This window comes from Mytilus californianus, unplaced genomic scaffold (genome assembly GCF_021869535.1).
Source record: "Mytilus californianus isolate M0D057914Y unplaced genomic scaffold, xbMytCali1.0.p SCAF_13, whole genome shotgun sequence".
Lineage (NCBI taxonomy): Eukaryota > Metazoa > Mollusca > Bivalvia > Mytilida > Mytilidae > Mytilus > Mytilus californianus.
In genome coordinates, this window is record NW_026262615.1 from 17,342,714 (window position 1) to 17,414,802 (window position 72,089).

The 72,089-nt window shown below is 32.5% G+C and overlaps 3 long non-coding RNA genes across 3 annotated transcripts; 1 reads left to right on the forward strand and 2 right to left on the reverse strand.

The window, feature by feature from the left end:
• Window positions 1-15,641: 15,641 nt before the first annotated feature.
• On the reverse strand, window positions 15,642-17,050 carry LOC127723298 (uncharacterized). Its single transcript, XR_007991990.1, has 2 exons — window positions 16,980-17,050; window positions 15,642-15,782 (listed from the first exon to the last, which is right to left on the reverse strand). It is a non-coding gene; the product is annotated as an uncharacterized LOC127723298 (long non-coding RNA).
• A 33,006-nt stretch (window positions 17,051-50,056) lies between these two features.
• LOC127723282 (uncharacterized) lies at window positions 50,057-55,523 on the forward strand. The gene is made up of 2 exons (XR_007991972.1): window positions 50,057-50,280; window positions 54,949-55,523. It is a non-coding gene; the product is annotated as an uncharacterized LOC127723282 (long non-coding RNA).
• LOC127723281 (uncharacterized) lies at window positions 52,645-54,222 on the reverse strand. Its single transcript, XR_007991971.1, has 2 exons — window positions 53,811-54,222; window positions 52,645-52,731 (listed from the first exon to the last, which is right to left on the reverse strand). It is a non-coding gene; the product is annotated as an uncharacterized LOC127723281 (long non-coding RNA).
• Window positions 55,524-72,089: the final 16,566 nt, after the last annotated feature.

Consider the following 72,089-nt stretch of genomic DNA (forward strand, 5'->3'; position numbering starts at 1 on the left):
TTAGTTATGGATTACATTCGAATCTACAATGTTTGAGAATGGCTATTGTTAAAGATGAACAACGGACCAAATGAGCATCGCAAGCTCTTTTCATTCTCTAATTCAAATATTGAAAATACAGGCAATTAACATTTGATATCCTGTTTTATTACAACAATGGCATACTTTAAAACCTCTGGTTTGTCCTGATTGTTTTGTAATTGGTTAATAGTTGACATATACACCTAACTGTTTACCTGTGTATGGGATATCTTTTGAAGATTGCATTATATTGTCAAGCTTGTATGCAGCATTGATAAAAATAAAACCATATAAAGATTATTAATTTGTGAACACTCTTCTGAAATAAAATAAAAATGTAGTGACGAAGACATGAATAAACATATATGTACATTTATTGATACAAAGATGAAATCTGCACTTATGATTACATTAATATTTCTTGATGTACACACATGTCATGCGTAATAAACATACCTTTGACAAATTGCTAAAGTTTACTTTATTTTCATAATATATTTGTTATTAAGAAATGTAATTGTTTTTAACTTTTCTTTGTTTTTGTTTTTTTATAGGGTTTATAAAACTACTTCTTAAAATAAAAAAAAAACACAATCAATTAAGAATGACTTATTACATTTTCATTTTGAAAATGAGCTGAAAGGCAATAGAGAATTACAAAAGTGCAATGCATACAAAACAAAATCGTCAGTTGCTCCAGACCGATTTTCAAATTTAAATTGTTTTTTATTCTCTGATAAAAATGCATATATGCGCTTCGTGAATGATGCAATTTGTTTTGAAAAAGTAAATCTGCCTTCACTACAAAAGTCAAAAAGTCTGAAAAGACCAGTTTTTGTCTAAATTTGCATGAATTTTTACTCGACATTCTTAATTTGTCTGAATGATTTTTAAAAATTCTTGACATAGTATGAATTTGTCTAATAAGGTTCTTGATTTTTCTTGACAAGTGTCTTGACAGTATGAACATTGTCTTAAAATTTGTCGACACTTCCTGTATCATCTGATAAGAGTCTGGATTAGTCTCGACCAAATCTTGACTGTCTTAAATTTGTCACGATCTGTCTTGACATATTCTTGACATTCTTAATAATGTCTGAATATGTCTCGACATATTCTTGACATTCTAAATAATGTCTGAATATGTCTCGACACATTCTTGACAGTCTTAAATATGTCTTGACACTATCTCAACAGTATAAATTTCGCCTGAAATGTGAACAGACTTATTCTGCACTGTTTAACTTTATGACATTCTATTGCTGTTGTATACTCCTTTTTATTATGGCTAAACTAAACTTTGAAGAATCAAGGATTAATTTGGTATAGTAAGATACCCTTTTGGTGCAACCAAGTTGGAATACCCTGAATAATCCCCCATGTAGTTTAATTTTGATTTATTTTTATTAAACATTTAAGTAATTGTTTTCACTTGGAATATAAGTCGAAGGTATTGACAAACAGCATTTAGATTTTTGCCGTTCGCAAAACTGCCAGTCAAATTTGCTTTACTAAAATAGGTGTCTTGTATCGCTTTTGGACCCCACAATTCATCTTTTGGGTTTGTGTGGCTTAAAAAAGAGGGGGGCTTTCATTTAGGTCAAAGAATTTGTTCCCATCTTGATTCAAAAACCTTATTCATTTTTTAGAACAACCCAAAAACATTTTTTATTCAAATTTGAGTGTTGAATTTTATAATTTTTTATCAAAAATAAATATTTGTGATAACTCCTTCCTGAAAAGAAAAAAAAATGTTTAGATCTATATTATGCATGTCTGTTTGAGAACCATTTCATAAGACCGATGATTTCTATAGAAATCATTGATGGAACTCATTATAAATACATTTTTTTTATTATTCCTGGAGTAGATAATAATTTTCTTTTAATCTTTGGGAATTATTCAATTTGTTTTTATGTTAAAATAATTAACTTCATAATTTTGATGAAGAAAATCCATTTCAATTGAATTTTTGTTCATCAAAATGATGATTTTCATTTTCATCTATCAACAAACTTTTTAAATTGTAGTGGCATGGTCGGTCAACTGATAAGTTGTATGGCTGATTACAAGTAAAGCAATAACTTCTATTTGACAGTTGCGTGTACTCTGGGGTGTGGATTACCTTAATTTTATGGGGAACATCCTGTCCATGTGTAATACTTGATATATTCCAACAGATGACATTACACAAATTTTTCTTCTGTTAAATGAATGATTTGTATATCATCATAATTTGCTATTTATATAAACCACATTTTGGTATAATAATTATTTACCATATTAACATTGAATATTATGAATGTAGAATGAAATATGTCTACAGTATGATTGGTTTGAATCATTTAATTTATAAGATTTAGGAATCAAAATTTGTAATTATTTAAAAACCCACATTGAAATTGTTTTATATCAACACACCCACATTTGAATTATTTTATACTTTAGATTTCATAGCCATATTTGCATTTGTAAACAAAATTATATACCCAAATTTTCAATTATTTTACATGCCCAACTTTTATTTTTGTTGTAAAGAAGTGTAATTTGAAACAACAGTATATCATATAAAGAGAAATAAAGATTAAAGTTATATTATGAATATTGGTCATGATTTGTAAAACTCAGAACTGTCAAGTAAATTTAAGACACGATTTAAAATGTTCAGAATATGTCAAGCCATACTGAGAAAAAATAAGAATGTCGAGAATATGTCGAGAAATTTTAAGACAGTATTCAAATGTCAAGAATTTGTCAAGAAATTTTAAGACCATATTCAGAATGTCGAGAAAATGTCGAGTAAATTTCATACAAATTTAATATAAATGAGAATTTGTCAAGAAGACACAAGTCATATTCAGTATTCAAATGTCAAGAATTTGTCAAGAAATTTTAAGACCATATTCAGAATGTCGAGAAAATGTCGAGTAAATTTCATACAAATTTAATATAAATGAGAATTTGTCACGAAGACACAAGTCATACTTTTGGAGAATGTCGAGTAAAAGTTCATGCAAATTAAGACAAACACTGGTCTTTTCAGACTTTTAGACTTTTTTAGTGCTTAAAGGTGATTAATTGTCAAAGAACCAGTAGATTGTCTTTATATATTAGAATATATGTATTCAGACCCCTCTACCAAGAAATTAGTTTTGCATGCACACGTATAAAAATTACGGTTTTTATCCAACGCAGTCATAGGTTTGAACGTTGTTTTCAATTTAGACTTATATGTATACAAGTCTAAATTGAAAACAACGTTCAAACCTATGATTGCGTTGGATGAAAACCCATATATATATATACAAGTCTAAATTGAAAACAACGTTCAAACCTATGATTGCGTTGGATAAAAACCGCAATTTTTATACGTGTGCATGCAAAACAAATTTCTTGTTAGAGGGGTCTAAATACAGCACAAACAACATTTTCCAAAAGACCAAAAAAGTGAAAAAGTATATTTTAACAAAACGCATTTGACTAACAGGTCGAACAACAAATGTTCTTAAACCCTGCTGACTGTCATTGGCGATTGCCAAATAAACAGATCACAAGGTGTAATAAATGGATCTTACATGTAATTATAAATTTAATACCAAACAGAAAACAATAAACTTGCGGCAAAGATGGTATACCGCAAACAAAGGTGCAAAGATTTTTGTACACCATAGCCGGATTTCGACAATTAATGTCTCTTCAGTGATGTTAGGAATCGAAACGGTATTTGGAAGGCCATATAATTTTCCTCAATTTAGGATAGACTCTTGAATTTTGAGGAGTCAAAATAGGATGAGTGTATCATATAAACCCAAAGGCAAATATAATACAAGCCCAAACGAAAAAAATAAACAAATCTAAATTGAAAACAACGTTCAAACCTATGATTGCGTTTGATAAAAACCGCAATTTTTATACGTGTGCATGCAAAACAAATTTCTTGTTATACGGGTCTAAATACAGCACAAACAACATTTTCCAAAAGACCAAAAAAGTGAAAAAGTATATTTTAACAAAACGCATTTGACTAACATGTCGAACAACAAATGTTCTTAAACACTGCTGACTGCCACTGGCGATTGCCAAAAAAACGGATCACAAGGTGTAATAAATGGATCTTACATATAATTATAAATTTAATACCAAACAGAAAACAATAAACTTGCGGCAAAGATGGTATACCGCTAACAAAGGTGCAAAGATTTTAGTACACCATATCCGGATTTCGACAATTAATGTCTCTTCAGTGATGTTAGGAATCGAAACGATGTTTGGAAGGCCATATAATTTACCTTTATTTAGGATAGACTCTTGAACTTTGAGGAGTCAAAATAGGATGAACGGATCATATAAACCCAAAGGCAAATATAATACAAGCCCAAACGAAAAAATATAAACAAGTCTAAATTGAAAACAACGTTCAATATATATATATATATATATATATATAGAAGTCTATAAAAAGGACCAACCAGCAAATTTACTATGTACCGGATCGTCTAGAATAGACGATACTGTGCAGATAAGGAAAAAATTATATAAGTCTAGAGATTTGCACAACGATACTAATATAAGATGGTATTATACGAAGATGTTGTTAATAAATCGTGTTGACAAATATTTCGGCTTAACAAATAGCCTTCTTCGGTGTCAATTATTTTAACAATACTTTTTAACAATTGTCAGTATTGTTAAAATAATTGACACCGAAGAAGGCTATTTGTTAAGCCGAAATATTTGTCAACACGATTTATTAACAACATCTTCGTATAATACCATCTTATATTAGTATCGTTGTGCAAATCTCTAGACTTATATATATATATATATATATATATATATATAGAAACACATATGTCATCATCCTTGTTTTTTTATATACATTGCTTCAAAGTTGACCGATACGCTTAGAATTTGATAGAAAACGTGTGACGTTACAGAATAACGAACAGTGATATTGAGGTACAATTTGAATTGATTGATTGATGGTTGCTCAACGTCCGGTGGCAAATATTTCATGCATTTACAGGACGATAAAGTGCAATTTGAATTGTTGTGTCTGAAAAACCCATTTGGTGCAGCAGTCAAGAAAGGTTAAACATTCTGTTAGTTGTGAAAATTAAAAAGAAAATCAACATCCTGATACAATACACAATCTAAATATAGGATACTCTGTATGATGTCAACGTGTGGGTTGTGTGCGTAGTTAGTCGGACAAACCTTGCAAACTGTATGCAAAATTTCACTCAAATACACCAAGTTCAACATTCTGTCGTTCGTGAAAAATTATTAAAGAAAAAATTATCCTGAGAATATATATGCACCCTCAATACAGGTAAAAAATAAATCGGCGCAATATATTTCAAAATGCCAAATTTAGCAACCTGTCATAAAAAAAAGAAAATAAATTGACAAGATGCGAATCTTTAGTGTATGTACTAACACCAGGTACATCATTTAGAAGTTTAAGCTTAAAAACTGTACATAATCCTACGAAATCAGCCGTATAAACCTATACTAGTATACCAAGTGAGGGATGGACTGTCGAAAGGATACTGGTATAACAATATGATCCCATTTAGCCAAGGGAACACAATTTATATTAGCATATATAATGATGTTCTACTTTATAAATTATTATAAATCAAATAAATAAAATGTCTTTTTGTATAAGCAGTTCATAATGGGATGGTAATTGGGAGATCTCAAATATATCAAGCTAACATGTACGTCATTTGGTCTTTGGTGGAAAGTTGTTTAATTGGCAATCATATCACATCTTCTTATGTCATAATGGTTTGAGTTTTTTCAAGACCAACAAATACGTACTATGAGACTGAACTATGTTGCTGTTATAGCTTAAATTTGTCTATTGTTGTGAACATGTGATGTTATAATTTGATAGATTTAATACTTGCTATACTAAATATACTTATTAACTTTCATATTCAAGAGAACAATGAATCTTTACTAAAACTACTGTAACAGATTAGCAGTAAAAAAAATACTTGTCCATCCTGCATTAGTCACGTGTTATCTATATGTCTTTGGTTTTGATTGTCGTTAATTCGCCGGTTGCTGTGTATATCCCACATTTCCATTTATGCAAATAAAGAAATAGCAACCCTTTTGATTTGCATAAACACTTGTATACTTGTTAGAAAAACTCCTTATAAGACTGTGAATACTCTCGGGCTTTTCCCGACGCCTATGTGACCAATATGCCCCCCACAAAAAGGCACCTTTGCTAATCGTCTGTGAGTCGTTTTGTCTCCCCACTTTGTGAAAAGGTGCATTTTTTACAAGCTGTACCAGGCCTGTTCATCATGCCTAACTCAAAACACCAAAAACACACCCATCCCCGAAGACCAAAGTGCAAATTAATATGATTCTAAATTCAAAATGATTTTAAGATGTCGTTGGATTTTTGCCCCCCGCGCGACGCGTTGATGGGGACATAGAAATACCGGGCGTCCGTCCTTCCGTCCGGTCTTGTTAGCTCTCTAAAGTGTACAATTCTTGCCATATTTTTAGATACAATATTACAGTAACTGTTCTCATTTCTTCTTTAATTGTCTAGCATGTAAACTTTTTAATTATTTGCGTTTTTCAAAGTATTAACACGTTTTCACGAATACAAACTGCATGTTTAATTACAGAATGATACCGATGTCTTTATCTGGCATATTCTTGGCTTGCGTAATTGGTATATTTGTACATTATCAATCTCTTTACAACATCTGGATTTTATTATACACAATTAGCGTTATTAGATCAATTTTGGTAATTAACATATACGGTTTTCCTTTTAAGGTACCCTGTAGTGCTAAATGATGAACCTTTTCACAGTCAGGAAAATCCCTTCATTTACATACAAGTGACACATTTATCACCTATTAAGGAATAGTTGATTCATGCTCCTTCTCTATTGTATTATTAGACATTTTCAATTGTAAACATAAACATTCTGATAAAATACATGTACATGTATGCGCATACTCGTGTATTTTCAAATTATAGGATCATGCAAAACACACGCCTTGGCTCAAGTTATATTGAAATAATTAATTTGTATTCTCTTGTTTAAAATGAAAAAAGATCACAAATAAGCAGAAGCTAAACTAACTTTTTTCCAAGTCCACACCAAGATTGATAGACTTAAGCTTGGGTTGAGAAAACGTACCGTGTTTATCGATTTGATATTATTTATTCTAGTTTAGATTTCATTCCTGAATGACATAGTTGTTTTCATATTTTGAAGTACAAAAGGTAAAGCTGCTTACAATTTAGTACAGTGTTATTATAATAGTGCATTTCTTCCTACACCTGAGATTCATGTAGTATTTGCAACTGGACGTTTACACAAATCAATCCATCTACCCATTTATTATGTGTCTATAAGATGTAAAAAAAATATATATCAGTTTACTGTTACAATTCATCGTCTCAGTTAAAGTTTCCGTTCTGATACAAGCATATCGAATTGTAAACTCTGTTGTAGAGAAAGTTATGAACATTTTAAAGCATTTGTGTTTTGCAAGCAAGATCTTAAAACAAAAATCCCCATTACTGTTTTAAATACTTTCCATGGTTCTGGAGTAAAGCTTTGGATATCTTCTTATTTATTCAAATAGAAAACAAATATCATCGGTCCGACATTTAAATAGCACCCTGCCATTTTTTAAGATCATTAATTATATCTTCAATCAGTTCTGTTTTGAATCGGGAAGAACAATATCTACTTCAATTCAAATACTCGCTCGGTGTGCCTCTCTGAATCCATCAATACGTGAACTTTGCTGCAAAAATTACTATACAATATATGGATTTATTTTTTCCGTAAATGCGATATAATCGACACATCTTACATTACAGCATTTACTAGGGTCTGGATTGGGTCTTTCATATATGTATTCTATGATAATATAGGTAATATTTCTCTATTTTTTTATATTTTATGTCCATTGTCAAGATTATTTTCTATTCTGTATATATTAAACCCTTTTTATCTAATTTTTGGGGAGTAAATTCTTTTCTTTTTTTTCTTCTTTTAGCTCTAATCACGGCCCTCATTACCGTTTGTTGTGCATGCGAGATATAAACTGCAGTCTCGCAAAGCTATACCTCTGTAAAGACAACTTAACAGTATCAATGTTTAATATGATAATTATGAAGTAAATAAAATGCATTTCTTTACGTACATGAATACATCCGACAAATGTTTGCAAAAATAAGCAAATATTTGTCAGCATTTACTTAGGTTGTAAATGTTTTGTAAACCGCGGTCTCTCAGAACTTTGCATACCTGTGTAATGATATGTTGCAAAAATCAATATTTAGCAAAATAACTATAATATTGGAAAGTATTAGTAAATAAAATACATTTCTTTACAAACATGAACGATATCGACAAACGTTTGCAAATATAACACAAACATTTGACAGCATTTACATTGGTTGTAAATATTTTATAAAACGCGGTCTCTCAAAACTTTGCATACGTCTGTAAAGATATGTTGCAAATATCGATATTTATCAAAATATTTATAATAATGGAAAGTATTAGTAAATAAAATACATGTCTTTACATACATAAACTATATCGACAAATGTTTACAAATATAACACAAACATTTGACAGCATTTACATTGGTTGTAAATGTTTTATAAACCGCGGTCTCTCAAAACTTTGCATACATCTGTAAAGATATGTTGCAAATATCAATATTTATCAAAATAACTATGATAATGGAAAGTATTAGTAAATAAAATACACTTCTTTACATACATAAACGATATCGACAAACGTTTGCAAATATAACACAAACATTTGACAGCATTTACATTGGTTGTAAATATTTTATAAACCGCGATCTCTCAAAACTTTGCATACATCTGTAAAGATATGTTGCAAATATCAATATTTATCAAAATAACTATGATAATGGAAAGTATTAGTAAATAAAATACACTTCTTTACATACATAAACGATATCGACAAACGTTTGCAAATATAACACAAACATTTGACAGCATTTACATTGGTTGTAAATATTTTATAAACCGCGATCTCTCAAAACTTTGCATACGTCTGTAAAAATATGTTGCAAATATCAATATTTAGCAAAATAACTATAATTCTGGAAAGTATAAGTAAATAAAATACATTTCTTTACATGCATAAACGATATCGAGAAACGTTTGCAAATATAACAGAAACATTTGACATCATTTACATTGGTTGTAAATGTTTCATAAACCGCGGTCTCTCAAAACTGCCCACACCTCTGTAAAACAGTTATGCAAATTTTAAACTTTGCATATATCTCCTATCCTGGAAAGTGCACGTAAATATAAGGCCTATCTTTACATATCTTTGGGATATGAATAAAGCTATGGAAATAAAATAATTATCTTTAGCATATCTTTGAGGACGTCCTAAATAATGCCAAAGGAATAATACATTTACATATACATTAGTAGGTCCGCAAATATATCTGGCAGAAAAGTAGCTACATTTGTCAAACATTTACATGACTGTCCAAATTGTTGTAAATCTGCCTTTTCGTGTAGTGGGGTTTTGTTTGTTGGTTTTATCGAATAAACGAGTTTAAATTCAGACGACCAAGAACCAAACACATATAGAAATATTGTATTTTTTTAAAGACGAACTGCTGTTTTTAAAGGTTCCTACTGTTTGTTTATTCGGATTTACGGTTCCTGACTGACATTTGATGAAATTTATACTTTTCTTTAAATCCATTTTTTCATAATTTCCGTTCGACAAGATATATATTAGCCGTTTGTGTTAACTTTTCCTAAAAATTATCAAGTTGGCTTCAATATAAAAAGTATGCTATTGATAGCAATGTGCGTCCGTTTTTCATTTTTGTCAGTGCCGGTGACGATTATGTGTCTTAGTCAGTGAAGTCCAATGACTTATTTTGGTCAATATTTCTAATGCACCACAAACTGACGAAACACAAAAGTTGTGCGTAAACAAAATATCTCGGTGTAGTGATAATGGACACGTTTAAATTTTTACCGAGTGACTGAACTTAACTATGTGTGCTGATTTGGAGAGCAGAGGACCATATAATAAAGGTGTAAAACTATGGAGTTATTAAATGTATGCAAAGAAATAAATTTTCAAAGAACTTATTGTGTGAAAAAAGGGATTTTTTTACTTCGAAACGCCTTTTCGGGGTTTGCTAAACTATTGAAAAACGAATCTCACTTCGTACCCCGAAAATTTAACAACATATGTGAAAATGTCTCAGATTCAAAACGAGCCATCATGCATATCCCCAGTGTATGATATGAGCAGAAGAATTGAGGTAATGCTTCAATTACCGCCTACCTAAAATGAAATGTGCATCTGTACATATCTTGGAAGCTTTATTTTAGAAGTTGTCAGACTGATTTGTGAGTGATTGCATCTTTTACACCAGAGAAAATATAGAAAATAAAGGTTAGATGTTTTTTGTAAATATCGATTTATCACAGCTAGCACATGTGGTAGTAGATTAACATTATTCATAAAGATCAGCAACAATTTTTGATTTTTAAATGTATTACTGGCACGGAGCTAGAGCACTTCTTTAAGGCACAATCAAAATCTTTGTTTACATGAGGCGCTGAAAGGCACATGTCATTGAATTGAAGAAGGAACTAACTTCTTATTGAAACATTTAATATTGTTAAATCTTAAGTCAACATGACACACTAAAGACACAGTTATGCCATTGTCATTCAAGACTACAGGAATAGCTTATGATCAAGGAAAATAACACACTTCGTACAAATATAATTTGATACAGGTGTTGTACACTAACGATTTGACCATTAATTGGCAGCCGGTCACTAAAACAAATAATCAGACAAAAATATTTTAAGAAATGCATGAATTGCTATATTTTAATGCACAGTAACAAATCTCAAACAATCACATGATGGTGTTTTTCTCAGTAAAACTAGGAGAGGGTCAAACCCTTTAAAAACAAAGTGTTTCAACTATTCAGCTATGAAGCTGCAACTGATTGCTCCTTATAAAAAGATTAAAATGAATGTTGTGAAGTCACAAGAGAGAAGCATCTCTCTTTTTTTGAGATAAAACATTCAATAATGTAATTTCTTTTCTCTTAATAATATAGTTTGTGTTAAAATGAAATGATAACAAAACCTGAATCAATTTTTTGTCTTATTTCAGTATCAGACTTATCATTCCAGTTTAACCTGAGACGGCAAATTAGAGATTTTAAAAAGTTCTGAGTTACTAGTAAGCATTTATTCAGAAAAGTCATACCGAAGAAGATCGCATATGAATATTGTGAACAATCAGAACTATGGATTTCAATATGGGTCAATATCCCTAATACGCCTTTAATTTAGAAACACACGTTGTGTGTAAACAAACAATTTCGATGATGTCAAATTGGACATTTTTCAATTTTTAACAAGTGACTGAGCTTAACTATGTGTGTTGATTTAGAGAGCAGAGGACCATATAATAAAGGTGTAAAACTATGGAGTAATTAAATGTATACAAAGAACTGCGTTTTCAAAAAACTTATTTTGTGAAAAAAGGGATTTTTTTACCTCGGGAAGCCCCATCACAAAAGACTTTTCGGGCTTTGCTAAATTATGAAAAAACGAATCCCTAAAACTAACATGTAACCATATGTGAAAATTTCTCAGCTTCAAAACGAGCCATCATATATCCAAGTTTACGATATGATCAGAGGAATCATATTTATATGAAAACATCTCCTTTCAAAACAATTTTCGAGACTCTTCTAGTTATATCCTGTGAATTCTCTTTTATTTGTCTTTGTCGTGACATTCGGAAAATGACTGTGTCGTAGATTTTTATAGGAAATAGCGATTGATATGTTTTATTTTTTGGTTTATTTGGGTACGTTGATTTAGTGTTTCAGATAATTGAACTTCTAATGCAAGTGAAATTAACGCCCAGCATCGTAATATTATTTACATGGAAGTATACATTTTTTTAAGTAGGCAATTTATAATACCCGTGATAATTGGTCAATAGAACCAAAAACGATATTATTTAAAATATTAAATTTCTATAGATATTGAAAGTATATACGTAACCATAGCATATTTTTCACATACATTTCGATCAAAATGTTAGGGTTAAAATCGTACAGAGCGTTTTTGTCTTATTTTCGAAAAAAGACCAAGTCTCTTTGAGAGAAAATGATACTTTTTCTGAATCCATTTCTACATGAATGTCAGGTATTGCATCATCTTTATTTTACCTTTGCACTCGGATATTCTAAGTCTGAAAAGCATGCTCGATGTCGGCTAGGCTGATTGTAGGTAAAATGTTAAAAGCAAATTCTGCTCTGTTAAGACGGTGTAAAGTCCTGTAGTTTCTGATAGAAGTCCAGGCACGCGTACGATGTCTCTGAGAATCTAAAAATAACCAATAAATATTTTCCTTACATTGGGAAATGTTATTGCAACCACAAACTACATGATTAGGGATAATTTATACCAATAATCACAAACTACATGATACGGGATATTTTATACCTATAATCACAAACTACATAAAAAGGGATATTTTAAACCAATAACCACAAATTTCATGATAAGGGATATTTTATATCAATAATCACAAAATCCCATTTTTTTTACTGGTGGGCATACAAGTCGAAAGTGCATTATGCTTATTACAAACAATATCATACTTTTTTTAAATACTTAAAGGACACCAGCATCAATCATTTGTAAAAATAGAATTTAAATAGTTAACAAAATCGATATCTGCATGTTGTTGTCTTTATTTCTCATCAGGGAAATGTGATAATATTAGTATAAGATACACATATAAGGACGTAAGCCAAATTCGGTGCATCTAAATTACACAAAGATAGTATTATCAATGCAGAAATATATTTTTTCCTAATTCAGGGGGTTTTTATTTATTAAGCGAATTGACCATATGTTATTGAAAAGCATTATAAATGCAGGGCATTCACTTTCATTTAACGACATCTTTGTGTAAGTGTTAATACACATGGCCTTGATCGTCCTTGTATGCATATTTTTTAAACATGATAACGAGGTTCACGGCCATAACATCACTTTTCTATGGTAATCGTATATAAATAATATACAAATGCCAAGGGTAAGGGTTGCATTCATATCTCATTTCAAGCAGGTTTTATGCGCTTTCGTCATGTCAAAAGATGTGAAAAAACAAATAAAAAAGCATAAAGAGCAACACAATCAAACGGATCTAAACAGTGCACACATAAAAAGCAAATCTTAACCTGAGTGGTATGTTTTAGTAGAATCATAAGATAATCAAATGTCTATTTGGTCAGCATGCATTATTTCATACCAATACCCATATATATATATAGAAAAAGGACTCTTATCACTGTTAAACATCAGGTGAGCCCTTGCATCAAAAACAAAAAATCATTTATTCTTTTTATCGGTAATTATGAAAAAATGAAAATCACTATAATGATAAAAGAGCAAACAACAAACGAACTTCTGGATCGCGTCGAATCACGGCGAATCACAGATGACGTCATAGGCTGCATTATGCCATTTAAAAAAAATATTTTCACAGTGCAGTAGACATGGCGTTCTCTTGCACAAAGTATTGAAAAAGAATTACTGCATGCGTTTTATTAATTCTACTTTAACCATGCCTTAAACAATGCAAAATATAATGGTAACATACCGGTAAGTCAAATTTATTTATCTTTCACGTAGCATTGTATGATGCCATATGAATTGGCAGATTTGGCATTGTTCATTTATCACTGTGTAAAATGTTTTACCTTTCTGTTCACTATTAACAAAATATGCCGTATGGTTTCCCAAAGTAATAAATTTAAAGCATTTGCTGCCATTTTATTTTTAGCGCATGCTGCCATTTTTCTATCGAAAAGCATTGTGGATTATTTCTTTTAGACGATTTTTCTATTTCACATGGGGAATGGTGATATATAGGGTTGAAAAATCAAAAGTTTTGATAGAATGAATTTCAGAGAAAGATACAGATTTAAAATGATCAAGAAATTCTAAAGAGTTTTTTAGAATCCACATATGGTTAATACCACTACGCGAGTAAACAGTTTCACAGTATTTCTGAAGACCTTCTTTCACTGCGGCCAGAATTTTTGTCAATCTAATGGACAGTTCCTTTGAAGAACATGTAGATGAGCCTGCAATGTACCGTTGTTTGTAGCTTAGGTATCAAATACAAACAAGGTAAGTCCTCAGATTTGTTGTTCAATGTAATGTTATGATTCGCCAGAAGTAGTGCGATTTACATACAAAAATAATATTATTTGAAGCTTTGTCTGCAGGAACAACAGCATGTTTATCGTCAAGAGATGATAGACATTTCACAGCTTCTTTGTTTCTGAAAACGGACTTTGGTCGATCATTCACACAGTTTGTCAACTTATGAATTCGACGTTTTATCACAGACCTGACTGTTTTTTACCCATTCTGACATTGTGTCCAATTCAACTTATTCTCGTTTAGCCTATGCTCTAGCGTAGTCCTCAATGGAATCCATAATTATTTTGAAGTCATGGTTCCAATTGATGTATTGGGGTTCTCTGAACTTAGGACCATGAAATATCACCTTTCGGAGATGTTCATGTTGAATTATGTTTAGATCCCCAGTAATAACATGGCCAGAGGGGCTGTAAATATAAGATGAGTGGGAACAGTTGCAGAAATACAAATTCAATGAAGAAATTAAAATAATGAATTATGTAGATAAAAATATTAGTATTGTTATTAATATCTATGTCATTTAAATATAACATGACTTTAAAAAAGTAAAGTTTAAAGGTTACTAAAATCTATAAAAATTAACCTTCGTCTCATACAAAAAAAATTAAAGACACTTTTGCTTTAAATAGGTTGAATTTCATGACAATTCATAATTTCAACTAATTTTTTAAATGAATAAATTTTTCAATATAATTTGAACATTCTATAAATAAAACCATCACAAATCATCATAAAGAGTGCAATTAAAAAGAAAGTGTTTTTCAGATTCAACACAATTGTTCGTACAAAACACACAAAGTCTGTTATAAACTGGAATTGGCGGCCTAGCATGCCTATCGGTTTGGTTGATGATTGTCATGTTAACAATAGGTAACAATAAAAACTTTGAATATATGCCATTGACTGTCAATTACTCATAGAAAAATTTTCAACAATAAAACTGAGACCACATTCTTGTGATAAGAGCATGGCTTGACCATGATGATGTCAACAACCAATCAACTGAATAACAAATATTTGTGTTTAGGGCTTTCCTACGAACCATAATTTAACCCCCAAGATTTGTTTAACATTTAACGATATGCATATAAAAACACAAATTATCATCCCAGAGAAATATTGAAAAAATCAGCAAAAAAAAAAAATAAAAAAATATTTCCAATATTGAACTATCCTAATTTTGGAAATCACACAACCCTTAATACACATATTTTTTGCCCAATGTCTATTCTAAATATCTGAGTGATCACAATATAAAACAAAGTTTGCTGTTCCTACTCCATGTAGTTTAATGTCCAACCACTGATTATAGAGAAACATTCAATACGATGAAATTAAAATAAATTTATTTATTAATAGTGAAAACTTCAACTTCTTTCTTCACCCACCCTGTCTTTTTGGAGGCCATTTTAGAAAGGTTGTTGTTTGGTCAGACACTTGTTCCGTGATTCCATAGGTCTTCATGATGACATCTACAAAATCAAAAGTTATAACATTGTCAAGTTTAATACTGTTCAACACATTTAACTATTAATAACTTCATAATGACGATATTTAAAGTATAAATCAAAAGCATAAGAACTAAATGAAAGTTAAACTTCCATCAAAATCTAAACTACATTTCCTTTTACATAGACCAGAAGGTATAATCTGCAAGAAATCCTAAATACTACATTTTAACTTGAACAAATTGAAGGTTTGTCCACTTATATCTTTTTCTGTATTACTTGTGCTGCTGCATGGATATCTGTCTGATTGACATATACGAGGGTTGTAAAGGAGGGTTCTTAACACGAAAACACGTGAAATAAAAATCCCAAAAAACGCTGCACGGAAAAAAAAATTGGGATAAACGAAGCACGAGGAATAAAATCGTAAATATTAAGGAAAAAGTATTAGAAGTTATTACGCAGTCGTTCTTGGAGATCACAAAGTCATGATAATGGACACGAAGACCCTACGGCCACCTTTTCCGTCCGATAGTTGCATCCGATTTGAAAAAAAGAATCATAACTTGATAGCAATTAATATCCTGGGAACACATAATTTAAAAATCCAGACTGACTTGGAATTTAGTCCCTGTTTACTTTTTTTATCAAATGTTGGACAAGCACGAGAAATTAAGAGTACCAACTCAAAACATGGAAAATAAATAACGGGAAACACAAATAACACATGTCGAACCAAAGACAAGAAAACGAGAAATAAAAAGGCCAAAAACGTTGCACGTAAATAACTCTTTACCACCCTCATTTACGATATACCCTTCATCATTGATTACCTTGTCAAAACACTACTTTAATTTTGACAGTAAAATATTAAAGGTCCAACTTGGTGAGCCATATAGCTTCTGATCTTTCCATCCAAATTTTGTAAACAACTCAAGCCCCCCTTTTTATGAGATTTCGTGTAACTGAATTGAACAGGTAAATAAAGATAAAATTTCTTTTTACTTTTGATTCAATCATATGATGAATTCAAATAATCAACGATAAAAATTTATGAGACGTTGCAAGGTAAATCGGGAATGGTAACATGCTTAACATCCCCCTTTGCCTCGTGTAAAATTTTAACTTTTCAGTATCAGTTTTCATAACAACATGATATGCTCACATTTCTAAAATACGATACTGTATCTATTGTAATCACAACAATTAATATATACTTACGATAAAAATATAAAAGCTGTATACAGGAAAGATATTGATAAAAACTCTGTAGAATCACCTTGTGGTCTCGGAAGTGGATATTCAAACTTTGGCAACAAAAGAACAACTGCGCATGCGCATAATCTGAATTTGTCTTAAAATAGAAATGTTAAAAATGCCGCGAAAATTTATATCACTATTCCAATAGATCTATCGGTTGTTTATATTACAAGTTATCAACCATTGTTTATGTACTGATGTATACGTCTTTCTCTATAGATTGTTAAAAAGAATAGAAAAGAAAAAAAAGGAATGAAAACAAGATTTTTGACATCAGCAGCAACGGAAAAAGGGGGGCATATTTTTGGGGGAAGGGGTTATTCACAAATATTTGTATTTACAGTATGATTCTGTATAAAAGCTGGTTCTATTAATTTATCATGTTTTGGGGTGGAGTGAAATTTAGGAATTTCTATTATTTGGGATGCAAAGTTCATGATTAATTTATGCTGATATACACTGCGATTGTTTTATATATACTGCTATTATCACCACAACAATTAGTGATAAATCTACTGAATTTCCTGTTTTATGTGAATATCGTTGTCAATTAAAAAAGAATTGTGATGTGCCCAATACTTCTTTTTGGACAATTCTGGTATCCACAACTACTGGGTTTTATATATTGTTTAGCCAACGTTGATTCAATGTTGGTGTTTCAACACAATGTTAATTCAACGTTGAAACAATGTTCTAATTTCAACGTTGAATTGTCAACGTTGAATCAATGTTGAATATTTGTTGATCAATGTATAACCTAAAATCAACAAAGATTCAACGTTGATTCAACAAAGTGTGCCTGCAGGGATTGTTCTTCGCAGATTACATGACCGAATACTATTTTATAAAAGCCTATGTTTTCTTCAAAGCTTTTGGCAGATGTTCCTTGTAATTCAAAACGAATAATTAATGGATATTAGCGGTTCCATATAATTAAAATGGGCAATTTTATAGGTGTCACCAACATATATACGTTTTTTTTTTATATATAATAATAAACTTACAAACAACAATAAATATTCATATAAGAAATATCAATGAATCTTGTGCTAACAGTTTCTATCGTAATGTTTTAAAAAGTTTTATACCAGGGAAACAACGGGGGTACATATCAAGTTCCCAGTTACTATTTTTAATATATGTCCAGGCTAGAAGGGATTTGAAACGTTTTTCTATACTTATGTTAATGGACATGATACTTTTTATATTGTGCTGTTTTGATAATACGAACATTTGTTATTCCATTATGAATAACTTACTGTGGACATCGATAATTTCATTTTTACGAAAATGGTTGAATAATCTGGCGTTCAAATGGATTACACCTTGGTGCGAAAACCTCAGCTTTTTTCGCTAAAACGTTTCCCTGCTGAAATCTTTCACTGCATGAAATGGTGCATTTAATTGGATATTAAATCCGTATTAAAGCTAATATAATTTTCAAATTTCAAAATTTTGTATTAGTTTAAACAATTTGTAATATATAATTTTACACTACATTTACTTTAGATTTAATTTAACCAATAAATTCCTGAATTTAAAACCAATTTAAAGAAGACTTTAAATTTGTTTAAATCTCAAATTTATTTATTTTTGAAATTGGAGGAAATGTCTAAAATTTAAAATTTAAATGACCAAAAAATGTAGTTAAATTAGAAATTTAATGCATAATATAATTTCTTTAATTTTCTGATTTAAACATTTCACTATATATAAAATTTCACGTTTACAAATATAATGATCTATATAAATTTCTGATTTACTAAATTAAGTTTGTAAATTTTTGGTAAATTTTAAAATTTAAACATTGGTAATTTCTAAAAAAATTTCACATTTATACTGATTTGTAAGCCACAATAAATTGTTATATTGTTCCGATTTAAATCGTTGCAATTAATTTACATTTGATATATCCATTCTTCGTTATTGTTTTTCTTTGGTTTTCGTTCGTTCGTGTGTTGTTATTTTTTGTTATCTTTCATTGCTATCCGTGTAAGAGGGGAGGGAAAAGGATGTTGAAGGCCGTACGGTGACCTATAGCTGTTAAATTCTAATATAGTTGTCTCATTGGCAATCTTACCACACCTTCTTTTTCATATATAAAATATATTAATGGTATGATGATGTACAGATCTATGAAGACGAGATTATTTGTGTTGTTGATACAGCTGCAAAAGCGACAATCTGGTCATGGTCTCATCATCAAGGTCGCTGTAACCTCAGCTTATAAAGTTCCAAGCCTTTAAATCTACACTGGTATCATGTTGATCTTGCCAGCTCACATGCCTTTATGTCATTATTCGATATTGCTTTCCTCCACTTACAGGTCAAATAAAAGCTGCATTTTGTTAAACAAATTCTATATTAATTTAAAAAGATACCGACACATAGGCCACTGCAAAGCAATTTAATTACTTCTTAGTAACCAGAAGACTAATGATTATGAACCTAAAATAAGTCTGCCAAGATCCGACTACAACATTGTCAAACGAACCAGAATAAGCAAACAAGATTACTAAATTACAACGATAATCGCCAACAAGATGCACAACTGCACCATAGTTCCGGTACTCCACAAATATATTTTGCAATCTAAAACTTTTTTTTTATTAACATGGGAAAGGAACTAGAAATTCCGTAGACCTTTATACATGAAGAATAAATAACGTCAATATAATATTTTATGCGGTTTTACTTTATTCAATCACATTTATATTAGCTATATGTAAGTAGTGTTACATATTTGTGTTCACTTTCTCACTTCAATAAAACAGAATATATATAAAAAAAGAATGAGACAACTCTCCACAAGAGACCAAATGACACAGAAATTAACAACTACTAGTATAGGTCACCGTACGGCCTTCAACAATGAGCAGAGCCCAAACCGCACAGTCAGCTATAAAAGGCCCCGAAATGACAATGTAAAACAATTCAAACGAGAAAACTAACGGCCTTATTTATGTACACAAAATGAAAGAAAAACAAATATGTAACACTTTAATTAACGACAACCACTGAATTACAGGCTCCTGACTTGGGACAGGCACATACATACAGAAAATACACGGACCAATATGTTTTCAAAATATTCACAAAATTGAGTAGTGTAGTAAAGTTCGATTGGCATCCGAAAAGAACAGATCAGTAAAAAGGTTGTGCTATTTCGATAATAACATATACTAGTAAACTCAAACTTCATTGAAAAATAAACTGGTTCTCCTTATATTAATTTTTGGATTTAAATATAAAACTACTCTCCGATTTGAACGACAAACAAATTAGACTTTTGACTCCGGATTATATAATTTTTCGACTCTGTGGCAGGAAATCCTGGTACTCGGCCTGGTACGAGCAACCAACAGAAGTAAAATCAAACCTATAATCGGTGCAATTTCACTGTTTTCCGATTATTTTGTCGTGTATAGAAAACATTAAACAGAAATTATCCCCTAAATTATACAGAATATTAGGTTGATTTTATTTCTCAAGGTTGCTCATACTTAACGTGTACCAGGATGTCCTACCAAAAAGAAGGTTGCCTGTCAAAAAAATTTAAACTCCTGCGTCAAAAGTCGGTAAAATGAAAAAAGTCTGGGAAAATCTCCTTGAAGTTCGTAGTTTGATTCAAATAGGACCATCCAAGATTTACATTTATATGCTATTTATGTAACCACAAATATAATCAAATTAAGTCGGGTGCAATGATCTTGATAACAAAACAAATACTAGGACACAACAAATAATATGACAAAACATATTACAAATCATAAAACATCGCACATATATATCAAATCATGTTTAAAATCAATTATATCCCAGCAAGGGAAGAACAAAAAAATTGCGGAAGCTAATTTACAGATCTAACATTGTTGGGCTGATGTTTAGACGAGTTGTATATACAGAATGTACACAGCCATGTATCACCATCTGCTGGTGATACGATGGATAAATCTGTTGTAGAGTTGTCACTGGTTCAGACGTACTTATAAATATAATTATTTCTGTGACTGTATCTTGCATTAATTTGTAGGATCCTTTACAATAGATATTTCAGCTGATCTGTAACAATTCCATCTTCATGCCTTATATATCATGTACTGTATTACGACGCTAGATTAAAAACTGACGAGGAAAGGTAACACCCGGCCACCGAAAGCTTTATTATTGTGAAGCCTAGGTGGTCGTGTGGTCTAGAGCGTCGGATACAGTGCAGGCGATTTGGTGTCACGATTTCTCAGTAGCCTGAGTTCGAATCCCTCGGAAGCAAATTTACAGATTTAACATTGTTGGGCTGATGTTTAGACGAGTTATATATACAAGAAATTTGTTTTGCATTCACACGTATAAAAATTGCAGTTTTTATCCAACGCAATCATAGGTTTGAACGTTGTTTTCAATTAAAACTTGTATATATATATTTCTCTAATTCTTCGTCAATTTATTCCTTTCTGCACCCATTGTATAAAAAAAAATTAATCAACGTGTGGTTCGTTTGATCTCAGTTCATCATTGGTTAAAATCCGATTATGATATCGAATTTTCTTGCTTTCCTCTGAATTTCCTATTGTGACGGCATGAAAAAAGGCGACCATGTCTGATGACGTCACATAGAAAGAACACATCTTTTTGCAGATCATTCGAAAAGAAGGAATAACTTTGCCTGCATATTGTTAGAAAATCATTAGAGAAACAGATTCCACCACCAAATCTCGTGTAATACGATATTTATCCACTATCGACAGTTAAATTTTAAATATTTAAAACGCTCGGCCAGCCTTGCTTTATAATTTGAAAATTTAACTGTCTCGAGTGGATAATAATGGTATCACATTCGATGCAGTGGTAGAATATATATATATATATTATACACAAAATAATGGGACGACCGTTTGATGTTGTGAGGATGGTGAATGTTCTGGTCTTGCAAGAGCTGATGATGAATAATTTTGCACAAGACTGAATGAAAATAAATATTCTGCAACAGAAGGTGATATTAAATATCCGTGCAGCGAAACAGCGTTAACAGATGAAAACGAAAGATCAACCCACCCGCAAAACAAATCCTACCATCTATTCCTTCTCAGAGTATCAATTGGTCGTCCCCTAAAAAAGAATGATCGCGTGCTTCTTTACTTGTTTCTGGTAAAAATGGATTCAAACTTTCAATTAAGAAAATGGCAAATGAAACTAAGTCTTTGTTAAAAGTTAAAACATGACTATAAAGTTGTACAGACGTTTATCTGAAATGATTGTGTAACGTGTAACGGGCGATCAATGGATCTGTATCTGAATAAATCAGGATTTCAAGTATTCAACTCAATTTTTCACCACAACCAGTTGTCCTATTCAAAACAATCAACACATCCTTAAATGGATTCACAACGCAAAATATATACACAGCAAAATGTACATAAATCAAAATGCAAGGTGAAGTACCTCATTCACAATGCATAAACACAATGTTTCATAACTTAATATATATGCAATCACTATGCAACATGTATAAGACCGATTTATTCACAATGTCACTAACAGATCACTATGCAACATGCAACAGGCCCTTTATTACACAATGTCACCAACAGATTACTATGCAACATGCATCAGGTAAGTATCACACAAAACATATGAACACAAAAACAAACATATATAGAACTTCTATTTACAACGTCCACCCATATGTAGTATCACTTGTTAGTCTGCAACTAACCACAATAACACAATGACACAGTTACACATGCACAAATCCTTCAATGCACAAGGAATATATATATAAACACAGCTGAACTCACGCACTAACTATTCCTTTTAGTTCCCACACAATGATTATTATCCAAACTGGTAAGGTTTAACACAGTGCACTTTCACTAATACACTTCCACATTATTACAACACCAGCAAGTATACACCTTGTAATCGCACTAATACAAATCTATGAGGTATACACACTTCCACATAGTACAACTTGCAACACCAGCAAGTATACAAATAACTTATTATATAAGTTTCACTTTATATCACAATCACTATTGCATTATCCACATATAAATCCGAACACTATTCATATATATCCTTTGGAATCACTTAATTCACTCTACTTACCAGTTGGAAAATAATCCCTGATGTTATCACTTCAACGGTCCACATAAAACTGACAGAGTTTTTCTGTCTTGGGCTGGTTTATATACTACCATCTGGATCAGTACATGATACTTAAAGGGGTGAAAATGAAGACTATACCAACTTTAGGGGTGTTTTAAGTAACAGATGGTGCTCCAACTATGGAGAAACTTATATACATATAGAAGCACAATAACTAGGAAAAGACAACTGGTATTTCACATCAAAATAAATGAACTATGACCGATTTCCGTTACACTACCCACGCCTCAAAAATCATGCGTCCCGCATAACTCCTTGAATACATCTGACATGCTGAGAAATCATCTATCAAAGTGGTCATTTTTCATACCCAAACGCTACCATAGTGCAGGCACTATTTCCATTGGACATATATACATCAAGACAAAGCCTTTTCCCGCTTTGCCACTTCACAATACCAAACAACTTTGGTTAGATTCTGACCATATATATCTTCAACTATATATATATCTTCTGACCACAACGTCAGGCACCATTACATCCGACAATAATGTCAGGCTACCCTTTTGTTCATCAGGTCTAAACTGATGACATCACAAGGCACAACCCGTAGATACAAAGTCTACCTATATGTCCAAATTCCAGTCAGCCATATCAAACATATTGAACTTTCTTCTTATGCACAAACACTATTCACAGGATTTTTAATTTTGTCCGAATAAAACTTTTTAAAACTTCCTACTTCAAAATATCCCTGTTTCTAACATTAACCTCTTTCCTATAAACGACTGTAATTTTGAGCGTCACTGCCAAAGATCAAATTTAAAGGGTCCCTAACAAATTTTGCCTCTGCAGCGGCCCAAGGAGCCTACTCTTAACGAAATCTGCAGGAGGGGTCTTTTACATGCACAGGGCGTGACATGTTCCTGTACATGGGGCCTCGGATTTAACGTCCCAATCCGAAGGACTCATACATACACACTTTAAACTCTATGTACACTATATACACTACAAAACTGTCTATATACACATATGATACATCAAATCATCTACTCTTCACAGTGATCCTTTCCTCCAAAACGCTTCCTCTTTTCAGGCTCATGACTACTTTCTTCCAAACACTACAGTATCTCTAATTAGTTCAACACCATCTGTAATTCCTGAATAATTTTCATTTTGGAAAGAATTAGAGGCTGAAGGTATAAAACTGTGTCTTAAGCTGTATTCCAATTTTTCAATTTCACTTGTTAAAACTGCAATATCCGAATCAAACAGATTTTCTGCCATTTCAATATCAACTGACTAAATGTTCCTTCTTACTTAAAAAGAAATCATCTATGACAACTAAGACAAAAACTTAAAACATTGAATATTTCAACTGGTATAATCATACATGAATTTACAGTAACGACATAAACACATGAAATTCCACCGCTGCCACCAAATTTGTAACGTGTAACGGGCGATCAATGGATCCGTATCTGAATAAATCAGGATTTCAAGTGTTCAACTCAATTTTTCACCACAACCAGTTGTCCTATTCAAAACAATCAACACATCCTAAAATGGATTCACAACGCAAAATATATACACAGCAAAATGTACATAAATCAAAATGCAAGGTGAAGTACCTCATTCACAATGCATAAACACAATGTTTCATAACTTAATATATATACACAATGTCACTATGCAATCACTATGCAACATGTATAAGACCGATTTATTCACAATGTCACTAACAGATCACTATGCAACATGCAACAGGCCCTTTATTACACAATGTCACCAACAGATTACTATGCAACATGCATCAGGTAAGTATCACACAAAACATATGAACACAAAAACAAAAATATATATAACTTCTATTTACAACGTCCACCCATATGTAGTATCACCTTGTTAGTCTGCAACTAACCAACTTTTAACACAATGACACAATTACACATGCACAAATCCTTCAATGCACAAGGAATATATATATAAACACAGCTGAACTCACGCACTAACTATTCCTTTGAGTTCCCACACAATGAATATTATCCAAACTGGTAAGGTTTAACACAGTGCACTTTCACTAATACACTTCCACAATATTAAAACACCAGCAAGTATACACCTTGTATTCTCACTAATACAAATCTATGAGGTATACACACTTCCACATAGTACAACTTGCAACACCAGCAAGTATACAAATAACTTATTATATAAGTTTCACTTTATATCACAATCACTATTGCAATATCCACATATAAATCCGAACACTATTCATATATATCCTTTGGAATCACTTAATTCACTCTACTTACCAGTTGGAAAATAATCCCTGATGTTATCAATTCAACGGTCCACATAAAACTGAAAGAGTTTCTCTGTCTTGTGCTGGTTTATATACTACCATCTGGATCAGTCCATTTTACTTAAAGGGGTGAAAATGAAGACTATACCAACTTTAGGGGTGTTTTAAGTAACAGATGGTGCTCCAACTATGGAGAAACTTATATACATATAGAAGCACAATAACTAGGAAAAGACAACTGGTATTTCACATCAAAATAAATGAACTATGACCGATTTCCGTTACAATTGATTGCCGAAATTTGATATTAACTTAAGAGCATACGATACAGTTACATGTTTAATTGAATGGGTAAACATAACTATTTTGTGTGCAAATTGTCGAAAAAAATCACCGTTGGTTCAAAACTGTATCGTATGCCCTTAAGCAAACATCCATTTCGATCCCTTCGGCTTTTTTGGGCACGGTCTGATTGATGGCTCTCCGATTGTCCTCTTTGATTTCAACCGCTTCCCCTGAGCATTAAGCATTCGGTCATACTTTCTGTCTAATCTTTGAATGAGCTGCCTAAATTCTGAGGATACCCACGACAGAGGACGTGTTACAAAAGTTGAGTCATCCTCCGAATCGGAATCTTCTGACGACGTATTCTCTATCAGTAACGCCTTCATAATCCGTTCCTCCTCTTTTGGGTCAATCTTTTTTTCTTTCAGGGTTTTTCTTCTGTTGATAAGTTTCTAAAAAAAACAATAACAATGTACATGTACCTTATATGTTGAATTCGATAGGAAGGTTTAATAAAAATTTAACTAATACAAGAGTTTATAATGCGCATGATGTATTCATTGGATTGTTCCCCTTGCATTACTATCAAAACCGAAATTGAAATCGAAATAATTATATAATAATAAATTTAATTAGAGACATATATATATGTCTCTGATTTAATTATGGTACCGTTGACAGTTGTTTTACTAAACAGCAATATTTAAAAAAAAAGGACTTTTTTTAACAAAAAATATCATGGCAAGTGCAAACCATACTATATTGGCGGTAACATAAACTATCATTCATCTATAATAATTTAGTCTTTAAAATCAACGCCTAGAATTTCTAATATTCACTTCATTTGAGCTCTGGTGGATAGTTGTCTCATTAGCAATCATATCACGTCTCCTTATTCCACACCTCCTAAATGTTATATAAACAATGGTGAGTTTTAAATCAATCTTTATTGAAATTCCTGTCTTATAAAATAAATGTAAATATAAGCTATTACCTAGTATGCACAATAATTTAGATGGATAAAAGTATTATAATCGATGAAAAATGAATTGGGATGGATAAAAAATTGATAACCTCTGTAAATTATTTAGGATGGATGAAAATTTCTCAAGTGTAAATTCGACCTTAGTTCATACCCTGTGTTTTCTGCCATAGAGAACAATGTTTCTGTTGTGGTCTTCCTTTTCCCCTGTAGATTCCATAATTTCCTTCTGTTTAACAGAATTGAAATGCGTCTCAACTCCACCTGCAGAACAGAAAATAACTATGTAAAATATTATTCAATCCAAAAAAAACGTAATCAAACTGCAAATATTGTACTCCCTGTCAAAGCCTAACGTAAATATATAGGAACCCTTAACATTCGATTACCGTGCCGGGTAAATGTGTGAACGTATCGGATCAAAACAAAATAACAATTTACCATACCAAAAATTAGTACATATTTTAACCAAAAGGTTCCTACGCTGCACCTAGGTTTAAATATCAAAATTTTAGAACATATTTTGGTTATGTAGATATTAAATGAACGATGAAGAACTAGAGATCCTTGAAGAATACCTTTGGACTGATAGTTTGGAATAGTTAAATAATAATTCTTGCTTGCAATTTAATAAAAGGGGGTATATCTAGCTTGTTTCTCATATTGTTCTGTCGTACCTGTTTTAGTATTTCCACATAATTCCCGTGTGGAAAGAAGAGCATTGATTTTGCACTTAAGACTTTTTCTTATTCAAGCATCCCGCAATGTGGAGAGGGGTGGGTATAAGATTTAAAAAAATATGTAATTCCAAATTCATTTTAAAACATAAGTTTAAGAGAACAATACAAGTAATAAAACGTATTGAATTAGTAACGTCTTTCCTCTAACGACGTTTTATATAAAGAATTCCATTTTAATCCTGATTATAAATGTACTTACTCCTGATCACACCCTCTTCAACAGTTGGGTACTGGCCTCTCACATGTGTCAGAACCGCCCCCGATATTTCTTTATTCTCTTCAGAATTGAATCTACGAATATCAAAATATGCATATCTTTAATCTCCCAATTCAAGAACCTAAATTACTAGCTTTGTTATTACTTATTTTAACATACTTGTAACAGAAAGAAACAAATACTTGTTGTCTTCAATTAAAATTTCATTAATGGATTGTAAAATTGAGAATGGAAATGGGGAATGTGTCAAAAAGACAACAACCCGACCATAGAACAGACAACAGCAGTAGGTCACCAACAGGTCTTCAATGCAGCGAGAAATTCCCGCACCCGGAGGCGTCCTTCAGCTGGCCTCTAAACAAATATATATACTAGTTCAGTGATAATAAACGCCATACTAAACTCCAAATTGTACACAAGAAACTAAAATTAAAAATAGTACAAGACTAACAAAGGCTAGAGGCTCCTGACTTGGGACAGGCGCAAAAAATGCGGCGGGGTTCAACATGTTTATGAGATCTCAACCCTCCCCCTATACCTCTAGCCAATGTAGAAAAGTAAACGCATAACAATACGCACATTAAAATTCAGTTCAAGAGAAGTCCGAGTCTGATGTCAGAAGATGTAACCAAAGAAAATAAACAAAATGACAATAATACATAAATAACAACAGACTACTAGCAGTTAACTGACATGCCAGCTCCAGACTTCAATTTAACTGATTGAAAGATTATGTCTTCATCATATGAATATCAGGCACAATCCTTCCCGTTAGGGGTTTAGTATCATACCATCATAACATATATGAGAAGAACATAACCCGTGTCATGCGAACAACTGGTTTATAAATAAATATGTTTAGTGCCGATGCAAAGACCCTATAAGTGAATCAATATTAACGCCAAAATATGCAATCTTTAATGACCTGACAACAGTATCGTAACTATATCCCTTCTTTATAAGTCTATTTAAAGGTTTTGTTAGCTTCAGAGGTGAATACTGACATTTTTGTGCTTTATAAAGAATATTTCCATAAAAAATTGGATGTGAAATACCTGAACGTATAAGAAGTCTACATGTTGAGCTATATTTACGAATGATGTCCTTATACCGATGATAAAATTTAGTAAATGTTTTGACTAGTTTATGATATCGAAAACCCTGGTGTAATAATTTTTCAGTAATACATATATACATATATATAAACAGGGGCGGACAACCATTAATAATAGCCTAATATGTCTTGGTAAGACCACTGCTAAATATTTTTCTTTTCTTATTGTGTTGGTGCTAGGTACTGCGTTGGAAGAAATAGATAAAGACCCGCGAACCACATTAATCGGTACCAATATCATCGACTACGATATTCATATTTCAACAATTTAACTGCACTGTTGAATAACAATATCTTCTATTATTGAAGCAAGAAAGGCCTATCTATACATGTTATATATCTGCAGTATTGATCATATATAGCATATTTCTATAAATGCTATTGATAAGTGAACATCACATGTTCGATCAAATGGTCGTTGTATGGTTTTAAAAAATAACATCGCGAATCGGGTTTTCAATTGTTAATCTAAAATAATACTTACTTCAGAATTGTCCCGGCTGCAGTTTTTGTGGTCCACTTTAACTCATTATTTGATTTGTTGTGTCTGAAACCGTCACATATAGATTGCTGTAAAATGTAAAAAGAAAAACTGTATATTGAATTTTGAGTAATGTGTTTTAATAAGGAAAAACAAGTACAGAAAATGTATGTGTAAATATAGATACAAATCATTGTAAATATTTGTTTGTGTAGTCCATCCCAAATGGAATTGAACAAAACATCGGATTCTCCTATGAACATCATATTTCTCACAGAACATCGTCTCTACCTCGAGCGACTTTATGTGGTTTATATACTCGCAAGTTTTATGTATTTTGTCTGACAAGGGCTAATGATTGGTAAAAATATAATAATGTCTCATGTCAAATGTCTAATGTTTATATCGTTTTGTTCCTGTTTACATTAAAAATTTTATATTCCAGCTCCCCCTGGATGTATTCTCTCTTCATTAACGGAGTGAAACCCGGACATACAGACCAAGGCCGGTATGCATAAAGCTACCTTAGTTAAGATTTGTTCCGAATGAACGGATTTTTCTACATGTTCTACAACAAATCAATACTTCGATTGGATTATAATAATAATAAATTTATTTATTAAAGTGTCACATATTGATTGCCATAAAACATATACAACATTTATAATACTTACTGCTGTTGTCTGTTCTATGGTCGGGTTGTTGTCTCTTTGACACATTCCCCATTTCTATTCTCAATTTTATTACACATAAAACAATCAATATCCAGCCATAAATACTGACTTATGAGACACTAACAGTACAAAACTTTATATAAATATAAATCAATTGTTTTGAAAACAATTGTTAAACGGTCTTTCCCCTCCGAAACATGATTAATTGGTTTTTTGGTTGGTTGGTTGGTTGGTTGGTCGATTGATTGATTGATTGATTGATTGATTGATTGATTGATTGATTGATTGATTGATTGATTGCACTTTCTCTGTGCGACGCAGCTAACTTAAATAACGCCTATATTCTGACCGAACGTGACTGCGTACTTATTCATCCCGCACAGTCAAACGGACGCCTGACATGTCCTCATAAAAATTGATCCTAGCATCATTCATTTATAAATTTTCTCTAGTTTCTATGTTACCTAGGACTTCCATTTGTCATCTATTTGTTGTGTATGCATTTTGATTGTATTTGTAGAAAAACGGAGTAAATTTTATCTTGGAAGTTTTATTTTCGTTATTTGGATATGGAATGTTTTATTCTAAATTTAGGTCCGCGCGCGAGATGGTGTTGTGAAGTCACGTGACCCTCGAATATATATGTCTGGAGTTTCTTTTCAGGGGAGACCGTTGAACAGAGCACATGTGTACTGATCGGACAAACATGATCACTATTGGTTTTATTATTTACAGGTCATTGATGACGGATCATGCATGCATCTTACGTACACATGTTTACGAGGGCACAGATTTGTATTTTAATGCATGATTAAAAAATTTGATTGTAGGATTTCAGCAATATTTACTATATTTCTACGTCATTGAATTTTATTTCTCAATCAAGCGGACCGCGTCTAACGGGAACATGAATTGGAGCCGATTTTTGCAGGAATGAATTTCTATTTAAGAATTTTGTCCATCAGAAGGATTGCATTTTTACAGTAAAATGTACAGGTCTGAACTTCAAGGCGAAAGGGGATTCCTCAAAGTAGAAGAAAAAAAAAAAAAAAAAAGGGGGGGGGGGAAGTTGGAGGATGGTGGACCTTGGTTGATAAATTAAGATAAGATGCATGTATACATCATGATAGCTGCAAAGTTTGAGGCTATAATTAGTTCATTTGGTTCATTTTACTATTTCAGTGGCATGGAACCCCTAAAACAATGACGCGTACCATTTTGACAAAAACTTTCCAGTTATATCATGTCGTGACTAACATTTTGGTCAATTTTTTTTATACGGCTTACGGTTTACGTGTTACAAAAACATAACGACGAATTAATTTGGTAAAGGCAGAAAACTCCTTTAAGATCTCACTGGATCGCTTCGATCCAAATTAGGCAAAAATTCCTGAGGATGTAACAAACAATTTAGAAAAAGATTTTGTCGATATCTTTTTTTGTTACGAAGGAGATGCACACAGATGATAAACAGTGAATAGGGAGATAATGGTTCGGCTTAGCAGGGTGAAATTTAAAAACTATACGATACAAAATGAGAAATATCTAAGCGACAGAAAAGTGGAAAGACCTAATAATGATCAAAGTAAAACAACTAAACATTACTCATTAAAAAAATGTGTTATACTTGTAAAAATTTCTTATATCAAAGTTATACAAAAGATATTTAAACATCTGAATATATAAAATATTTCTTGACTATGGCTAAAATGACGTATAACAAGCTTAAAAATTATTGCCTGTAATTAAAATTCTACTGATAAAAATATTTGCGTTAAAAAGTTATAAAGTCTGATTAAAATATATACTATGAAAATAACTTTCTTTGATAAAAAAACTTATATAATACTTTATACAAATAGTGTTGGATATTTGAACAGTTCATGATTTGTATACATTTAGCGTCCATATTGAGAATGTTAAAGTGATCAATATATTTAGAGCATTCTGAAAATAAATTATAACGAAAGTCACTACATTGGATATCGTAATTTTAACTTAAGCGGTTTGATGTATATCAGTCCAGCGGACGAAAAGGACAGTCTCTATATTCCCTTCGCTAATACATTGGACAGGGGATAATAAAACTGTATGAAATAAAATACCTTGATATGAGCAGGCACGTGAATCTCATGTTTTCTTTTAGTCTTCTCGTGTTCTGCTTTCCTATCCAAACTTTTCAACATTGATAGGCATTCTGTAATAAGGGCATTTTGTTTTACAAACTGTTCTTGGAGATGTAGTACACATAATCATCTTCTAGAGTGGGTGCAATGTCGTTCCCTCAAGATACTATGTCGTTCCCACAAGATATTATGTCGTTCCCTCAAGATATTATGTCGTTCCAACAAGATAGTTAGGGAACGACATAATATCTTGTAGGGACGACATATCATCTTGAGGAAACGACATTGCACCCATTCTAGAAGATGATTATGTGTATTCCACAAGTACATCGAGCTTTTTTGCACGAAATTGGGCCATACTAGTGTTTTTTACATTTGCTTAAAGCTGTACATACCTACAGAACATGCATCATTGGGGATTTACATCCAATGTAGGGAAATGAAACGAAAACTTCCTAGTAAATCTTAAACCAGCGGCTGTTCACCTTTATTTGCTTTTGAGATGCAAATTTATCGAACCCTTGACTGCTTGGGCTTCTTCCTTGCTGTGGGAACTCTGAAGACTGTGATGATTCCAGGTACAAATGCAAGCTGTTCTCGATCTCATCATCGAAAGACATCAAAGAGTTGAAAGTCGACATTTTGGGGTAGGTAAAAACGTAGTAAAGTAAGCTCTGCTAGCGAGGAAATTTTGAAAGATGTATACATGTGTATACTTTTCGACTCTTTATAGCCAACTTGTACATGCCACATGACCATACAAAGATTTGCAATTAACAGTGAACTTCGATGGCATCAAAGAATTTTAACTCTATATTTATAAGGGATCATAGATATTGTGTTTGACAGATAAACAAAAGCACGTTCCCTTTGTAGTCAGTTATACAATAGATAGTGAATAAGATGGAGAAAATAATGATTTGCAACAATTGTGATAATGGTTTAGAAAGGAACGTTCAAAACTAACATTGTGCAACTAATTTCCAGAAGAAAGTAAACAGTTAACATATTCAAAACTTTGATATCATTACACAAAATATATATTGTATGTGAGAAAACAAAAACAAAATTAAGATACCAATATAGCAGTTTACCAGTTAAATTAAATACTATTTCAAAAGCCTCTAGTCTTTATTATATATCGAGTCGATGAATAATACACATCTACATTTGGTATTTTAACACATTACCCCTTATCTATTAACAAATTACGATAACGTTTTCAAATTTATGTAATTTATTCAAATTTAGAGCAAGATGAATAATCAATACAGTTAAAATTTGAAAATATACATTGTTGAAATATTCATTTACCCCCCTATAAGCTATTTTGTACGAAAGCGAGATGATAATGGAATATATGAATGTGGTGCCGTATAGAATGCTCAGCGCAAATTAAAAAAATGTTTAATTATGTATTATCTTTATAAAGATTCTTATATACGCAAGAATTGGGGACAGTTTTTTTTCTATAAACTAAGACTGTATATATAATTTGGTTAGCAACGATGGTTTGTACTTCAATGTTATTTATGTGACCCGAAAAATGGCGTAGTAATGTTAAGGCGCAACTGAAATATAACCTTGTGGCACAAATGCAATGCGCTCGTTGAACTATGGGTGTCTTCTGTTTTTTGTTTTTATTTTTGTCGTTTGATTGCTATCTTATTGATTGTTCTTCACATCTATTATTTTAGGTACAAAATAAATATCAAGAAAAGATGTCGAGTCACAGTTAAATATCGTATTATAAATAACCGTGAGGCATATCAACTATTTGGCTACACACTACCACAGTATCAGCTAATTAAAATTCGCAGTTTGATAAGGACCAAAAGTTGAGTAAAGCAAACTTAAAGGTGAATGAGACATTCTAACTTCATTAATGGTCTTAAACTGGACCCCTTTTTGTTCACTTATTGCTACACTAACCTTCGGTGCGGAGATTTAGATGGAATAGCGGACCAGTTTAATATAGTCTAGGACAAACCTCAGATTTCATTCTAAACTTTAGGAGATATTAGATTACACAATTTATTGCGTGAACCCAGATTAAAAGTTGAAGTAGCTGGTGAACAATTTCATGTCCCACCGAAAGAGGAATCAGTTCAAGTTTCTGGGAATTCCGTCAATTTGTTTTCAAGGAGTCGAGGTAGTCATAAGCGAATTTAGTGAGTCTAGTTGACAGAGGTCTAGAGCATTTTTGACTACCACTTACTAAAACAATATTTTTCTTAAAATTAATATCCGTATAAAACAAACATACGATTGCAAAAACAAGATTTTCATACCGCGTACTGGACATGAGCTATAATGAATTGGCACTCTTATTCCTGCTTCCCTCTATCTGTCACACAATCGTATAAAACAAGAAATCAACAACTTCATAATATTTTGGCTAATTTACAAAAGGAAATTTATGAAATAAAAAAGTGAAAACTGTTTGAGCAAACTGATTTAAGTAAAAAGTTGAGGTTTAAAATTGTTTTACTCTAAAAGTCCGGGTTCTTTTAGTCTGTTGCCTAGGGTATAAATAAATTGAGATGAAGCATATTTCGAATATGATAGCCAATGATCAAACAATATAGACATTGAAGACACATTGGTGGCCTTCGGCTGTTGTCTGCTCTTTGGTCGGGTTGTGTCTCTTTGACATATTCCCCACTTCAATTCTCAATTTTAGGTGTAATTGATTTTCCAAAACGGTATTAGTTCGGAATTATCAAAAACAAATTAAGAATAATCAGGAGCCTGTAATTCGGTGGTTGTCGTTTGTTGATGTGTTACATTTTTTGTACATAAGTTGGGCCGTTAGTTTTCTCGTTTGAACTGTTTTACATTTGTCATTTCGGGGCCTTTTGTGGCTGACTATGCGGTATGGGCTTTGCTCATTGTTGAAGGCCGTACGGTGATCTATAGTTGTTGATTTCTGTGTCATTTGGTCTCTTGTGGAGAGTTGTCTCATCATACCACATCTTCTTTTTTTATAAGCTTAAGTTTTTGAACTATTTTTAAACAGGTAACAAACAAATAATCATGATTCATCTCATAAACTTCTTCAAATCAAAGATTAATTTTACATGTACATTTCGACTTTACCAGGAAGCCACCTCTAATTTCCAACATAGCACCTCATAATGGAACAAGCAGCGGTTACCTATTAAGCATGTTGTACAATATAATTTAAACATAGAGGTATGGTTTCGTTATCCTCATATGCTTATATGTACATGCATGCGAGTTAAGATAGATCTGAATTTTCATCAGATTACATGTTGTAATATTATCTATCGGATGAGAAAGAAATTATTTCTTTGACAAGAAAATTATACCCCACATAAAACAGCAGCTTCATTAAGAATCGATGTCAGTTTGTCTACATTTAATATTTTTGAAAAATGAGGTAAAATCATGCTGCTTTGTGTATAAATTATCTGATCGTGCATGCCAAAGAGGCATTTAGGTTCACGATTGCATTTCTTTTTTTTAAAGGAATCAATTTGATCATGTTAATTAATCCAATCAGTATATCACAACCGCTTGTTAACATCCCTGCTGTTAGAGGGAAAAACAGTCTGAAGACTGGTAATGAAATTTTTATCTGTAACCATGGTAATCGGATCATTGACCACAGATGAAAATAAACTAAAGCAAACACATGTATTGTTCGAATTTGTATAAGAACTCTCTTTTGGAGGTCGGTATAGAATGAAATTTGTTCCAGAATAACCGACATGTGTTTTTGGAATACAATAAGGATTCAGACAAAATTATATGATTTTAAGGAGAACTCATAATTGGTTACAGAAATTAATACATTTGTAACTGAACGTGACACCATAATATGATCCTGTGAAACTATCAAACTTTAAATATTGGAAGATATTTTTCTTTATATATTTTTTTATATTCCATACTTTTAAGAAAAAATGTGTGGTTCAGTAGACAGTTGTTATAAACATGCATTAGAACAATAATTTATTTATTTAATATTTAAGTGTCTAAAAAGGTCTCTTTTGATGAGTTTCAAGAATAAACTGGGCTAGGTATTAATACGGGAAGTTAGAAGATTAGCCATAAATGATATATGCAAGCTATGTCTAAACGACAGTTCTTGATAATTTGTCAATCCGTCACAAAATCATGAGGATTTCAGCGTCATGGAATAAATGACTTATAAAGTTATCTTGATTTCTTCGCCTGTGAATATATTATAAATTATATGTAAAACAAGTGCCATTTTCATTCAAAGAGTAGTTAAGGGTGGGAAGAACAGCACTTACATTAATACGTGTTAAATAAGAATCGTGTTTCTCTCGTAAATGCTTAAGTTGATGCAAGGATTTCTTACTAAAGGACAAAAACATTAAGATGTTTTCAAGTTACCCAAATTGATAAGTTAGTGATAAGGGGATGCAAAGAATTCCCTTAAATCCGTAAGAAATTAAAATGTCTTAAGGGCTGTCAATCATTCTAAGATCGATATAAGATTGCTTCTTGTTACACTCTTAGTCACTAGGACAGTCTTAAGATAATCTTGTGTGCTAAGAGGGCTTCTTGTTACCGGCCCCAGGCCCCTGAACTACCAACTAATCAACTATAACTTGATTTGTTAAAGAACCATGAATGGTTCGGCCGGAAACCATGGGCCGTGTCATCTAAATTGTCCTAAGATTTTTCTTAAAGTATATCTTAGGACAAATTATAGGACAGTCTTAGGACTGTCTTATAATATATCTCAGACTGTACATCGAAGGTATCCTAAGATAATCTTAACAAAGATGTCATATCGTAGTCTTAAGGTTTAAGGATAAAATCGTGCATTCTTGCTACAAATACATCGAAAGTTTTTTTTTATTGATAAATAAATGTTTGTAATCCGTCAACCTATGAAGATTTAGTTAGGAACAGGAATGGGGATTAGATAATTAAACAATTATACAATTTGCTAAATTAATATAGAAAATAACAGTAATTTATATAAATAAACTTATGACTTTCCTAAGACCATCATAAGACACATCTCGTGTAGTCCTAACTTTATGACAAACTTTAAGAGATGTCCTAAGTTTGGACCACTTTGTGAAACCCACTTATGACTAAAATATGTCGTAAGACTATCCTAGGACATGTCTTAGTCCTAAGACAGCTTCGTGAAACTGGTCCCAGGACATAAATTATTTATTTTGTATTGCTTTACCGTAACTCTACACAATGAGTAAGGAGAAAAATCCGAATGTTAAAGACAGTCACATAGAAGTTCAAATTCTACAAAATGCATTATTTTGTTTTATTGTAATTTTATTTTAACAAGAATATACAAAAATCTATAATGGTTATAAGTTAAGACATCATTAAGATATCCTAAAAGTTAGAATGGTCTTAAGACCATTCTAAGACAGCTTATTATTAGTCCTAAAGCTGGGATAAAAATAAAACATATCCTAAGATAAGATCTTTTCGATAACACGGCTAAGAGCAAAAAATTCTCCTAAGATGATCTTAGGACATATCTTAGTCCTAAGACACTTTCGATGACACGGCCCCATGTTTTTGCCCGCGAATGCTGTTGTCATTATGGAATTGCAATGCCGACTGCCAAAAAAACTTTAAAAAAAATATTTAAATTTTTTTTCTCGGGGGTAATCTCTTTTCATCAAAGAAGCTCTTGTCAATGTTTTAAATAATGCATGAAGGTTGACAAATTTATAGTTTTTAAATCTAAAAACCACAGACTATACGTAAATGTTAACTTCAAAATAAACTATGTCAACTTAGTGGTAAAATTACGGAAGAATGATGGATAAAAATTCACATACTTCACAAGGTACATGTATCTCATGATTATGAAGAAGCATATATGTAAAAGTTTTCTAAAATTCCATGAAGGTTTAAGAAAAATTACTAACGCTTTGAAGACTTTTCTATCATAAATTATAGCAGAGGCTGTATCTAAATGTTAACTCAAAAATAATATATTTATCAGTAAAAGACTAAAAAATTCAAAGAAAAACTTTTTTCTCGAGGTTCTATTTCTTGATCATGCCGAAAATTCTCACCTGCATGAGTTATGTTGCAGGCGAGACAAAACATATTTTCTAAATAGCATTTATGAAAAATGTAAAATGTAATTTTTTTCTTATTTTTTTTTTGTGAAAGACCTTACTGAAATTAATTCTTGTAAATTTTTTAAAACTCGTTATAGGATATATAGTTTTTGTAATATTCTTAAAATAAAAATAAGATACTCAAATAAAATACTCTTTTTGTATTTATGAATTGTAGCATTAAACCTATTAAACTTGAAAAACCTTGTATATTCAAAAGTCAGAAGACAGTTGGCCACTGTTTCTTGCCAATCCATTTTTTCTGTATTGAAATATTCATGTATTACAATAATCCACAAAACATAGCTGGTCATTTTCTTATTAGTCATCTGGGATATTATGGTCATAGGACATACATGTAGCTCCTGCTGCGAGTGCACATTTAAAAGACGTCGTGTGAGTCTTATGGTGTTATATGTCAATTTTTGATAAAAATAGAGGTAACTATGTATATATTTGAACTCCATGTGTTACTCTTCGTGTCCGTAAATTCAACTCCTACATAACTCTTTATATCTCTATCATATATTTACGATATATGATATTGTGACAAAAACAGTTTCTGGACATAATATGAAATATGCTCCCACTCGTCAAAAAGCTTCATTTTTCTACTCGAACTGATATTTTACATTTACGATAAACAGAAAACCTCAAAATCGGTACATGTAGAAGTAATACATTTTTTAGTATAGATTCCATCACTGCAACAAGTGTACTACGATATTTCTTCACTCGAAATTTTTAGATAATTAAAATTTAACTGTAGAGATGAGAAATATCGTAATACACGAGTTATAGTGGTGGAATCTGTTTCTCTAATGATTGTTATCCTTCCTTTTCAAAGATTTGCAGAAAGTTTTGTTCTTTATAGGTGACGTCATCAAGTATGGTAGAATTGTTTTAAGGACATCACAATAGGAAGTTCAGAAGAAATCAAGAAAATATAACGTCATAATCAAATATTGACCAATCATTTGCTGAGAACATACATGTATATTTCACTACTGATGAGGAATTTTATTATCCCTTTAATGAACAATGTACTTTTGAAATTACGCCAAAGTTTTTATCAAATGTACAATGTATAGAAGATAGTGAATAAATTTGTCTTTATTTTTCAGTGAGAATGTCAAAAAGATACCATGATCAGCCTGTTTCAACGGCTCATTTTGAATTTCAGAGGAAACGAGGAAAGAAGGAATGACCTGGTTGTAATGAAATATTTGGGAAGCGCCACTTCGAAAATCACCGGCTAAAATATTATACTAACAATATATGGCATTGCAGTAGTAAAATATCAACACTTCAAAAAAATTCCAACGACGACACTCTAGAACCAACAAGCCACGATTTGTCATCATCAGCGGATGAAAATGACCGACCGTTAATTTCCATTATAAAGACAAAAATAAAATGCAACTTGCAGGCGCTTCACCCTGGCTCAGAGGAATCCGACAGCAAAGAAGAGGAACTTTGGGACAATATAACGATAGCAGATATTGATTATGATTTCAGTACTAGAAACGAGGCACGCCAAGATCAGACTATACATGACAGTAGCTGCTCAATTATTCCATCTATTGTAATGTCTTTATGGGTTTTTTTTGTTCATGGCAGGCCTGTCACATTATTCTAGATGAAGCAATTCAGCGGTTGCTCTCTTTCTAATACGATTTTTTCAATGCTTTGTCTGCAGAAAATGTTGCAATTGCAACTATATCAACTGTATTTCCTGCCTCTGTATACAAGTTATATAGAGATATCGGTTTCAAGAAAGATAATTTCACAAAGTATGTCATCTGCAAGAAGTGTTACAAATTATATGATTACGAAGACTGTATTCAAATTATTGAGGGTCAACAGGTGTCTAAAACCTGTCAGAATATTCGCTTTCCAAATCATCCACAGATAGGAAGTAGAAAAGTATGTGGAGAACTACTTTTGAAAGTTGTTCAACTGCAAAGGAATAGAAAGCTGTATCCTTATAAAACATTTTGTTATAAGTCTTTGGAATCTTCAGTATCAAGTCTTGTTCATCTTCCAGAATTTGAAAAAGAACTGTGAAAAATGGAGATCAAGACGACAAGAAGATGGTTTGTTGGCAGATGTTTACGATGGAAGAATTTGGAAAGAGTTTCAAGGTACCGAGAAAAACCACTGTTTGTGTAGCGAGAGACATTATCGATTTATGATGAACTTGGATTGGTTCCAGCCTTATGAGCATGTCGAATATTCCGTTGGTGTGATCTATTCTGTAATTTTGAATTTACATAGAAACGAACGTTTTAAATTGAAAAATGTCTTCCTCATTAGCAATATACCGGACATAGCAAAATAACCAATAAAATTGAGAATGGAAATGGGGAATGTGTCAAAGAGACAACAACCCGACTATAGAAGTCTACATACATTCCTTGGGCCACTTATAGATAAACTGAAAAGTGTATGAACACATGGTTTTTCTTCGAATTCCTTTCAAAGTGAAAAGGACAAACACACTTTCAAGTTAGCATTGATGTGTGTCGGCTGCAATATTCCTGCTACAAGGAAACTCTGTGGATTTTTAGGCCATGGCGCTACTTTAGGATGCTCTAAATGCATGAAAACGTTTCCTGGCGATATCGGTAAGAAAATATAATTATGGTGGTTTCGACGTTGAAAATTGGATACCCTGGAAATGATTTCGACAGCGACAGTTTGTTCATGTCATACGATGTGCAAACACCCAAACAGAAAAGGACAGACTAGAAAGCAAATACGGTCTCAGATATTCTCCCCTTTGGAATTTTGGATTATTTTGATCCAATTATGATGTCTTTTATAGATCCGATGCATAATCTTTACCAGGGAACAGCAAAGAAATTGATTAAAATTTGGTTGAAATTGAAAATTTTGCTATCAGAAGACTTGAAAACGGTCCAAGAAAGGGTCGATTCTGTGAACGCTGCCAGCAACATCGGTGCCATACCACGAAAAAATATCGTCCTCTTTCGGGGGATTTACTGCAGAGCAATGGAACAACTGGACAAATATTTTTTCCATATTTTCATTAAAAGATGTCTTACCTAATAAAGATTTGAATATTTGGCAAAATTTGTACTTGCAAGTCATACAATCGCTTCTAAGTTTGTTACGGAAGCTGATATAAGGCAATATGAGGATAGCATCCTATAGTTGAAGCTGAGTATGGCCAGGAAAGAGTTACACCAAACATTCATTTGCACTATCATTTGAGCGATTGCATTAGAGATTATGGTCCCGTGTATTCCTTTTGGCTCTTTACAATGTAGCTTCGAAAGATATAATGGTCACCTTGGTTCACTGCCGAAAAACAATCGATTGGTTGAATTGCAGATGATGCGACGGTTGAATCGGGATTCATTTTTATCTGTACAACTACCAGAAAAATTCGAAAGTACTTTATTTAAGCACTTTCACTTTCAACAGATGGATACTCTTAGAGCAGTAGCAGCCATAGCTGATGAAGAGGTCAGACATCTTCTTTATTTAGCAAGGCGAAGTGTCCCTATTTGTAACCAGGACTGGTCCCGCATTGGTGATATCAATACTCAAAAGAATCACGACACTGTCTTACGCATGACGAACACCGTATTATGTCTCGTACCTACAGAGTCATGTAGCCAGATATGTCGGATGATGTTATTCCCGAATCTTGTAGAAAATGCACAGCTGTTAGATTAGGCAATGAAATATTGGATCATGGGACTCCCGACACAAGCGTTCCTCATTTATAATGGCATATTGGCATACTAAAGACGGGGAAATAATTACAAAGACCGGCACTGGGGATCTTACACCCGGAATTATCCAGACTTACTACTTGCATAATCTTTTGGTTAGAGGTGACAACAACATTCACTTATTTGCAAAGGTTAAGTGATTACATTCTCTGCCAGCAAGATATTGATATCACTGTGGGAGACCAGTAGAAGTGTGGAGCCAAGATATGTTTGACATTTTTGGGCCATCAGCATTTATACCCGTTTCAAGAATTTATTGTAAATTTGTACGAGCGGATGGTGAGCTTTCTGCTAAGAAAGTTTCCTTTATTTGTCCATTGAATACCGGAACAAATATATATAACATTATCTTTGATTAATATCATGTACATATGTACATATTCTAGTATATAATATGGGTTTGCACTTATTGAAAACAGAATGATTCTAGGTTTAATATTAAGAAACAGTACATTATATTTCGCAAATAAAGACATAGTAGACATAGTAGAACGCCATGCATTTAGTGTCTGAGCAGAAATTTGATGAACCAAGGGTATGTCAAAGAACGTCTCGTAACTGATACGGTTTAATTTAAAACTGAATAAGATTTCAATAAAAAAAAACACCAAAAAAACAGGGACGGATTTTTAGACTTGGAGGGGAGGGTTGCACATTGTATTTATAGAAGTGTACAAGCCAAAACAAAATAATTGATTAATACAGGCGGGGTTTAGGCCGACATTTAAAACTACGTAAATTTTACTATAATCACTTGTGGTAAAAGTCAAATGAAATGTAATTATTAGGACCCAACGATTAGGATGCCTCCGGGTCCATGCTGTTTTATTTTTGAAGTTCAGTCTATTCGTTCACAGCTATTTGAGAGCGAATATCGCCTACATAGTGGTCTGAAATCTATCGTTGTTTCTAAGCATCACGTAAAGGTGTGCATGCATTGATTTGTTCTTGAATGTTCGTAAAGATTGTGTGTCAGACTAGGACAATAAAGGAAGTCTAAAAAAATAAAATGAATTATAAGATTTATTGTTTGTTAAATTAAGACATTCGTGCATAGGAAGTAGGATTTGGACTGGATTGATATTTAACACATGGCAATCATTAAGTATCATTTAATAAAATATTGTACAAAACTTTTAAATTATTGTTTAGCATACGCGGTTAACCTTTGTAAATGAATTTGAACACTGTCTTCAACTTTTACACATGTAATCAGGACCCTCCAAACAGAATTTTCTGATTTAGGGTTTTCAAAAAAAAAATCCAAACAGCAAACATGAAATGCCTATATGGCTAATCCAGTGAACCCCCTGCAATTTTTAGAATAAAAAATCAAGAGGGGAGACTTTTTTTCTATGGGTTGAAGATTAACTTCGTGTTCGGAAGCGGATACATGTACCATGTGTACTGTATGTATCATTTCCTACATATAATTCATTTCTAAATAATCAAGTAGCACATGGATCGGCTTGGGATATGAGATATTGAAGTACTTCGTTTTCAAAACATTTTGTGCTAGACTTACTTACTTTTATTTTTTTAACAAATGCACAATTTATTTTTTGTTGTTTTTCTTTGTCACAAACTCACATTCGTGTGTGTATATATATATATATATAGTTGAAAAAAATCCGTGAATGCAAAAACATGTATTTTGTCAGAAAATCTATTTGCCTTTTCTAATATTTTTACTACTTTCGAAATGAATTATTCCTTTTATCAACATCTATATACATGTACATGTAATATTTTGAAAAGTATAAAAGTCTTCATGAAATAGGTTACTGAAGAATTGTGTAGCATAATATAATCGTAAAGATTCATTTAAAAAAAATATATATTTATTTTCTTTATTTCTAAACCATTTTTGTATCTATGTATATATTTATAATTGATAGATGGGTGTATGGATGGATGGATGTGTAGTTACTGAAGTTTTAACTATTTCATTTCATCATCTTTGTATGTTTCTTGTGTTTATCATAGACATTTTGTTACCAATGTATATACTGTAAGTACACTAATTTGAAATTGGCACACCAGGTCTCTACAAAGAACGCATACCAATTAAAATCAAACAGCACATGTCCATGACTATTTGATTATTATAGAAGAATTATTCCTATCTAGTATTTCTTTGTGTCCGATTGATCTGATGTCGATAAGCGAGAAGCTGGATATTATGCAAGATATTCTGTTTAAGATCTTCAAATACTTTGTTTCACTTTTAAAAGATGGCTTTTACACATTCTTACAAATTTGCTAAACCATACCGGATGGATGCTACACGACTGGAAATTTAAAGAACAGACATCTGTGTAAGAATAGTGTGAGAGAGTTATTTGCACTTGGTTAATGTATTCTCAGTCCGTGATGCGGTTCGATAAAATTGTTACCATTATTTATTTTGCTCTCCGGTCAAATCATGTCATTTCGCAGCCTCCAATGGCTGCGACAAGATGGGTGTCGTCAGGATAGGTACGATTAAAGGAATCAGTTAGGAACTAGACGATTCCCATTAGTATAGGTGAGTTGTATAATAGTTGTTGCTTTATGATAAATGTATGTTGTAGTCTGTAGAATAATTCATAATCAGGAATAGCTGGAACGGAACGAAACGTGTTGCTACGATGACCCGGAAACCGAAGGTAGAAAATTAAAAAAAATCTAGAGACGATCGTTCTGAGTGTGCCACCTACACATTCAAAATTGTACACAACCACGGTATCCCCTATCTATCTAATGTATTTTCATAATTATGTGATATAGGGCAATAAAAGGTAGCAGTTTTTTGTGTCTTGTTGTTGTAAAAGCATTTTCAGGGGAGATAATGTTATTTTTACGGGTGTGTTTGATTACGTTTATTATACTGTAACATTATATAATACACGCTCATGAAGTCGCTAAAAAGCGCTTATCACACAAATGAACTCAATGTTAATTATTCTATTTACCGGGTTATTGGTTCTTTATCCTAACTTAATGTTCTGTGGTGTATATTATAAAAAAAGGGGGGTGGGGTGCTTTAGAAAACACCGGAATACCTTAATAATCCTACAGTACCTGCAATTGTTTAACAGAACAAGAGAGATGTATCGTATTCTAAACCTATTTTTTCTCACACATTCGTTAAATTTGTTGAAAATATAGTCAAATGTTAAGTATGAATATCCATCCCCCTTTTTCAATTCATTATTTAAAAAGACAGCTCTAAAGAATATGCAATAACCTAACATTGATAATGTAGCTAACAATGAATTCAATACATTTTCCCAACAAGTAAAGACCAATGAAAACATTTGATATCATTTGAAAAACTTGGACAATTAAGTAAGATATGTGGTTTCATAGATATTAATGATAATTCAACATTTTCGATATATCTTTAATTCATATATTTATCTTACCTCCTATGCATTTCTAGGAATATAATTGGTTAAAAACCGTGTATATTCCATATTAGGTTAGTAGGGAGGCGGGGCTTATTTCATACACGATTAGTAGTGGTGTTACGTCCCTTTATAAAAACAAAACGGTACTGAGAAAATATCTTGAAGGTTTCAACAGATGAAGAAATTGATGATGAAGATTGAAATAAATTCATAAAACACATTTAAACCTAACAAGTTGTTATTGTTGGCATCTGTTTTTGTAGGATCAAAGGAAGTAGTTTCTTAATGCTAACGGTATTGAAGACTTGCTCATTTTGATAGGTCACTAGTCTAAATTTCACACGTTAAGATAGTCGGTAAAATAAATTCGTTACATAGTGTGCTAGTGACCTAATAGGTATATATGGGGTCAGTAAATTCCATATGGGGATTCGAGCTTCGCTATCACCCTATATGGAATTTACTGACCCCATATATACCGTATTAGGTCACTAGCACACTATGTAACTAATAATATCATGACATGTATATATCTCGTGATGCATCTGATGTATACATCCAGTAGCAGATCCGGAGTAAAGTGCTGTGTTCAGACCCGTTGGTATGAGGAACATGTGGTTGGAACCCCCTCTTTAATTGCTTGTTTATTTTTTATTTATTTTTTTTGCAGTAATGCTCGAAAAGGAAGATAGACAGTAATTTTATCATGACGTTATGCAGATGGTTTCCGAACAGATTCCTTAACATCACGATTTTGAAAGCACGTTAAAATATTGTGTGGAAGTTCTACTATATCTGATAGTCAGATGTCTTGGAATTATTCTCAAGTACATATGCCGATCAAACGCATGGAACAGAGGGGAAATGCTTTTAAGTGGTGCATGCTAATCTGAGATTCCAATTTGAACTATGGAAGAAACAATATTTATGAATAAAATTATCCCACAATAGTAACTGTCTTTTTTTTCTTCATGCAGAATTTGTCAAACGTATCCATAACAGAACAGTCTCCTTCATACATTTGTAATACTGATGGTATTTTCAGATGCATGCACAGTTGTTTTTCTTCTGCTTCACATATTTATTAGTTTCTAACACAAGCTTTAATGTGATTTAATTGCTGAGATGATATAGCAGTGCCATTGGTTTCCCCTCTCTCTTTGTTCCAAGGACTTGATCATCTGAACTCATCTGCTATCTTTTTTAAAACCAGCATCAACATAAATTTTAAATAAAACAGGTTGTACATTCTTCAAAATATGTGTAGTACGTGAAATATGAAGACACTCGTGTACTAGTTGTAAAAGTGAGCATGTATGAGAAAAACTGAAATTATAGTGAGCCACTGTGACAGTATAAGATAAAAAACTAATATTAGCGAGTCATTATGTGAAGAACTTTAATATTCTTGAACCTGTTTCTGAGTTGTGAAGAACTAACACACAACTAACATTAGGACAGTTATTTAAGTAAAGCACTATAATACAAGCGAGTCCTTATGCGAAGAAATAACTTAGTAAAGATCTCGTATGCACGACTCTAAATGTCTCACAACTTCACGACTGTGGGTAAACTATTAAAAAAAGTAAAAGATATGAATAATAAATCTTATGAATAATATTCGCGATCAAAGAAAGAAATATTACATCATGTCGGCGACAATTGTAAGATGCTATACGATCGAGAAAAAATATAACGAAAATATAACCCAAAAGAAATCACTGAAACATCTGCAATCCGAATTAAAAAGACGCAAACACATCACAAGAAAAAACAAGATCACACCATCTCGGCGGGAAACTGTCTACTTTTAAAACGTTGTACGATCGAAACATATGACAAAAAAAAAAATTTTGTTTGATCGAACACAAACATAACCAAAACATGACACCAAAGAATTAGGACGCAAACTAAGTTACATGAAATTACAAGATCAATGTTAGATGTATCAAACAAAATTCTGAAAGTACAATTGGTTAACACAAACAATAAAAATACAACGATATAAATCTATGCTACCCCTAGTCCTATAATACAAGACTTCGAAGGTTCATATACATTCAAAGTTTTTCATCGGATTTTTTTTACTATCAATGTTGAACCTCAAAGAATTCGAAGGTTCATATCATTTACATTAAACGTTTTTTATCGGATATTGTTCTTACTATCAATGTTGAATTCGAGGTTCAACATTGATATTAAAGAATCTCCAATAAAAAACGTTGAATGTAATTGATGTGAACCTTCGATGTCTTATATTAATTTATAGGACTTTGCTACCCCAAGAACTCAACTTGACAATGGTCAACCAATCCGGGTTACCGCGTAACTAAGGTGAAACTCAATGTGTAACAAAACTTTTTACATGATACAGAAAATATGACTGTCAGAGTAATTGTACTTTTTTAAGTAAAAACACATATCAAACATGCAAATATTTTTTTTAAATAATACTTTTAATCACTAAAAAGTCATGTGATGTTACATTTTTAGGACGGGGTGTGTTCGATGCGTTAATCAACAAGGAAACCCCGCCTTATAACATCCAACTTTGATATTTCGTACAAATGTAAAATGTTGGTGTGCCACTTTGGGAATGGTCTTAACCGATTGATAATACATTTCTCAATATTTGTAATTTTTCACAGTTTTTTTTTATGTCGGGCAAAAATAAGTAGCAGTTGACGTAACAGCTGGACTTCTAGTAGTTTTAAAAACGATTGTTATCAAGTTGCATTGTTAACAGTTGTACAATATGAAAATGGATCAACGTGAATGCAAATATTTATAATGTTTTGACGGAAAGTAACTTTTGTGACATCTTTGCAACCGTATACTAAGTTTATTTCACTTTTCTACCTTCTAAACACAAGAGTTCCAATTCTTTTGTTCTATTTAAACCGCATACCGGACTGTTCTGTGACACGAAGCGTGATAAGCATAGCAAAGAATGGATGGAATGTATATGAACATTGCGACTGTATTTATTTATATATTAATAATTGATAAAGGAATATATGATCTGGTAATTAAATGAAAAATGGTTTGCTTGTCCTTTTCATTGTTTAATACGTTAATACGTGGAAACTGAGATAATTGATATGTGTTAATAAGACAGTAACCCAACGACAAAAAAAAAGAATTATGTAATTTTCAACTACTGACGTTTGTCAAGATCTAAATGTTCCACAGTTCATAAAAGTTGTTAATATACATATATGTAAAACAAAAGCAACCAAAAACACTAAATTCTAGAAATAACAAAACCAAGTTAAGATATGAAATAACAAATTTGAAGATCCCGAAGTTTGGTAGGCACATAAATATATATCAATATATATATAAATATATATATACAGCACAAACAACATTTTCCAAAAGACCAAAAAAGTGAAAAAGTATATTTTAACAAAACGCATTTGACTAACAGGTCGAACAACAAATGTTCTTAAACCTTGCTGTTTGCCATTGGCGATTGCCAAATAAACGGATCACCGATGTAATAAATGGATCTTTTTTATGAATTTGATACTAAACAGAAAACAATGAACTTGCGGAAAAGATGGTATATCGCAAAAAAAAAAAGGTGCACAGGTTTTTGTACACTATATCCGGATTTCGACAATTAATGTCTCTTCAGTGATGTTAGCAATCGAAACGGTATTTTGAAAGCCATACAATTTACCTCAATTCGGGATAGATTCTTGAATTTATCCGCAAGTTTATTGTTTTCTGTTTAGTATTAAATTTATAATTAAGATCCATTTATTACATCGGTGATCCGTTTATTTGGCAATCGCCAATGTCAGTCAGCAGGGTTAAAGAACATTTGTTGTTCGACCTGTTAGTCAAATGCGTTTTGTTAAAATATACTTTTTCACTTTTTTGGTCTTTTGGAAAATGTTGTTTGTGCTGTGTTTAGACCCCTCCAACAAGAAATTTGTTTTGCATGCACACGTATAAAAATTGCGGTTTTTATCCAATGCAACCATATGTTTGAACGTTGTTTTCAATTTAGACTTGTATATATATACATATATATAGCAAAAGTAAATAAATACGGTGTACAAAATGTATATATTAAAACTAAAAATTCGCAGACTACATTTCACATAAAATAATAACAGTTCGTTAAAATATTGTCATAAAATATAATGACAATATTTTAACGAAATGTTATTATTTGATGTGAAATGTAGTCTGCGAAATTTTAATTTTAATATATATATATATATATGGTGGGACTACAACTTATTTTTTTAGTCTAAACCCCTACCTTGCCTCGACTATTAATAAATATACAATATTAGTATAGTGTAGAAAAATATAGAAAATATTTGTATGAGGCTGAGAAACAAGGGAAAATGCGAGGCTTTGCCGAGCTATTTTTCCCTTGTTTTGCGCCGAGTACAAATATTTTCTATATTTTTCTACACTATATTAATATTGTTTTTATCCTGTAATTTTGTTTATTTTGGGATTTTTAAGCAATTCAACTATTTTTAAAATTGTAAATAGTTGTTCCCCCAATTGGGGCCATTTTGCGTAGTGAATATTTCCTTCTAGTGTTTACCTGTGCAATAATGACGTGCCACGTTGCAAATAGTTTTCATACAGTGGTGAAATGAATAAAATTGATGAAGAACGAGTATTTTTATTCAATATGAGTCGATAAATGTAGGTTTTTATGTCAAATAAACGTACTTGTAACAATTGAAACAGTAACATATTTGTTTTGATCGAAATCGATAAGTTCAACTATTGAGCGGGCTTTTCACTGTGTGGATGTGTGTACACATTAAGTGTGCCAACATGGAGCGTTGCACCGTAAAACATAGATTGAATTTGGTTGGACATGTTTGTCTGAGAGCAGAAAGAAGTCGACAAATTATCATGATCAGACTGACAGACAGCGGGAGCGGAGATAGTTGACGTTGCCACGGGTCCAGTAACTGTTGATGTCCTTCTAGGTAAGTTTGATTGTTCAGTTTGTGGTGTGTATGGCACAACCACCATGTTTTCATCTGTTGTTGTATTACTGAGAATATTTGAGATATTCTTTTGCTGCTTTTCAGAAATAGTGCTGTAATTGTTAACAGAGGCAACATTCTTGTGTCCTGAAATTTGCATTATATCTGTTCCCTGGATATTATTTTCCCTTAGCTTTTGCACGAGATACTTTCTAGCACTATGATTTGTGAGCCGTTTGTTTTTGTCTAGATCCCGCCTTTCTTTCATAGTTTTCACCATTGATCCTAGTTTTCTTTCCCCAAGCTTTTGTCTTAAAAACCAGATGTCAGACCTCTTGTCTTCAAGTGGAATGGTGCGTGTGGCCAAATAAAAGGGAGATTCTGGTGTACTAAACCCAATTGGTCTCTTTGCGGCATACAAAGTATAGAAATCAAGTGGGTTACGGTCTCCTTGGCTTTGATATATTATAGGCGAAATCTCCCGTACATCTGATATGTTTTCTCCAGTCCTTGTTTTTGTCTGTCTTTCGTTTAACTCCAAATATTGGGAACCATCTGTGGATGTATTCAAGGTTACATCACCCCATCTGAAAAATTATAACGCTAATTCTTATTTTATCCTGTAATTGGCCTTCTATTGTACAAATAACAGGTGTACAAATAAATTTTTGCTTTATTTGTATAGTATGCAAATTATGCATTAGGCCCCGCCTACTTGTTACCGGAACTATTTTTTCATCATCTTAACCTTGCGTGACCCTGCTTGACAACTATGTAAACAAAACGCCGCTATCGTTGACTGGTACGGAACATTTTTTTTCATTGCAAAACGTTCTGACTCAGGAACCAGTATAATAATGTCGTAAACAATGAATAAAATAAATAAACAAACATTTTTTTTAATTGTATTATTCTTATCCTATAAAAAAAAAATGTGGTTGAACAGATGCATTTTATAAAAAAGGGGGGTCTCCTTTAATTGCTTGCTGCAAAAATATTTCGTCTGCAATTAAATTCGTCTGCTAAAACCAAACATGTCCTCTGATTCTGAAGAAAATAATATGGAAATGTCTCAGTTTAGATTAATTTGGTCACCTTATGCTGAATTAACTGAAGATGATTTGATGGACAGAGACCTGCAGGACACCATCACCCAGTAAGATAGGCCAAATGAACAAGATTTGACAGAAAATCCTAACCCCACAAATCAAGTTCAGGAGGAAAGTCATTCTGAAAATTTAGAAAATGCATCTGTAAATCCACATTTTGACGCCCAATATATGGACATGACAGAACATGATATTGAACAATTTATTGAAGGCCAACAAAATAAAAACACTTTAACAAAAACAGTACGAGATATTGCCCTACTGAACAAATTTCTGAAAGCCAAAAATGAAAACAGAGAATTACAGACTATTCCACCAGTGGAATTGGACCCTTTGCTGGCCAACTACTTATTAACTCTTCGTAAAAAAGATGGAGGGGAATATGAACCATCCACCTTGAGATCAATAGTCAGTAGTATTGACAGGAAACTAAAAAGACACAAATATGGCCATTCAATTGCTGGATCAACCACACACCAAGATGAGGCTTTTAGACTAACCAGGGAATCCTTCAAAGCAAAGCAGAAGGTACTTAAACAGAAAGGCAAAGGAAACAAGCCCCTACGATCACAGCAAATTACGGACGATGGAATTAACATTCTTTATGAAAGAAATGTCTTGGGTGACAGCTGTCCTGATGCCCTTCTACGGACTATCTGGCTGAACAACTGTGTTCATTTTGGACTTCGTGGTGTACAAGAACACTATACACTAAGGTTTGTGACATATGTCGAGCAATTTTTCATAAATGTATAATGCACATAATAAACAATCAATATATTTAATATTTGATTTAATACATGTACTTGATAAAAAAAATATTAACAGCAACAACACTTTGCAAATAAACCTTCATCTGATTATTTTGCAGTCATTTAAAAAAATCTTTAACATATATGTATTGTACAATCGACTCCCTCCTGTATGTATTATTCCACTATTTATCATCCGATCATACAAGTAATTATTCATTATCATCCTACCTTTATTTAACATTCACATGTGTATCATGTGTATAAATGTTAGCTTCCAAATGGCATATAAATTTGCCGTATGAATTTGTATAGTATTGTCCATATATCACGTAACATGTAGATCTTTTTCTGATTCGCTGTCCTTTGAATATATGAAACGAAAACATACAATCCATCCATCATTCAGGGAATAGATTAATCACACAAGCACATATTCATTATAGTGGAACATTGATATTCTTCTCTTCTACACTAAAATTCCTAATCCTGCTTGTTGAGCATAATATGGCTCGCTTTCTATATATTTAGTACACTATAAAATGTATAATCCAAGTGATATTATTTGCACTGCCATCGTCACACCAAATCTGAAAAAAATGAATGCTTGTAAATAAATTTGAACATGAAAAACATAATATATTATTTATTCTCCATACACATTGTAACACGAGGCAAACAAGTGACACTTCTATATATCTGACTTTAAAATTGCTAAAACAGAAGATATTTATCATGTTTATATGTAATATAAGTACAGTTAGTTGTCCAAACATGAATCATTTATTTTGTATGAGCTATATAGAAATATTGAAAATGAAATGTATAGGTTGCTGATAATTTATACTGTTTAATTGCAATTTCAAATAAATTACATATTTTCAACAGCAAAAATATATTATAGGTCGAAGGACGGCCTTCAACACGGAGCCTTGGCTCACGTACACCAAACAGCAAGCTATAAAGGGCCCAACAAATTACAATTACTAGTGTAAAACAATTCAAACTGTAACAGATACACAGTCAACCCCTAAAAATTTTAACAAATAAATATAATAAGAATTAGCGTTATAATTTTTCAGATGGGGTGATGTAACCTTGAATACATCCACAGATGGTTCCCAATATTTGGAGTTAAACGAAAGACAGACAAAATCAAGGACTGGAGAAAACATATCAGATGTACGGGAGATTTCGCCTAAAATATATCAAAGCCAAGGAGACCGTAACCCACTTGATTTCTATACTTTGTATGCCGCAAAGAGACCAATTGGGTTTAGTACACCAGAATCTCCCTTTTATTTGGCAACACGCACCATTCCACTTGAAGACAAGAGGTCTGACATCTGGTTTTTAAGACAAAAGCTTGGGGAAAGAAAACTAGGATCAATGGTGAAAACTATGAAAGAAAGGGGGGATCTAGACAAAAACAAACGGCTCACAAATCATAGTGCTAGAAAGTATCTCGTGCAAAAGCTAAGGGAAAATAATATCTAGGGAACAGATATAATGCAAATTTCAGGACACAAGAATGTTGCCTCTGTTAACAATTACAGCACTATTTCTGAAAAGCAGCAAAAGAATATCTCAAATATTCTCAGTAATACAACAACAGATGAAAACATGGTGGTTGTGCCATACACACCACAAACTGAACAATCAAACTTACCTAGAAGGACATCAACAGTTACTGGACCCGTGGCAACGTCAACTATCTCCGCTCCCGCTGTCTGTCAGTCTGATCATGATAATTTGTCGACTTCTTTCTGCTCTCAGACAAACATGTCCAACCAAATTCAATCTATGTTTTACGGTGCAACGCTCCATGTTGGCACACTTAATGTGTACACACATCCACACAGTGAAAAGCCCGCTCAATAGTTGAACTTATCGATTTCGATCAAAACAAATGTGTTACTGTTTCAATTGTTACAAGTACGTTTATTTGACATAAAAACCTACATTTATCGACTCATATTGAATAAAAATACTCGTTCTTCATCAATTTTATTCATTTCACCACTGTATGAAAACTATTTGCAACGTGGCACGTCATTATTGCACAGGTAAACACTAGAAGGAAATATTCACTACGCAAAATGGCCCCAATTGGGGGAACAACTATTTACAATTTTAAAAATAGTTGAATTGCTTAAAAATCCCCAAATAAACAAAATTACAGGATAAAAACAATATTAATATAGTGTAGAAAAATATAGAAAATATTTGTACTCGGCGCAAAACAAGGGAAAAATAGCTCGGCAAAGCCTCGCATTTTCCCTTGTTTCTCAGCCTCATACAAATATTTTCTATATTTTTCTACACTATACTAATATTGTATATATATTTATTTGTTAAAATTTTTAGGGGTTGACTGTGTATCTGTTACAGTTTGAATTGTTTTACACTAGTAATTGTAATTTGTTGGGCCCTTTATAGCTTGCTGTTTGGTGTATGTGAGCCAAGGCTCCGTGTTGAAGGCCGTCCTTCGACCTATAATATATTTTTGCTGTTGAAAATATGTAATTTATTTGAAATTGCAATTAAACAGTATAAATTATCAGCAACCTATACATTTCATTTTCAATATTTCTATATAGCTCATACAAAATAAATGATTCATGTTTGGACAACTAACTTTACTTATATTACATATAAACATGATAAATATCTTCTGTTTTAGCAATTTTAAAGTCAGATATATAGAAGTGTCACGTGTTTGCCTCGTGTTACAATGTGTATGGAGAATAAATAATATATTATGTTTTTCATGTTCAAATTTATTTACAAGCATTCATTTTTTTCAGATTTGGTGTGACGATGGCAGTGCAAATAATATCACTTGGATTATACATTTTATAGTGTACTAAATATATAGAAAGCGAGCCATATTATGCTCAACAAGCAGGATTAGGAATTTTAGTGTAGAAGAGAAGAATATCAATGTTCCACTATAATGAATATGTGCTTGTGTGATTAATCTATTCCCTGAATGATGGATGGATTGTATGTTTTCGTTTCATATATTCAAAGGACAGCGAATCAGAAAAAGATCTACATGTTACGTGATATATGGACAATACTATACAAATTCATACGGCAAATTTATATGCCATTTGGAAGCTAACATTTATACACATGATACACATGTGAATGTTAAATAAAGGTAGGATGATAATGAATAATTACTTGTATGATCGGATGATAAATAGTGGAATAATACATACAGGAGGGAGTCGATTGTACAATACATATATGTTAAAGATTTTTTTAAATGACTGCAAAATAATCAGATGAAGGTTTATTTGCAAAGTGTTGTTGCTGTTAATATTTTTTTTATCAAGTACATGTATTAAATCAAATATTAAATATATTGATTGTTTATTATGTGCATTATACATTTATGAAAAATTGCTCGACATATGTCACAAACCTTAGTGTATAGTGTTCTTGTACACCACGAAGTCCAAAATGAACACAGTTGTTCAGCCAGATAGTCCGTAGAAGGGCATCAGGACAGCTGTCACCCAAGACATTTCTTTCATAAAGAATGTTAATTTCATCGTCCGTAATTTGCTGTGATCGTAGGGGCTTGTTTCCTTTGCCTTTCTGTTTAAGTACCTTCTGCTTTGCTTTGAAGGATTCCCTGGTTAGTCTAAAAGCCTCATCTTGGTGTGTGGTTGATCCAGCAATTGAATGGCCATATTTGTGTCTTTTTAGTTTCCTGTCAATACTACTGACTATTGATCTCAAGGTGGATGGCTCATATTCCCCTCCATCTTTTTTAAGAAGAGTTAATAAGTAGTTGGCCAGCAAAGGGTCCAATTCCACTGGTGGAATAGTCTGTAATTCTCTGTTTTCATTTTTGGCTTTCAGAAATTTGTTCAGTAGGGCAATATCTCGTACTGTTTTTGTTAAAGTGTTTTTATTTTGTTGGCCTTCAATAAATTGTTCAATATCATGTTCTGTCATGTCCATATATTGGGCGTCAAAATGTGGATTTACAGATGCATTTTCTAAATTTTCAGAATGACTTTCCTCCTGAACTTGATTTGTGGGGTTAGGATTTTCTGTCAAATCTTGTTCATTTGGCCTATCTAACTGGGTGATGGTGTCCTGCAGGTCTCTGTCCATCAAATCATCTTCAGTTAATTCAGCATAAGGTGACCAAATTAATCTAAACTGAGGCATTTCCATATTATTTTCTTCAGAATCAGAGGACATGTTTGGTTTTAGCAGACGAATTTAATTGCAGACGAAATATTTTTGCAGCAAGCAATTAAAGGAGACCCCCCTTTTTTACAAAATGCATCTGTTCAACCACATTTTGTTTTCATGGGATAAGAATAATACAATTAAAAAAAATGTTTGTTTATTTATTTTATTCATTGTTTACGACATTATTATACTGGTTCCTGAGTCAGAACGTTTTGCAATGAAAAAAAAATGTTCCGTACCAGTCAATGATAGCGGCGTTTTGTTTACATAGTTGTCAAGCAGGGTCACGCAAGGTTAAGATGATGAAAAAATAGTTCCGGTAACAAGTAGGCGGGGCCTAATGCATAATTTGCATACTATACAAATAAAGCAAAAATTTATTTGTACACCTGTTATTTGTACAATAGAAGGCCAATTACAGGATAAAGCTTTATGTCTGTCTTATGTCTTGTGTCCTTTTTTTTAATCTCGGTCAGTATACAAACAAAAGAAAAAAACACAAATCATCAACAAGTTTGACCAAAATAAAGAATACAGCTGGTAGTATCTACAAACCAGCTCAATGTATACTCAACCTGCCGAAATGCAATCATATCGTACTACACTTAACTTAGAAGAATTTGAATTGTGTTGCGACTAAAGCACACTTATTGTGAGAACTTGCATCCAAAATAAATGTGTGCGATACTGGGAGTTGATAATATTATGAAAAAAAACCCAAGATATAATCAGAGGAGAGCAAAGATAGACAAAGTCAAATTCGGAAAACGAAATATACAAATACCCAGGCAAATAAGAAACAATGCAGCCAACCAAAGTAATAAAAAATGTCGATTAAACACGTGCACACGTTAACCACTAAAAATATGGTGTATTCAAGTTTTGTTCGATGTGAGTAAACAGTATTTTTTTTATTTTCTAAGACACCTGCCATTTTGTACAGATTCAAGTCTTGTTGATGCTTACGTTCGGTGACAGAGTATATGTCCATACACACCATGCTCCACCCGCACTATCTTATTTCAATGTTTAGTGAACCATAAAATCGGAGACAAACCAATCACACCACATCTTCTTTTTTATATTTACTGCAGGGTTTGTTACTCGTGCTGTGTGGATGCAGTAGAATGTGTCCCCGTGCCTGTAGTGTATGCCCTTGTATTTACTGTTAGGTTTTTTTGCTTGTGAGAGATCTGTCTATTATAGCTGACTATGCGGTATGGGCTATGCTCATTGTTGAAGGTCGTACGGTGATCTATAGTTGTTAATTTCTGTATCAATTGGTCTCTTGTGAAGAGTTGTCTCAATGGCAATCACACCACATCTTTTCCATATTAACTCATCAGAAATTCATCAACAAAAACTCAGAGTGGACGTGGACAGGTATTTATACAGCCACACAACAGACAGACACTAAGTACAGATCTGAGAGTACTCGCAGTTACTGACAGCTAGTTCAAAGCCAATAACAACTAATGAAAACAATTATGCATCTAAGAATAAGTTTTGCCTTTGGTTGAATACAAAAATGCATTTTTTTTTTATTTGCAACAATACCATATCCCTGTAGTTATATTTTATCGCCAAGACAGAACTTAATGTGTTGAATTTTAATCTTTAATTTCTTTCTTGTGGAAAATTTGAGATGTTTTTGAATTCATTTATCTACGTTATACTACAGCAGTAGTTTGTAAGGAGTATTAGTACTGAAACAACCATGAGCATGTATGCAGTATGCTCATGTATAGAACAATGTTGTCATCGTTTTACAATATTCGATAGGTATATAAAAGAAGAAAGACCCCCTCCCCCCTGTTTTCTCCGTATTGTTTTCTGTTACCTCGCCGTTAATTATATTTTTACTACGCGAAGAAGTAATCCGTTGTTTTACTATCGATACAAATTATTGCGTCAAAATCAAACAATATAAATACCTCCAGTCCTGTTACACTTAATTATAATCACATATGCAAAACATAATTTCATCATCATTGATATTTTCAGTATATAATTTAGATAACATTTATATATTAAGCTCGAAAAAAAACTATAAGAGATCTTGTATTATGTATCTAACGTAACGAGAATAAACGCGCGTTATCGTGCTCAGCAGTACACCTTTTTCAAGGTATTGAAAAAAGTAAGTGTCTGTCACATCCGTCTTGTATGTGTTAAACTTTTTCACTGCCAAGTACTGAAGAAATATTTTGAAAAAAGTACATATTATGACAAAAAAAAGGGGGTTTACCAATTCAAAAAGTGCACGTATTAATACTAATCATTACTGTCAATCACTCTGTTCAGCAGTACCCGAGGAAATAGTTTCAATACATGTTGGAAAAACGAACGGACAGACGCACAAGGTGAATATAAAAAAGCCAACTTCTAGATCAGGTTAAAATGATCATTAATGTATATAATGGGTGTTATGTTGCATATATATCGGGAATTTCAACGCTTTTTTAGAAGTAAAGATTTTATTTCGTTGTCCTTTTTTCGTTTTAGTTAAATTATGTAGATTACTCTGGTCCACCGTGTTGAAAAATAATAAAAATGGCAATAATTATTATGAATATATAATACATCATTCAGTAACATGAGTAAGAAAGACCCTCCATTGAACTGCGGGACATATATAATTAAAAGTAACCAACACTGAGTTCACACTAACATTTTAGGTTGCAGTCTTGTAATTGACTTGTCCATAGGCTTACATGCAAAATAGCTGATCTTTGATTTGTTTTTTGTGTACAAATCATGTAGTAATGATAAATTGTGAAAGAGTGCCGCATGCCACGAACAATAAAAAGTTATGAAACCTTGAAATGAAAGCTACTTTTTTTATTCTTTTATTGTTCTGTTTTTACTAGTCTGCACCACTCGTACAGATGGGCCAAGTTTTCAGGCAGCTACATGTAGTTTGCGTTAAGTCTTGAATCTTTGACATTTTTTACGTACATCAGTGGTTAAGGGTTCACACCAATACTCTATATAACAGCTTTGTAATTCATTGTGCTTTAAATTTTGATCAATATGAAAATAAGGAGATGTGCACGTGGTATGATTGCAAATGAGACAACTATTTACCATTGTTCAAAGTAGTGAATGTTAGCAATTATGGGTAAAGTATACTATTTATTTCGGGTGCAATAAAGCCTTTTTAATTAACTTAGCCGTGAATTTTAGAAGAATACTATTTAAATTATGATTAATACTTGTACCCAAGTTAAATAAGTGATGCGTAGTGTACAAAAGCAATCATAAACTTGAAATACACTAAAACTTGTGGTAATTTCTTACAGAATTAATTAAAAAAGAGACACACCCCCCACTCTCGTCCGTGTACATTCACGCCAACCATTTTTCATTTTAAGATGAAAAATAGATTTTGCAAATTGCTCTGCAACTTTTAAAGGTAGTTGGTTTGAAAAATGTAACAAAAATCTATTGAAGTCACTTTCGAAAAACCATTTTCTCTATGAGATTTGAAAATTGTTATTTTCATGAAATTATATTTTTGATTTCACGAAGATATTGAAACAAATATCAATAAGTTTGTGTTAAAAATGATTTTATTTTGTCAAAAGTTTAAATATATTAAAACATTTGTATTTGCTTGTTTTAGAAAACAAAACATATTTCAATCTCATTCTTAAAAGCAAATATTGAAAATGCTGACCTTTAGCATTTTTCAATTTCACTTACAATATTGAAAAATGAAAAATGCTCTAACGTGGAGCATTTTTTCAATTCAACTTACAATATTGAAAAATGAAAAATGCTCTAGTATGGAGCATTTTTCAATTTGACTTCAAATATTGAAAAATGAAAAATGCTCCAACGTGGAGCATTTTTCAATTTGACGTTTGATATTGAAAAATGAAAAATGCTCCAATTTTTCATTTTTCATTTTGCTGTGCAATATTCAAATTTGAAAAATTTTCATTATTTAAATGTCTAATAATGAGAACGAAATGTAATTTGTTTCAATATAGGCGTTTTAAATGTTTAAATTGTTGACACTTTTTATTAAATGTTTTACTATTTCCGTTTTCTTTTTTCTTGTTTTAAGCGCAATATCTTGAAGATCTTTTTAAAGTGTGTGTGTGTGTGAACTATGTGTGGTATCAACAAATTCCGAACAAGAATGGTACACTGACAAGTACGATAATGACCACAAAAAATCATTCTTTCTTTTTATCTATATATCTAGCTGTCTTTGTAGCTACATGTTTATATCTATCTTTCGATCTATCAATCTGTCATTCATTCTTTCTATCTATCTGTCTATCTATCTGACTTTTGTTTATCTTTGTCTTTTCTTTCTTTGAATTGTCGGGGTTGAAATCTTTAATTTAGTTCTCTCGAAGTGAAGAAGTCACCTGTTTACATACATGTACATGTTGTAAGAATGGAAGAACTTTTAGACCATCGATGTTTGATTCAACAAATGATACTTGACGGAAGAACACACCAAGACATTTCTCAATACTTGACTTCTTTAGGAATCAAGCATGTATCAGCGCGAACAATAAGCCGTTTTTGTTCTGAAAATGGAATTATTAGGCGATGCGGAGTAGACGAAGGAGCATTAAACCATATCGTGGTTGAATGTGTAAAACATGTTAGAAAAGAAGGGAAAATATTAGAATATAAGATATTGTCCATGTCAGTTTTTGTACATGTTCAAGGAGGAGGGTTCGCGGGTGGAGTGGGGTGGGGAGGAATGGTGTAGATGTTATATTATTCTGATCACTGCGCTAGTATTTGTTTTCAAATTTGTATTTTTCTGCATTGTACAGCATTTCCTAATTTTGAATCTGTTTAATGCAAACTTGTTTTTCCCAAGCTTATAATATTCACAATTCTCTGTCGCAGAATATCAAATAAGCATCATCTTATAAAAGAAATTATGAAAGTAACTTGCATGCATGTATGTGTGGTAAATGTATATTTCGAAGGATGAATGACTTCTTATTTTTGTTTTTACCGAAAAAAAAATGTAGCAAAGAATATATCATAATTATGTGAATAGTATTTCAACAAACATAAAACAGTTCCCATGAAGTTCTGTTTTATGTACATTCTTTTACCTGTTATTCAATATGATTTTACATCTGTAATATGTGAAAGCAAAACGAGTATTATAGGACAAATATGTCGACACAAAAAATGGGTCTCAGTCAGTGACAATCTTCTTTTGAAATAAAAAAAAAAGTAAAAAAAAAAAAAAAAAACCAGATCGACACAGATCGACACAAACGTATTCCGAACCATATACATCATGTACATGGAACATATACCAGTAGTTACATTTAAAATATGATGTGCGCATAGTGTGTGTTATTTTCAGGTTGGACCCACATACGGTCTGAAAATGATGACAGGCCATTTATCAAGCAAAGGAATCACCGTGTCTGAGGCCAGAGTTGGTAAAGCATCGGATCCAGAACTTTTCATAAGGGGGGGGGGGGGGGGGGGGGGGGGGAGGGGGCACTGACTGACCTAAGGGAGGCCGCTCCAGTCATGCATGCTTCAGTGATTCCCTATATAATCAACCAAATTTTCCCCAAAAAAGGGGGGGGGGCGGCCCCCCCTCCCCCAGCCCCCCCCCCTCAATAATTTGAGCAGTACAATTAAGTTCAATTTCATACAAGTGATTACACATTGATTACATTGATTATTTAAAAATTCAACAAAATCAAGTCTTTTTCACCAGAATAATTTCTACAGGAATAATATACATGATATATATTGTTTAACAATATAATATACTAGTAGATGGACAAACTACCGGTGACTAAACTGTATCTAGAATTAAATTTCTCTCTTTGAATAAAGTACACAATAATAAACTTACTTTTTTAATCATAACATTATCCTCAGATGACATTAACCATATTAATAATGATTTATTTGGGGGCTTTAAAAGTTATTTATATATTCAGATCTTTTATTTCCTAAAACTGGACACTGAAGAAGAAAATGAATTTCAACTTCAGTGCTGCATAATTTACATAATCTATCCTCTACTCGAAGCCCCTGATTTCAGATTTATTGATTTGTTTTATTTTACTTCCTCATTTATTCCTGTTAAATTGAAATATGAATGCTACCTTTTATAGTTTTATTAGGACATTCATCTACATGTAGGTCACCAACGGAAATACATAGTGTTTCAACTTCTGCAATGATGACAGCGTATTATGCACATCGCCGACGCTTTCACAAAGCCAAGAAGTAAGGGACGACATCAAAAGTTCAATGTAGGATAAAAAACTTAATTCACATAGTTTTCTCACTGACCCCCCCCCCCCCTTTCTTAACTTAATTTGGGGAAAAATGATTGTAAAATATGGATATATGTAAAATCGATTTTTGATAAATAAAACTCGCAGCAATTTTACACCCCTCCCCCTCTCCCACCCCAAACTATTTGATTGAAGTTTTTCATCCTACATTCCTTCTGCTTTTGTGATTGTTACCATGATCGGTCATGGATTTTGCGTTTTATTCGGGACATAAAACATCTCTTTTGAATAGCCTTAATTTTTTATTGTTAGTCAAAAGAAAGGAAAATAAAAAGTTGATATTTTAAAATAGATAAATCTTTTGTCATTGTACAAGTTTCGTGTGTGTGTGTGTGTGTATGTGTGTGTAAAAATCGTCTTCTAGTGAGTCATGTCGCTTTCTTCTTATATATCATTATCTTGGTATCGTTCTTTACTACTCCCAAATGGCATGAAAGGGACTTGAACCCTAAAAACATTCTAAAACAGTAACTTTCTTTTTCTGTACCTGTCTACTAGAATCCCTAGCTATTAATTTGTATGAATGTATTACAGTTGTGGTTCTTATTCAATTTGCTGTCAGTCATAACTTACTTTTTCATCGTTTTATTAAAATCTTGACCGTGTTTTTCCCGTTTCTTTTATTGTTTCGATTTTTGGGTTTCCTATAATAATGATGATAACAAACTAAAAGTTATAATTAGTTTATTTCGCTTCCTCTACCTAATATTTGTTTAGCAACCAACAATCAATCAATCCAGCTCTTAATTATTTGTAACAAACGTATATACACGGCCGTCACTCGGCTAACCGAGAGATTGGTCGGTTAATCTATATGGAGTATGCGGCTATATCGGCGGTTAAAAACCTGGTCTGTTAATGGGTCGGATATATAAAACCCGGTCTGTTATTTGGTCTGTTAAGAGTTATGAATGGCAATGAAAATATAATTTGATTGCTTTATGGGAAGTTATCGGATCAAATGGGTAGGCTCGAGACGAGTGGCTCAAATATACGGAAACAACACATGAACAATGAAACATAAATTTAGACAATGGAAATTGGAAATTGATAAAAATGATTTCAAAAAGTGTTATATTAAAGTAATATTAGTTTCATTCAAGAATGGTCGCATATATCATGTGAATTCTGTTTCGTTGTTATGAATGACACCAATTTGTCATCTACATTGGTAACCAGTATATACATCATTTTATAGTTCGTTCTTATGTTGTACTGTTATACCACTGTCCTAGGTTAGAGGAGGGTTGGGATCCAGCTAACATGTTTAACCCCGCCACATTATGTATGTATGTGCCTGTCCCAAGTCAGGAGCCTGTAAATCAGTGGTTGTCGTTTGTTTATGTGTTACATATTTGTTTTTCGTTCATTTTTTTTTATATATAAATAAGTCCGTTAGTTTTCTCGTTTGAATTGTTTTACATTGTCATTTCGGGGACTTTTATAGCTGACTATGCGGTATGGGCTTTGCTCATTGTTGAAGGCCGTACGGTGACCTATAGTTGTTAATTTCTGTGTCATTTTGGTCTCTTGTGGAGAGTTGTCTCATTGGCAATCATACCACATCTGCTTTTTTTATATCAGATATAAACGTCGTAATGTAACTAAACATCAGTAAGTAAAATATATTGGGATGCTAAAATACAAAGAATAGAGAAAGAATAATGAGAAAAAAAAATAAAATGTAGAGAAAAGTCACATAACAATTTAAAGAATACAGATATAAACAACACCCCCAATCCGGACCCTCATGGTATACACGAGAATCTGGATGGAGACGCAGAATATAGAATAATAGATAAGGACAGTAGAGAGTGATGCATTGCTAAAAAAGAGAGAAAAATAACAATTGTTTACGAATACAGACATGAAACACCCCTTTTTACTATTTAGACCCTCCAAGATGATTGTTAAAACAATTTTGGCATTTATTCCACATCTCCTTATTCTTAAATTAATGGTATAGACAACGATATCTATATAGATGCTTTGCAATTTTTTTACTGTATATCACTTTATGTTGTTTGAGACTGGAGTCCGATAAACATTGGCCTCCTGTCAACCGCTGAATCTGATAGCTCAGTAAATATTGTAAAGTGCAAACAAAACAAAATTTCAGGGGGAGGGGGTGGTTGAAAAAGTAACGGATTGCGATGTACTCAAATTGGTGACAAATGTTAGAATTTTACAAGCGCACAACTGCAGTTCTCCTCTGCACTTATGTAGAAAGGAACGAAACGGAATAAAATGAATTAAAACTTAAGATAATCAAATGTAGCTGCATTCGCTTCTTTCCATTTACTTCTTTAGAATGTTTTGTAAACAAAATATGATTAAGTAATAGAACAAAAGAACCAATTGGATGATGCTGCTGAATTATGGTTTAACGTCCAGTGGCAAATATCATGTTCATATGAGAACGACAACACGTTATATGTACCCGGTGTTGTATAAGACAGACACTTTCAGTCGGATTTTTGAACGTGCTTCTTTGAACAGACACAAAAATCAAGGCTGATTGAAAACTTTAATAATAAATTCATGCATATTCCAGCGGCCAATCCATATCACGCTATATTGCAGTGACACACCTTTCAATAAAATGCAAAGAAAGTCAAAATAAAAATGCTCTTACTACAACGATACTGTTGCACCGTATTGTCATTTTTTTTTACTCAAGTACATCTCATTCTTAACTTTTTTAATGGGAAATTATAAAGGTAGCAAAACTATTGTCGTGGCTAAATAACTCTTAACTGACACAATTTTAATTTTCCAACCCATTAACAGACTTTATTCCCCTAATAGTCACTAAAACGTGGTATTACTCACGTTATATTACAATTATGAAATATTTGCTAATGTCAATTTATTTTTTAGAACCAAAGTACTATTTTGTGTCCTTTAAATGATATCTAAAATTGTTTGTTTCGCCTTTTATTAAAACAATTGCTTTGCGTATAAGCATAAATACCACATTCTTGCGCGACGCCTTTTAGTTTTACTGAAGTTTGCGCAGACTATGAAATGTTTTTACAGGTGGAAAATGTTCTATGATAGATAGCATTTTGTCAGACACTTTTCTTTTTTTATTTGGTTCTTATAATATGCCAAAAATCTGTATATTTAACAGAGTTGAACATTTTAATTGTGCGTTTTACTCTTAACAGATGTATAACTGACCCGATTAACAGACCAACCGCCCATATAGCCGCATACTCAATATAGATTAACCGACCAATTTCTCGGTTAGCCGAGTGTCGGCCGTGATATAATGGTCCTTTTTTTATAATTATTATTTCTCTGCAGGGAACGATGTTTTGGAATATTGTTTCATATCATTTTGTAATACGCTTACGGAAATATAATTGTGCAAGGTTTAACTTAATGTAAATGGCAGAAAGTTCATATACTTGGTAGCATAGCAGTCATTACTCTCCTTTTTATGTGACAATATTTGAGAGTTATGGAACTTTAACCACTGTAGGGTAAAATCAACTGTTTCATACTAATTACTTTCCCCTGAATTATAAATAAAAATCAAACTTTCCTTTCTGTTGTCAGAATAGGAACGAGAATTGGACAAAGAGACAACAACCCGACCAAAAAGCAAATACAGCCCAAGGCCACTAGTGGGTCTTCAATACAGCGAGAAAATCCGGAGGTCGTGCTCCAGTTGGACCCTTTACACAAATGTGTACTAGTTCATCGAAAATGGACGTCACATTAAATTCCGAAACATATTAATAAACGTAAATAAAAAAATATATATACAAAACGAACTAAGGCTACCAGCTTCTTTTTTATTCTATTATAGTACTTAACTTATTTATAAGTAGTTTGTGCAAGCGAATGTACTTCCAGTGTGACTTTCAAAAATAACTTGATAGTTGCTTAAGGTATATCATACTATTCAAACGATTCGGAAGTTGACATAATATATGTATAGAGACACCTGTCTTCTGTTGAATACAATATAAGTGCTTGGCAAGAGACTTTTGGTAATGTGTTTAGTTGGGTTGTTATTTCGCTGCCGTGTAAGCGACATCTTTTTCTGTTCATATCAGTATATATCAAATCGTCGTGTTGCGATGTAATAGATAAAAGGTATGAAGAGAATTATAAAGCCATAGTTTTAATAGAGATTCTGCTGAGAATACTAACTTACAGAAAAAAATTGATAAAAAAATTAAGTGTCGATATATTTGATACATAATTGATTTATAATCGTAACAGGTGTCGATAATAAAATTACAGTATTTTTTTTGGTCAAAATCCATTGCAATTGTACTGACTGATTTTGTAGGCACAGACACATGATGGTTTATAGGTTGTTATTCGCTTTGAACTAACTATCACAAACTTTGAGCACGCTTGTATCTGTACTATGTGTTTAGCCTTTTTTATAACTTGTTTATTGGTTTTTATACGCCCGTCTAAGACGGGAAATATTATGGTATACCGTTGTCCGTCCGTCCGTCCGTCGTCCACACTTCGGACAATTAATAAAAAACGCTTCCACCAACTTTTATGAAACTTTGTTGAATTGTTTATGTCTATTGACGTAAGCTCCCTTTCGATTTTTATAAATTTCAAATTTTTCGTTTCCATGTTATGAAATTTTATCCTTAAAAAAGGGGGGATTTTCCAGTTTTAGGACAATAATTCATAAATGCTTACATCAACTTTAATGAAACTTTGGTGAATTGTTTATATCTATTGACGTATGCTCCCTTTCGATTTTTATAAATTTCAGATTTTACGTTTCCGTGTCATGAATTTTTATGCTTAAAAAAGGGGGGATTTTCCAGTTTTCGGACAATCACTCATAAACACTTTCACAAAATTTTATGAAACTTTGGTGAATTGTTTATATCTGTTGACTTAAGCTACCTTTCAATTTTTATAAATTTCAGATTTTACGTTTTTCAGTTATGAATTTTTATATTGAAAAAAGGGGAATTTTCCCAGTTTTTGGACAATAACTCAAAAACACTTTTACCAACTTTTATGAAACATTTACATTTTTGGAGTTATGCAGTCTTATTCATAAAAAAATGAGGCTTTTTTCAGATTTTCGGATAATAAATCAAAAATGCTTTCAGCAGTTTATGATGAAACTATGGTGACTAGTTTATTTCTATTAAACTAAGTACCCTTTTGTTTTTATATAATTTCTGATTTGATGTTGTACAGTTGTGGAATTTTTTCTTCTTACGCTAATCACGTTTTCATAACAACAATACATGCACGATTTATCCGATTGCAACTCGATCTTAGCACGCTTCTTCTGCGATTATAGAACTTTCCACTTTTGTACCGTAATCTAACTACGCTCTCGTCAATAACGTCAACATCATGTTCCATATAAATACTGTTCCATTTAATTCTTTCTAATTGTCATTAATACGAAGAATTCTCGAAAACAACACAGGCATACCACCAATATATACCAGAACTAGACAGTGGGCATGATGGTAGGAATAGAGGTAGAATCAGAGGAGCCTCTGATACGTATACTGATCCAGTAGACATGTCGGATCAACCAATCTATACTGAGTCACAACGCGTTGGCTGATCCATCGAGATCAAATGACGATATTTTATTGAACAATAGAGGAAATGGTATAGATGTGTCAAGCATGGTTGTGCTCATCAGACTTTGACCAAATTTCATGGTTCCGTGGTCAAAGTTAAGTTTTTGATATTTGGTCTTTTTTTCTAACACTATATGCAATATGTCATCTTTATTTGGTGTATGGAAATATTAAATGATGTGCATGTCAGTCTGGCAGGTTTTATTTGGCCTTGACCTCATTTTCACTGTTCAGTGTTTAGTTTTTTTTAGTTTTGGTCTGATTTTCTTAAACTATAAGCAATAGGTTAACTATATTTGCTGTATGGAAGAATTGTTAGCTGTACACTTCTGCCTGCCATGGTTCAGATCCTTGACCTTAATTTTATGGTTCATTAGTCAGTGTTTAGTTTTCTCGGTTAAGTCTGTTTCTTAGAAACTATTAGCAATAGGTCAACTATACTTAGTGATTTATTGTAAGGTGTACATGTATTTCTTGTTTTGTTTATATGACCTTGACCTCATTTTCTTGGACCATGTTAAGTTTATATGATAGTTGTAGTAAAGCTTTATATTTAGGACTATCAACATAGAGGGTGGGCAGGACCTTTTTCGGGACGTCGGGATCGGGTGTTTTTAAGCTCGGGATTTCGGGATTGAACCTTTCGGGATCCGGGATTTCTTTTTTCAAATTCCACGATGTCGGGATTTAATTTTTATACGCTCGCCAAATTTTGACGGGACGTATTATGGTATACAAATGTCCGGCGTCCGTCTGTCCTTTCGTCTGTCCGTTCGTCCGTCTGTCCGTCTGTCCGCCGTAAACATGTCGCACCGTAACTTGAGAACGACTCATCCAAATTTCATGTAACTTAATACAGTTGTTCCTTATGATGGTCAAACGATCTGCATACTTTTTGGTGAAAATAAGATTAACACTTTTTGAGTTACAGGACTTTGTAACTAAAACAGGGGGGTGTTTTTTTTTCACATGTCGCGCCGTATCTCAAAAACGATTTATGATACTTGCTTAAAACTTCACACACTTCTTAGTTATATAAATCTTAAGATCTGTATCATTTTTGGTGATGATTCAAAATTTTATTTTTGAGTTATTGAGTATTTTGTAAAAAAGGGGAATGGGGTTTTTAACATGTCTCGCCATATCTCAAAATCGATTTATGATTATTGCTTAAAACTTTACACACTTCTTAGTTATATAAATCTTAAGATCTGTACAATTTTTGGTGATGATTCATAATTTTATTTTTGAGTTATTGAGTATTTTGTAGAAAAAGGGGGATGGTGTTTTTAACATGTCTCCCCATATCTCAAAATCGATTTATGATTATTGCTTTAAACTTTACACACTTATTACTTATATACATCTTAATATCTTTATACTTTTTGGTTTTGATTCAAAATTTTGTTTTAGAAATATTGAGTTTTTTGTAAAAAAAAAAGGGGGGCTTTCACATGTCACGCTGTATCTCCAAAACAATTTATGATTATTGCTTAAGACTTTACACACTTCTAAGTTATATTTATCTTAAGATCTGTATACTTTTTGGTGATGATTCAAAATTTTGGTTTAGAGTTATTATTGAGATTTTTGTTAAAAAAAGGTGGGTTTTCATATGTCACGCTGTATCTCAGAAACTATTTATGATTATTGCACACAAGACGAAGGGCGTATCATGCGCTCATGGCGCAGCTGTTTATTTTTTAATTCGGGACCTCGGGATTTCATGTTTTTAAGCCCGGGATTTCGGGATCAGGACCCATCCGACCCCCTCAACATAATATCAATGATAAGTAAAGAAGGCGAGACATTTCAGCGTGCGCTATATTTTTTGTAGCTCGTCCGCTCCCATTTTATATTCGTTATGTAAACAGAAAGTCACAACTGTTTTGTTTTTTTAACAGGGATCACGAAACTTTAATCCTGTTCCATATCAGGCTGATAATTTTGGGCATAAAATTCATCTTGATCAAAATGAATCTTGCAAGTAGCCCTTAAAGTGGGGTATAGAGAAGGGTGATGTTGAGGTTACAAAAAGGGGATGTTGGATATAGGATTATAAAAATTGGGGTAATGAAATCAAGGGGACAACAAAGGTGGGATCTGGAGAAAAAAAAAGAGAAATTTAGGAAAAGGCGCACACCGAGTCACTCCGAACTCATTCACGTTAATGAAATAAAATTCCATCTGTAATGTCGGAATAAGATTTTAGTGTTGTTTAGACATAATAATTTTGTACCTTCTATTTTTTTAAACAGACAATACCCTTTTCTAAAATTGACAATGGAAATGGGGAATGTGTCAAAGAGACAACAACCCAACCATAGAACAGACAACAGCAGAAGGTCACCAATAGGTCACCAATAGGTCTTCAGTGCAGTGAGAACCTCCCGCACCCGGAGGCGTCCTTTAGCTTGCCCCTAAACAAATATATATATACTAGTTCAGTGATAATGGACGTCATACTAAACATATTAAACACAAAAAAACTAAAATTAAAAATAATACAAGACTAATAAAGGCAAGAGGCTCCTGACTTGGGACAGGCGCAAACATGCGGTGGGGTTAAACATGTTTTTTGAGATCTCAACCCTCCCCCTATACCTCCAGCCAATGTAGAAAAGTAAACGCATAACAATACGCACAGTAAAATTCAGTTCAAGAGAAGCCCGAGTCCGATGTCAGAAGAGGTAACAAAAGAAAATAAACAAAATGGCAATGATACATAAATAACAACAGACTACTAGCAGTTACTGACATGCCAGCTCCAGACCTCAATTAAACTGATTGAAAGATTTTGTCTTCATCATAGGAATATCAGGCAACGCTCGGTAAGGGATCAGTATTATACAATCATAAAATATTTAAGAGAAGAACATAACCCGTGTCATGCCAGCAACTGGTTTTTAAATGGATGTGTTTAATTCCGATGTAAAGACCCTTTAAGTGAATCAATATTAAGGCCAAAATATGCAATCTTTAATGACCTGACAACAGTATCGTAACTATATCCCTTCTTAATAAGTCTGTTTAAAGGTTTTGTTATCTTCTAATGTTCTTTGTTGTCGGTTGTTGATGTGGTTCATAAGTGTTTCTCGTTCTGTATATAGATTAGACCGTTGTTTTTCCCGTTTGAATAGTTTTACACTAGTCATTTTGGGGACACTTTATAGCTTACTGTTCGGTGTGAACCAAGACTCTGTGTTGAAGACCGTACTTTGACCTATAATGGTTTTTATTTTAAAAATTGTGACTTAGAAGGCGAGCTGTCTCATTGGCACTCATACCACATCTTCTTATATCTAGAGAAACGTAAACTAGCTTCACATTTGAAGTTCATTTTTAACTGAAATGCCACCTCACATTCATTCCAAATAATAGAAAATCTGTCTCAAAATGAACAAAGTAATCAGCAATATCAGTGTTGACAATATCAAACCTATTATGACTATACATTTACCAAATAAACCATACTATAAAAATAAAAGACCACAGGATCAATTATACACCTAAATCTTCAAAACTTGTCTCCTAAAGACAGTCGTATCTAATTCCACCAAGCACTGACTCAAATGTCTGCTTCATTCCTGATTAGTTTTTCCAAAATAATGTATTTCAGTTAAAAACAGAAAAATTGCTGTAAAATTCAACATCCAACTCGCGGGACCAAAATGTAGCATGAGTAATTTTGATTGAGATTCGGAGATGTGGACCACAGCTTGTTCTAGTTGTAAACAGAGACGATGGATGCCAAATGTTAAAGCACTATTTGTATCTAAATAGCTAAGTAAATAAAAACCAAAAACAGTGAAAATTATATCA